General features: G+C 53.2%; 1 protein-coding gene across 2 annotated transcripts; it reads left to right on the plus strand.

Annotated features, from left to right (window-relative positions):
* Positions 1 to 10,841: 10,841 nt before the first annotated feature.
* On the plus strand, positions 10,842 to 59,538 carry ARHGAP8 (Rho GTPase activating protein 8). 2 transcript variants are annotated; one of them, XM_081822617.1, is made up of 13 exons: positions 10,842 to 10,983; positions 12,552 to 12,695; positions 21,117 to 21,204; positions 24,474 to 24,605; positions 28,379 to 28,465; positions 31,367 to 31,465; positions 32,608 to 32,718; positions 49,902 to 49,975; positions 52,536 to 52,613; positions 52,941 to 53,069; positions 55,607 to 55,788; positions 58,026 to 58,236; positions 58,919 to 59,538. In XM_081822617.1, exons 1-13 carry the CDS (start codon positions 10,881 to 10,883, stop codon positions 58,930 to 58,932), a joined length of 1,452 nt encoding a protein of 483 aa, XP_081678743.1. In that variant the 5' UTR covers positions 10,842 to 10,880; the 3' UTR covers positions 58,933 to 59,538. The 2 variants fall into 2 exon arrangements, with proteins under 2 accessions (XP_081678743.1, XP_081678744.1); XM_081822618.1 differs by having other exon boundaries at positions 55,685 to 55,788.
* The last annotated feature ends 10,172 nt before the right edge of the window (positions 59,539 to 69,710 follow it).

Below are 69,710 nucleotides of genomic sequence, written 5' to 3' on the forward strand. Positions count from 1 at the left end.
CTCTTGAGATCTTTCCCAGAAGCATCTGGAAGACTTTTCCTGGTGCCTCACGGGTCTGAATGAACCCATTCCTGTGACCAGAGAAATTGCCATGTGCTGATTGGCTCAGGCTTGCCTCCCCCAACAAACCTTTGAGAAGGGAGATAAGTTTACTCTTAGGTAAGCAGGCCACCTGGGAGGGCTGGGCAGGTGATGGCGTACACCTCAGTAAGCACCTGGGAACCCCAGGCAGGGCGCCAGGAATGCTGGGGAGGGAGCAGCCCTGTCTGCCCAGCCGGCTGTGGGAGCAGCTGAGTCTTGACATTGGTGTCTACAAGAGCCACAGGAGGGGCGGGCGGCCCCAGCAGTGGGACAGATTCCTTTGCCCTTTCGGAGTACCAGGCCTCTGGCAAGGTCGTGCAGCAGGTGGCAGCCCATTTGGATCTTGCTGCTGGTGTCTCAGCTAGGTATCGTACAGGTTCTAGCGGCTTCTGGCCCTCCTACCTGGACCAGTGGTCGACACGTGCCTTCTTGCCAGCATCCGGGACTCAGTGCTGTCTGTGAGGAAGAGTGGATAGTGGGGGGTCGGATTTAATGAATTTGGGGGAAAGCTGAAACAAAAGCCTAAAAATTACTTTTTATCGGGGGGGTAGGTGGGGAGAGAGCACTCCAGCATGCACGCACACCGGGGGAGGGGCAGGAGAGAGGGAGCTTCATCTCAGGACCCTAAGATCATCACCTGAGCCGAAATCAAGAGTTGACACTCAAACAAGTGAGCCACCCAGGCACCCCTAAAAATTACTTTTTATGGGGTACTGCTAGAGACTCTGGAATCCCAACTCAGTGGTGACCCCCCCTTCCCCCCCCCAGCTATGGGCAAGGGCTCCGGCCCCTCACATGTGGACACTGCTTCCCCTTCCCCTTGGGTGTGCCAGCCCCTCTCCCTGGGCCTTGGCGCCTGTGAAATACGGGGTTAGGGGCCCTCCCCTCCTCCCGGATCCCATTAACAGAACCCCCGTTCTGAGATAAAAGGCGAGCCCTTCCCGCCCACGACCACACCACTCAAATTCAATTTAGTGCTAATTTGCCCGAGGTAAGTAGGTGCTAATTTGTAGCTACTGCATTAAGATGATTGCTGTGAGGGTCTGTTTGTGAAATGTGCAAATATATTTTTATAGCAACAAACCATTTTGCTATGAATTATAAACAGACAAGTCCAGTGATTTGAAGTCTCTTTTGCATAACATCCACGTTGCAGCATGCCTGCTCGGGTCCACGTTTCCAGCCAGCGCAGGCACCGCCTTCCCGGCAGGGGCTCCTCAGGGCCGGGCTCACAGCGCAGGGGGAGAGGGCTTGGCACCGAGAGTCCCATGTGGTGGGTGGACTCAGGTGGAGGGGGACGGAGCTTGTGCCCGAAGCCACCACCCAGGAGAGAAAGTGGTTGTGATGTCTGTGCGGCGCTCAGTTCTAGAGATCCCGGGTGAGCAGGTCCAGGCAGCAGCTCAGCCCTCAGGAAACTGATCTGGTGAGGGAGGCCCATGGTAACGTCATCTAAGGATCACAGAAAGAGGTGTGCACTCGCACGCGGTAGAGGTTTATGGGCGAGGGTACAGGGCACTAACGGTGTGGGAGAAGTTGCAAAGGGGGGGACTTCTGCAAACACAGGAGGCGGGGATGAACAGAACGTGCGGGATGTATGTGGTCTGTGCCAGGAAGAGCTTCTTAGAACCCGGGGACACTCCTGAGTGATGGGAGTGCCTTTTCTTATTCATAAAGGGTCCCTTTTAACCTTCCCTGAGTTTATACTAATGAGGTGACTCAGGCTGGGCCCCTAGAGAGGGGACCCCTCCTCCTGATTAGAGGGTTAGAACTTTCAGCCATACCCCTCAACCTCCAGGGAGGGGCCTGGAGCTGGAGATTGAGTTCCATCACCCACCTGCTGAACCCGGTCGGAGCTCTGAGACCATGAAGCTAAGAGAGCTTCCAGGCTGGTGAGCACACGGAGGTGCTGGGAGGGTGGTGCACCCAGGGAGAGAGGGAGGCTCTGTGCACACCCCTCCCTCCATACTTGCCCCGTGCGCATCTCTTCCGTTGCCCTTTCCTGAGTCATATCCTCTCCCATAGACCAGTGATCATAAGTAAAGCACCTTCCTGAGTTCCTGAGCTCTTCTGCTGAGTTATTGAACCTTATGGTAGTTGTGGGAACCCCCGAATGTGTAGCCACGTCAGATCGGAGTACACCTTAGCGTGGATACCTGGGACTTGGGGCTGGTGTCAGAACTGGGGGCAGTCACTCGTGGGACTGAGCCCTTAACCAGTGGGGTCTGTGCTGACTCTGGGTAGTTCGAGTCAGAATAGGATTGAATTGTGGGACTCCCAGTTGGTGTCAGAGAATCAGGGAAGTGGTGTTGGAAAAACATTGTTGCTGGAAGAAAATGCCACACGGGCAGAAAGAACTTCGAGGCTCAGGGAAGAGTCTGTGTAATGGCCCTGGGGTAGGCAGGAGCAGCACGGGGTTTGGGAGAGCCTCTGACACAGTTTCTGTGGCTGCAGCCATAGGAGAAAGGTGGACGCCCAGGGTGAGGGAGTGTGGGTGGAGTCGAAGCTGGACCTGAAGCCTCAGGCTGTGGGGCCATCTCCTCTCCTTGAACCTGAGCCTGCTGTCTTATTAGTAAGGCAGGTGGGGCTAGAAGTGCCTTTCCTCATTCAGTGTCCCTTCCTTGCAAGGATCTGGGTGCCCGGTGCGAAGCTACATTAAAAGATCATTTACAGGGGCGCCTGGGTGGCTCAGTCATTGGGCATCTGCCTTTGGCTCGGGTTGTGATCCCAGGGTGCTGGGATCGAGCCCCGCATCGGGCTCCCTGCTCTGCGGGAGGCCTGCTTCTTTCTCTCCCACTCCCCCTGCTTGTGTTCCCTCTCTTGCTGTGTCGCTCTCTGTCAAATAAATAAAATCTTTAAAAAAAAAAAAAAAAGATAATTTCCAGAAAAGGGATAAAGCCGTGACTGTCCTACCCATATAAACAAGAGCACGTGTTAAGGATTTTGTTGAACTCACGAGGGAAGCAGGCAGATGTTGTCACTGGTTGAAAGGAGGATCTGAAGTGCAGAGGCATTTACAGATGGGGAATATGGAAATGAAAGTAAAAGGGAGGGAATTGGGGGCGTTTCCGGGCAGGAAGATTAGGGTAATGGGAAAGGACGAACTTCCACCAGACAGGAAGGAGCTTCATGTCTGTAGACAAGGATTATTTTGTGTTGCTCTCAGATGTCAACAGTTTGCAGAGTTATAAAACAGCTCCCAAAGGATGGAGTCAGATAGCCCAGAAGGGTGTCTCTGTTCTAGAAAACGTATAGTTTTCCATCAAGGCACAGGTTTGCCCCACACCTATGAGAAGGCACCTGCGGGGACTGGTAGTCAGTGCAGGAAATCTGCTGGTAGCGTGAGATTTAAATAATAGTTCAAGATCCTTGATGAGGAAGGGGGCTCTCATTGCAGAGACCAGCCTAGGAGTCATAGATGCATCCTGATGCAACCCAGAGCAGCACCTTGAAGAACTTCCTGGAAGGCATTCTGATATGACAGAATTAACTGGTTGGCACAGGGGGTGGAGTGGGGTGGTGGAATGTGCCAATGGTTACTCTCCTCTTTGCATTTAAAAGAATATGTTTGACATTTCCCACCGTATTTGGAGTCATTCGGGTTCTAGGCTCGAATCCGGAGACCTGGTTTTAAGATCCCCCTCTCCACTGACTTGCTGTGTGGCTTTGGGCAAGTCCCTTACCCTCTCTGGGCCTCTGCTTTCCTGCTGTACAATGACAGTTGATGGCACAGTATGTTCACTGTGGTCCTTCCTGGCGTCACTGTTTTGTGGTTCTGATAACCCATGGGAAGGAGAAATCTGAGTGTGTAAGAGGTTTGTATCAGGTTCTCCAGGGACACAGAACCAACAGATACGTATATATAAAGATTTTTGTTTCAAGGTATTGGCTCATGCAGTTGTGGAGACTAGCAGATCTAAAACCTGTAGGGCAGCAGGAATTCTGTGTTGTAGTCTTGAGGCAGAAGTCGGTCTCTGAAAAAACCTTAGTGTTTCCTCTTAGCGTCTTCAACTGATTAGATGAGGCCCACCACGTTATGGTACATTATCAGCTATGCACAAAGTCAACCGATTATGTTAGTCACATCTACAAATACCTTCACGGCAACATCCGGGCTAGTGTTTGACCAAACATCTGGGCAGCATTGCCCAGAGGAGTTAACACATAAAAAATCAACCATCCCAAGGCCAGTGGGACCAGACTTACCCTGGTGCCAGAGCCCACTGCTCCCCTGGATGCCTCCCAGCCAGTCAGCACCACCTGGGCTCCTGGACCTGCAGAAGACAAAGCGGCTGTGCCTGGTGGGAATAGGACGCTGGCCTCCCTGAGGAACTCCCAGGCTCCTTAGCGGCAGCAGCGGGAATGGGCTTCCTTCTCCTGCCCTGGCCATGCTACCATCCTGTGTGGGGTGGGGTCCCACTGACCCCATGCAGCAGGGGGAGAGGAACTGTCAGACTCTGGTGCAAACCCCGGGAGCACTCCAGGATGGTGGGGAGAGCCTTATTTTACTCTCAAGTATAGGATTGCGGGGGTGGGGGGTGGCTCCCAGGGTTCACCCTGATGGATCCACACCCCCACCCCCCAGACTAGCTGTTGCCACAACAAGGCACTGATTATGCGTGGCATGCCCACGTCTGAGCCTGCAGACTTCGAAACAAAGCTGCCTGAGCTTTCTGAGGTAGGAGATCTGGGTAAAGGTTTTGAGTCTGTAAAGAAAGAAAGAGTAAATATCACTCTGTTTGGTTCAAGCGGACTCTGGAGGAAAAACAAAGCCTTCTTGGCTTCAGTGGCTTTGAACTCCCACCTCCCAGCCGGTTCCTTGCCAGGACCTCCAGCTGCGCTCCTTGGCAGGGAGGCCTTTCCCCAAGGGCACGGGAGCAGGAAGAGGCCTGGGTCCATTCTGGTCGTTCACCCTGGTGGTCAGAGCCTCCTGCGAGGCTTTGAAGTGAGAATGTTCCAGATGTGCTCTCCACTGGGTCAGGTGGGTCAGGTAGGTCCCTCAAGACATGCCCCCAGAAGGTTGCTTTCAAGCTGTTGGTCTGGCTTGTAGCAGGTGTATCGGTCCAGGCTAGCCCACAAAAGGGGCGCGTGTGGGACTCGGGAAGCTCTGGGGGTGGGGACAAGGCGGCCCCTCCCATCATCGAACTCCGGGGAGCCCCCCTTGCCTGGCGTGAGGGATAGCAGAATGACAGGGTGGCAGGGAGTCCCCCACAAGACGGGGTGCCCCCCTCCCTGGCAGCAACAGCCCTTGGCACCCTTGTGCCCGGCCGCCAGTCTCGTCGGGTGCCCCCGGGACAAGTGACTAAGGTGAGCCATGTTGTCGGCTCACAGGGCTTCCTGACCAGTGCTCCTCGCAGACCAGCTGCCGTGGCCGTGGTCAGAGCTGTGGGTGTAGATGATTGAGTTTCTTTTCTCACTTTTGATGCAGGTAGGGGGTGGCTCATAGATGATTGAGTTTCTTTTCTCACTTTTGATACAGGTAGGGGGTGGCTCGCAGCCAGGCCTGTTGTCAGCCCTCCCACCCTCCCTGGTGCCCAGTGAGCTGCACCCAGCTTGGGGAAAGCCGGATTTGGAAGGTGGCCCAGGGCTCCTGACGTGGACACAGTGGGCCACGGGGTCCGCATCGGGCAGCGCCGGGCCTCCCTTGCCTGGGGCTCTGGGCACTGCATCCTGCCAGCTGGCTGTAGGGCTCCCCTCCCGTTACCTGCCCTGCCCTCAGAAGCCGTGGCCCCCAGGGTCAGGTGACCTCAGAAAAAGGCAGGAGGTGCAAGCCGGGGGAGGCCGTGGGCAGAGATGGTGGCAGGTCCAGGCACTGGTGTGAAATGCGGGGCTTGAGGCATTGGTCTGGAATTGTCGTGTGTGCTGGGGTAGGGGGCAGTGTCTTGGTGAGGGGCCTTGCTGGAGGCGAGGGCCCAGAATCACAGGCAGAGCGGAGCCAGGACTCGAGTGTGCGTGGCTCCCGAGGCCTCACCTGCCTCCCCCTGCCCTGGGCGCCCTCCTTGTGCCCTGCCACGGTCTCCCACCGGCAGCGTCCTGGCAGCAAGCCAGGGAGAGGGCAGGGCAGGGCTCTTACTCCATCTCAGCCCAGAGAGGGCGAAAGCCTGGGCAAGGCCACACGGCCATCAGAGGAGGGAGCCGCCCAGGCATCAGGTGGCCCGGGCCCCAGCGCGGACGGGGCAGGACGGGGCAGGATGGGGCAGGGGTGCAGCGGGAGGTGGAGGGAGGAGGCTGGCTGAAACTGGAGTCTGAGCTAGGTCACTGTTGCCATGGCTCCCAGAAGTGGAAATGCAAAAGATCTGTGCCAGAGTGAACCCTGAGAGAGGGGAGAGAGACCGTAGACACGGAGGCACCCTGGGGCTCATCGGCCTCATCGCATTCGCACCTCATCGGCCTCAGTTCTGTTCTGTGGCGAATGGGGATGGTGGCCTTTCTCAGGGCCACGGGGCCCGGCAAGGGCTGCGTTCCTGCCTCCCTCGCTCTGTCCACAGCTGTTTTTTTTTTTTTTTATCAGAATTGTTCAGAGTACAGAAACATGGAAGGAATCGTAGAGAACACACACATACTTAATTCAGAAATGGGTGCCGTCCACTGTGGATTCTCTGTGTGTCCATCTCTTAGCCGAACTCTGGGGAAGCGTCCCGCACGCGAGGACGCGGTCCCGTGTACCCGGACCTGAGGTGCCCCTGTGAACACGCCCCTGCAGACGTCTCCCCTTTGTCCCAGGACTGTCCCCACTGCTCGTCCATAAGCCAGAATTCCAGCAGGCCTCCGTGCTGCACGCGGTCGCTTTGTCTCCTTAGGTCCAGTGTCCCACGGCGCTCTCCCCGTCCCCCCAAACCTGCCCCTGCTTGCTCTGTCTCTCTCTCTTTTTTTTAAATAACAGCTTGCGAAGAGGCCAGGCCAGTTGTCTTGTAGAATGTCTTGTTCTAGATTTCTCTGAGCTTTGCCCCCCTCCGCCCCACTGTGTCCTCTCCTGTGTTCTTTGATCCCCGAGGGCTAGTTCTTCGAGAAAGCTGTGCTGGAGGCTTCACTAGATCCACAGGAGACCTTCTGGCAAAAGTCTTCATAGGTGTGTCCCCGGCGTGGCCGCACCCCGGGAGCCGCTGACGTCTGACGCTAAGCTCACTTGCGTGACTGGGGTGCCAGCCACACTTGTCTGGACACAGTCGTGTGGTCCCCCCCCTTTCCCGCACCCCTGATCTCCCGCTTCATTGCAGCAAGGGGCACGGCTCCCACCCCAGACCGTGCTGGGCCATGCTGCTGCTGGCTGCCGGGGCTTTGGGCTGAGTGTTCTGGGGTCTGGGATGTTTGGGGACAATGGCTGGGGGTGGGGTGGGAGGAGTGAGCGGTCAGAGTGGGTTATGACATGCACATGTAATCTGATTGTGACTTTATAGGATATGGGTGCGTGTGGATGAAGGACTGGAGGCAATGTGCAGAAATAAAAGTTGTTCACAGGGTTAGGGGAGGCTTTCGTCCCCCTAAATGAAGTCCTTTAGTGTTGCTGTTAAGCCATTTTGCCGTCTGGAAATGCACTGAGCAGAGAGAGGGCAAAGGGTTGACTTGCGGCGACATGAAGCGGACCCAGCTCGCAAAGAGATTGTGTTATCAGCCTGGCACAGGGAAGTTCGCATCAAGGGGAGAGCAGTGACCTTGGGGGCCCTGTGGAATTAGGACTTCCAGCTGCATCCTGTGGAGGGAGAGAGCCAGGACTGGGTGTGGGTGTAGGGTTGAAGTTGGCTGGTGCATGATGTGGCTCTCTTGCTAAAGTCAGATTTCCCCCTCAGAGTTTTTGGAAATGAAGTTCATTCACTTGTACCATAATCAAAGAGAAAAGCAATGATCGTTCTCTTAAAGTAGAGAATGTTGAAGTAGTTTTCATCGAGTGTTTCAGTAGGCACTGACTTTTCAAAGAAAAAAATGTAAGCACTCATTTTGTTAGAAGTGACAGGTCCTCCATAACCCAAACCCAAACCCAGGCTTAAGCAGAAAAGAGGATTTATTGGATCTTCGCGTTCAGGTGCAGCTGGGTCCAGGTGCACGATGTTTTAGAGGACTGTTTCTCTATCTTGTTCTGTCTTCTGCCTTTGGCTTCATTTTTCTCATGTTCCATGTGGTGACCTTTGTTCGTGCCAGGCCCATATCCTCTCAGTTTTGGGTCCAGTGGAATACATTTAAGAAGTGTCTCTTCTTGGGATGCCTGGGTGGCTCAGTCAGTTAAGTGTCCCACTCTTGATTTCAGCCAGGTCATGATCTCAGGGTCGTGAGATCGAGCCCCATGTTGGGCTCTGCCTGAGCCTGCTTAAAAAAAAAAAAAAAAGTATTTCTTCTCAGTGGCTTTTATGGAAGTCTTAGAATTCAGTCTGCTTAGAATGGCGGCATGTGATCACTCCTGACCTCATCTCTGTGCCTTGGGGAATTTGGTGCCAGGATTGGCCAGGCAAGGATCCCTCGTTCCGTCCTTGGTGCCCAAAGTGGAGCTTCCTTCCACGTCGCGCGGGCTCTGTGTGCCTGTGGTATGCTCTTGTACTTCTGTGCATACGTGTGTGTGTGTGCATGTGTGTGTGTACGTGTGTGAGGAAGAGGGAGTGTGTGTGTGTGTGTGTGTGTGTGTGTGAGAGAGAGAGAGAGAGAGAGAAGGTGGGGGGAGTTCCTGTAGAGGGGGAGGGAATGCTGGTGGCCAAGAGGACAACTGTCCACTCTGTCTAGCTAAGAAGTTCCTTCCCGTGTGACTGCAGGCCTGGACTCTGGCCATAGCACAGACCGCGCGGGCCACATGGGCCGGGGACGCTGGGCCCCTGACGTCCCTGGTGTTGGGAGGCGGCCTTCCCGGCCAATGTGGGACCTTAGCAAGCTCCTTGCCCTCTGTCGGTTGCCGTATGTTTCCGGTGAGGTCAGCTCCCTTCCTCCTGCTGACCTTTTCCTGTTCGGGTCCTTCTCTCAGCCTGAGCACTTTTGAGGGCACACATCTCTTCCCCTCTGGGTCCGGGGCCCCGTTGCCCTGCCCAAGACATGGTTGTCAAGTGAAAGTTCGAGGCCTGTGTGACCCCCTCTCCCCACCCTCCTGCTGCGGCCTGGGCATCCAGCCACGTGGGTCCCGACCCCTCTCCCGCCTCCTTCCTCCAGGGAACTGCACGCAGCCTTTCCACCTGCTGGGCAGCCCTCCCTGAGTACCTGACACATCTGACCCCCAAACACACAACAGCACCCAGAGACAGAACGTGGCCAGTCCCTGTGCCCTTCTGTCAAGGTAGGCACCTCGCTGACCTCTGTCACCATAGGTTCACTTTGCCTGCTTCAGGCTTTTTTTTTTTTTAAGATTTTATTTATTTGAGAGAAAGCAAAAGCAAGAGAGATCACAGAGGCAGAGGGAGAAGCAGACTCGCTGCTGAGCAGGGAGCCGGATGCGGGGCTCGATCCAAGACACCTGAGCAGGTGACTCCCTGAACTTTGGCTCGGTTTTCTCATCTGTAAAATGGAGATGAAAAATAGCACTTAGCCTACAGAGAGTTTTGCAGAAGAAGAAGAGGGCTTGAGCAAGGTTTTACATTTTTTTATATTCATAAAACATTCTTCTTTACATTGTCAGCCATGCATTGTTTTAGTTCAGATCACGTATGTTCTATTAAGAGCAATACAGGCTTCTGCAAAAATGAAAAAAGGCTAAATGTGGGAAAGTAAATGGATTTATTAACCCTCATCCTAGCTCTCTTAGAAAACGGCATTTTAGCAACGCTGTGCATTTCCTTTTGCTATTAAAAAGCGGGCCAAAGTGTATGTGCTGTTTTCACCTGCGTTGTTAATGTTTTAAAACACCTTTATTGAGATATGATTCGCATAATATATGACTAACCCGCACAAAGCCTACATAGTCCAGTGTTTTTAGCGTCTTCACAGAGAATGTGCACCTGTCACCCCTGTCACTTTGAGGATGTTTTCTTCACCTTAGAAAGAACCAGTCCTGCTTGGCTGCTGCTTCCTTAGTCCCCATCCCCCCTGGGACAGCCCCTGGCTGTTACCAACCCGCTTTCTGTCTGTGGCCTTGCCAGTTCCGGACATTTCGTATAAATGAAATCATGTCATCTTTTGTGACTGGCTTCTTTCGCCCAGCGTCATGTTTTCAAGTTTCACCCGGGTGGTAGCAGGTATCAGTACTTTATTCCTTTGCGTGGGCAAATATTCCATTATTTGGGGACTACCAGGGATTTCTGTAAAGATTTGCACAGGTACTGAAGCATTATCCTGGGCCCAGAATAACCACGTTTGGTAACTCCTAGCTGTGCAGCCACGAGCAGTTCTAATTGATCTTTGCTGGCCTCAGTTTCCCCCTCCATAAAATGGGTGCAGGAGTGAGTGTGCGTTGCTCTGAGCAGGCATGATGGTAGCCTTGAGGGCTTCGGCCCTGATAGTGCTGTTCATGCTCAAGGTGTGCGCCGCCCCTGCGGCCCCCTGCCCTGCTCTCCTGGGACATGGGGCTGCTTGGTGAGAGGGAGCTCCAGCCAGGGGCGCCAGGTCCTGAACAAGAGGCAGTCACATACACGGGCCCACACCTTCGGGGCTCCAGCTCCCTGGACCTCCCCCACGTGGAGGGTGGTGGGCTGGGCAGGTGAACAGAGGTGGAAACGTCGTCTTGACTTGGGGTCTTGGGGTTCAGAAGTGGGTGCTTTTTTCATGTTAAAGAGAGAAAAGCAAGCCAGGCGCTCGAAGGGCATTTCCTTCATTCTTTGAGCCCTCGCGGGTACCTGTGTGTTATATGTCCCCCGGTTCTCTGTGCTTTTCCCACAGGGTATTGGAAACACCCCATGCCGGGGTCCCCGAGAGGTGGCATCGGAAAGGTGTGCCTGGGCCGCCCTGCCCAGCAGCAGAGCATGTCCCGGCTGGACTTGGAGATGCTGGCCGAAATAGGTAAATGTATGTTCTCCTTCCAGCCTCGTCCTGTGAGGAGATCATTGGCGTACGTTTGCTTTTAATAGATAATATATGGGGCGCCTGGGTGGCTCAGTTGGTTAAGCGACTGCCTTCGGCTCAGGTCATGATCCTGGAGTCCCGGGATCGAGTCCCGCATCAGGCTCCCTGCTCGGCAGGGAGCCTGCTTCTCCCTCTGACCCTCCCCCCTCTCATGTGCTCTCTGTCTCTCTCATTCTCTCTGTCTCAAATAAATAAATAAAACCTTTAAAAAAAAAAAAATCTTTCTAAAAAAAAAAATAGATAATATATGTACATGGGAGGCTTAAGTGGAATAATATCCTCATTCGCTACTTAAGGCTACCCACTAAGCTGCCCGATTCTGTATCCCCATCTTAAAGACAAGCAAACTGAGGCTCAGGGTAACTTGAAAACACGCCTGAGGGCACCCGGTTGTGGGGACCAAGCTGGGAGGAGAGCCTCTCCCTGGGATCGCCCCCTGGCGTTTTGGTTAAGATCCTACATGTACGAGTTTACCTGCGAGGCTATTCCTATTATGTGCACTGGGGATTCATTTTCCTCCCTCAGGTTTACAGTAAACGGAGTAGATCCTAAGAACCCGCTGAAGGCCTGTAGCCCTGAAATAAACAGTTTTCTCTTCTGCATCCGGCATCAGTGTGTCCCACCCAGATGCGGGAAGCCTCGGCTGGTTTTACACCTGCCGCTGGTTTGCTCCTGAGGACCCGTCATTGTGCCTTCCGGTTTGCTCCCCTTGCTGCTTAAGGGACTGTCCACTGCTTATCTGTCAGGATGCTTCATGTGGCCTTCTTTCCTGCGTCTGTGTCTCTTCTCTTCGCACCAGAGCCCCAGTCATCGGATTTAGGGTCCACCCTAATCCAGTATGACCGTGTCTGAACTCATTTCATCTCTAAAGACATTATTTCCAAATAAGGTCCCATCATGAGGTTCCAGGCGGACATGAATCTTGGAGGAACACTCCTCCACCCAGTGCATCTGGGGACCAAAGTCTAGCCTGAAATTTGAAGGTCTCATTCTTTTTCCAGCTGAAAACCTTTCAGCGTTGATTTGTTTTGCACAAAGGAACCCCCTCTACTGAAATTAAACTGGAAGACCGTCCTTTGTCCTCCTTCATAGCACAGTAACCCCTTTCTGCCCTCAGCCCAGCTGTGGTTTCCTGCCGGCTACCAGTGTCTACATCGTCCAGGAGGGCTTGGGTTGGTTGGAATTTGTAGCTGGGAATCAAGTTCAAGTCCACACTCCACTGTCCATGAGCAGTGTGACCTTGGGCACTCATTCCCCGTGTCCGAGCCTCCGTTTCCACTCCTGTCGGTGTGGAGGGCAATATTCAGCCCCGAGGTCTCATTTTATCCCTCCATGGTTCTGCACACTGAGCAAACGCAGAGTGGGTGCACAGGAAAGGTGAGCACATAGTGGGAGCACAGCTAAGGCATGGTGACTATCCTATAAAAAGACCCAGGAGGCCCCCTCATTGCCCTTCTTCCTCGAGAAGACAGCTGACTTCCTCTAATCCTTGTTGTCTGCCATAGAGCTGCGGAAAGATGAGGAGCAGGCAGCTGCCCTGAGCATAGTGAGAAGGCCGTTGGTGGTGCCCTCGGCTGGCCAGGACCCCGTGCTGAGCATGAATCACCCCTTCTACGACGTGGCCAGGCACGGCATCCTGCAGGTGGCAGGTGGGTCACAGCTGGGTGGTCCCAGGAACACTGACCGTGCCACGTGGGCCCCGTGGCACAGGGTGGGTTCATCCGGGCCACTTCCCTCCAGCTGGCTGTGGCCCCACAATGAAAGCCACAGTAGGAACCAAAGCTCCTGCCTGTGTTTGGAAACAGCTGACGACATCGGGGTCCTCCAGAGGGACGGGACCAGGAGGATGTAGAGAGGTCCACGTGAGAGGAGGTTTATAGTCGGGATTGGCTCTCGCTTGACGGTGGAGGCTGAGAAGTGCCAGGATCTGCCATCTGCAAGCTGGGGACCCAGGAAGGGCCTCTGGTCTAAGTCCTAGCCCAAGCTCTGGAGAACCAGGAGCGCTGGTGTCCCCCAGTATCTGAGGGCTAGAGAAAGTGGATAGCCCAGCTCAAGCAGACGGCAAATTCACCCCTTTGCCCTTCTGTTCTATCCAGGCCCTTAACAGATTGGATTCGCCCTCCTGCCTTGGGGAGGGCGATCTTTACTCGGTTCAAATGCTACTCTCCTCTGGAAACACCCCTCACAGACACACGAAGAAATAATGTTTTACAGCCATCTGGGACTCCCTGAGCCCAGTTGAGGTGACACATGGCATTAGCTGTCATAGGCAGTGACCCTAACATCTCACCTCTTTGTCCCCTGCGCTGAGCTCCATAAACATTAGTCCCTATCCCCAAGGAGCTGGAATCTTGTCAAGGTGATGATGAAACAGAGGAATGGTTCTCAGTAGTTGGAGGCCCCCAAGACACAAACGGCAAGTATTTTGGTGCACGCTCCATGCAGAGGACCAAGGAGAGGTTGGGGATTGGACAGCTGGCCAGCCATTTCGAGCCCCAGATGTTCATTTTGGAGAACCTTTAAGGTTTAGGGAGCAGGGATGGTTGCTGGACCCTATGTGGGAGCACAGATCAGGTACCCACTAAAGGAAGGCAGGAAATAGTTATTTTTCATAAGAATAAAAAATACATTATTTATGTTAATATGCAATGGATTATTTTTAAAGATTTTTAAATTTGATTTAAGAGAGGGAGAGAGAGAGCACGTGCAGGAGCAGAGGGAGAGGGACAAGTAGACTCTCTGCTCAGCGTGGAGCCTGATGTGGGGCCCGATCCCACGACCCCGAGATCATGACCTGAGCCGAAGTCAGGAGTCAAATGCTCAACCAACTGAGCCACCCAGGCGCCCCTGCAATGGGTTATTTTTAAATGAATGAATAAATATTTTAAAATTTTCTCTTTTAGGTTTCTAGTATGGTCAATTTCTATAGAAATAACCCACCTTTTAAAAAATTTTAAGACTCTTTGAGGACCGGGGCACCTGGGTGGCTCAGTTGGTTGAGCCTTCGACTGACTCTTGGTTTCGCTCAGGTCATGATCTCAGGGTCATGAGATCAAACCCCATGTCAGGCTCCGCACTGAGCTCGGAGCCTGCTTGGGATTCTCTCTCCTTCTCTGCCCCTCCCCCAGCTCACACATGCTCTGTCTTTCTCTAAAATAAATTTATTTATTTATATATATGTAAATAAACATATGAAATCTTTAAAAAAAAAAAAACAAACAACTCCTTGAGGACGTCAGTAATTTTTTAGAGTATCGATGGGTTCCAAGACCTAAAAGTCTGAGAAGCGGTGGCCTTGCACATGAGCTGTCTAGGCGGATGTCCCTTGCACGCTCGAGAGGAATATGTATCCCGCGGCGCTGGGCAGAATGTTCTGCGTATTTCTGTCAGGTTCAGTTGATGAGTGGTGTTGTCTAGATTTCTGCCTCTTTCTGCTTCTGTGTCTACGTCTATCAGTTGTTGACTGAGGGGTGCTCAGAGCGCCCATGGTTGGAATTTGTCAGTTTCTGCCTCTGATTCTGTCCGCTTTTGTTCCATGTGTCTTGACACTTTGTTTTTGGGGGCACATACAGTTAGGGTTGTTTTGTCTCCTTGATGTGTTGACCTCTGCATCGTTTCGAAGTGCCCTCCTTTACGCCCGGCCATGCGCCCGTGATGACAGCCACGTCTGACGTTCATGTAGTCGGGCCAGCTGGGCCAGCTCTGTCCTTACTGGCGTTGGTAGGTAGGCCTTCTCCATGCCTTTCCCTTCAGCTGGTCCCAGTCTTTACGGATGAAGCGCATCGCGTATAGACAGCTTCCCATGAGATCTTTTTTACTTCCGTTGAGGTGCCTCTTGGCGGGACCACGTCCTCAGCACCTCGAGGGTGTGCTCAGGAGTCTACACTTGGTCACGGGGCTCTGGGGAACGTGAGGCAGAGGGCCAGCACTGTGGGGCTTGTGGTTTAGAGTGACCCTTCTTGCCGCCGTGTGGGGGGTGCCAATAGGAGCAAGAACAGTGGTCTGAGTTCATGCTGTGGAGAGAGATTTTCAACGTCAGGCTGGAGGACCAGCTGAAACCCGACTGGGAAGGGGCCCTAGCAGAGGGGGATGAGAGTTCAGTCAAGAGATGGGGGCCCTGCCTCATCTCCACCTGCTGGGCTGGGGGCCTGGGGCCGGGACAGGGTTCCTTCCTGGAGCGACGCTGTGGTGGCCCCGCGGTTTGTGGTGGGTCCTTCAGGACCTAACGTTAAGGGTCTGTGGGCGCCTTGAGCTGTGGGCAGATTCTTCCAGAGATGCTCTGAGGTCATCATGGTGGAACGCTTGAGCCCTGTCCTCAAGCTACGGGTTTCTGTGCTATGAGGGATGACAGCTTGGGTGGCAGTCCTCAGATTCTGGAGAGTTCTCCCGTTTTAGAGCAGAGTTCTCACTTAAACGCCAGCTTCTTGAGACATTTAACTATCTTTAGAGAACACCTGAGGCCCTCAGACGCCCCCTTAAAAGATGCCAGCCCAGCCAGAGGTCCTCAGGAGTCAGGCAGAGGCTGCTGAAGCAGAGCCAGACAGAGACAGCTCTACACGTGGCTGAGATAGACCTCACTGTCAAAGAACTAGAGCAACGGAGATCGAGACGCTCCGACCCGGAGGAACCAGCGGTTAAGGAGAGAGAAATCAGCATCCCCGAAACCACCACTGGCTTTTCTATCAGAGCACCTGGCGAGAGCCCCTGGCGTTCCCTCGCTGAGGGTCAGTCCCCTGCCCCCTCCTCCCAGCCTCACCTGGGCATCCGGCTCTGTCCCCTCGTCCCTAACTCTGGTTCAGGCTCCTGTGGGGCTGGCTCGCCCGGGGGACAGTTCACCACCTAGAACCCTTCCCTCTGCTCCACCGGGAAGCCACGTGGGCCACCCTGTGACTCCTGCCAAGGGGTCTACTTTGGGCGTGAGCAGACCTCACTCCCCACCAGGGGGACCCCCCTAGTTTCCTCTCTGGGTGTCACTTCCCCCAGAGCTGGACATGCAGAACTGCAGCTAGAAATTGGAGTGTTGTACAAAGTAATATTGAATGATCTGTCTATATTTAAGGGGTGTGCACGTGGCCAAATAGAAGCTTTGTAGAATTGTAATTCTTTAAGATAGTGTTTTGTAAATAAAGTTGATTTCAGCATTTTAAGAAGTGGTCACCGTCTGGAGCTCAGTCTGGGGCCAGGGCTGTGAGCCCAGAAGGACATGACAAGGGTGGAGAGCGGGGTAGGCAGGGGGTGGGTTTGGGCCCGAGGAGCAGAGAGGCCGGAGGTGTAATCCAGAGACGCAGAGGTGGTGAGAGAGAAGAGAAGGGGGGGACAGGCGGATCTGGTCCTCCTGGATGACAGGTTGCCGCCCCAGACCTGGATCTTTCCCCTCAGTTTAGATTCCTTCCCTGTAGGATGCAGACAAAATGGGCCTTCATGTCTCCTTTTATTTCTGCAAAAAAAGATGAGCAGCCTTAAAACAAAAACCCAAAGAGACAAACTCCCAAATCACTCCTGGTTAGATTGCGACTGCCTTTATTATGCATTTTAATCGTCCTTCACTCAGAGCGGATGACGGATCGTCTGGAGTGCGTTCCGGGCGATGGCTCCGGGAACCGTTCCTTTATTCATAAACTGGGCTTCCCCTGTCTCGGAGACAGTGAGCGATGTTGTGTGGTGCACAGTGAGGGGAGGAATAGGGGTCATGAATTAAACTGATGCCTCACAGAATTTGCATTTTATTGATAGTTTTCATTTCCTTCCACATTATATCATGTTGAAGCCCGTTTTCGATACGCTGGCCTGTGTTAGCGGAGAATGACAGAGGGGTATTTACTCATATTGACTGATACCATTAATGCAGGTGCTGCGTTGACTGCTTAGTAAGTGGGAGGCCTGGCTGTCCCGGGGGTTCCTCTGGGCCGCCTGGGAGGCCTGCCCGCAGGCGTCGCGGGGTGCTCAGGGGCGGAGGGCGCTGTGCCCGCCAGGCTGGGGGTGCCGCCCTCGGAGTCGGCCAGCTGTGAGCGTGAACCCCGCTCCAGTGGGCCTCAGCTCCCTCTTGTGTAAATGAAACAGCATGCCTGGAGACACTCAGCTCTGGCCTGTGGAAATGGTCACATTTATTGAGCACTTACTGTATGCCAGGGCTATGCCAAGACTTGATTGAAGTTACTGACTCAGTCCTTCGCAGCCAGTGTTTTTTTTTTTTAGATTTATTTATTTGAGAGAGAGAAAGTGTGGGGAGGGCCAGAGGGAGAGAGAATCTCAAGCAGACTCCCTGCTGAGCGTGGAACTTGATGCGGGACTCAATCCCACGACCCCGAGATCATGACCTGAGCCAATGCCAAGAGCTGGGTGCTCAACCGACTGAGCCACCCAGGTGCCCCTTCCCAGCCACTTTTATTTTTGAGCCTGTATCTGCAGAGTGGCAGAGAGGCTGGCTTGGGCCTGCCTGGCTGTGAGGGGACAGGGATTCTGTCCCCAGAGCCAGGGCCCAGCCTGTCCTTCTTCTCTCCTTTTTCACAAACCCAGTGTGCCCACCGCCACACTCGCTGTAAGCTTCGTGAGTCTGTCCAGTCTGAGTAATGCTGGGATGTTAGCTTCGGGGACATTTAGAAATCTGTTGACGTGAAAAGAAAATGCTAAGTTAGTTGCCCTTTTGATTTTGAGGGAAGTATAAAGCCTTCACTGGTAGCTCAGCATCCTGCAAGTTGATGAACTGTGCAACCAGTAGGTGCACAGTTAAGTGTTCGTGCAGTGAAGGAGTGAACAAGTCAGTGCTTTATACAAGCAGCATGAGAAGGGACTGGGCCAGATGTGGGCACTGGGCTCCCAGCCCCCTTCCGTGTGTCTGCCTCTGGCTTGCCCGAACTGTGCTCTGGCCAGGGATGCTCCTCACCCTTGTTTGCGGATGGTGGATAGACGGGGCTCATGGCCTGCTCAGTGCCCCTCACGCCCTATCGCTGGCTGAACGGAGTCCAGACTCTGCCCCTGACCTGCCTTGTCTCTGCATGCCCTCCACCCTCTGGGCCTGCTGACCTGAGCCGCAGTGTTACGTCCGCTCGCCTGGCCAGCACAGCGCCTCTCAGCAGCCACAGGTCTGGGGGGCTCGGACAGGCCGGGAACCCCTCCCACCCGCTCTCGGCAGACCGGCAAACCAGGGTCAGGAGGGAAGCGGGGCCTGTGGTCTGAGCAGGGCAGGGTGCTGGTGTCTGATGGAGACATGCCACATCCTGGCCTTGCCTGGAGGGTTGGCATTCTTGGACACCAAGCCCCTCCCCAGTCCTGGAGGTCTCTGTCCCCCACCTCCTCGTTCCCTTCCACCATACAGTCTCTGCTTGGGACGCCCTGCTCCGGGCCTCCCTCCACCAGTGGCCGAAGGGCCTTTGGAATGACCCATCAGATGGTGTCCCTTATTTCCCCTTCTCACTGGCTCCCCGGTGTCAGCTGGGTAAAGTCAAACCCTTAGTGTCCTCATCCCTGTGGCCTTGACCTCTCCTTCCACCATCATTTCCCATGACAACCTCCAGCCCGCGGGGGCACGTCTGTGTCAGACCCCATGCTGTTCCTCAGCCGACCGGGGAGTCCCGTGAACAGACGTCCGCTCTGCCCTCAGCAAGGCCTTGCCTGTAGCCCCAGTTCCTGCTTCATCTTCCCTTTCTGGAGCTTGGCCTCTGCGTCTCTGGCCTGCTGGGTGGCAGTCCCTCCACAGCCCTGCAGCGCACCCTCTGGCACAGTAGGTCATGGTGGGGGTGCAGGGTCGTGCGACACGGAGAGGTAAATGACGTGTCTGGCCTTTGTCCCTGATTCTTGGGAAGTAACCTCTAAATCCTTGAAATTTCCCAAGTGATAGCAGCTTTGTGATTCCTGCTGGTTTATGCCAGAGGGGAGGCCCCCAGGGGACCCCGGGTCGTGTATGCTGCCAAGACAGCTCAGGACGGGGCTGCTGAGCCAGAAGGACCAACCGGGATCAGAGGGTCAGTGCTTTGTGACCTCCAGGGGCTAGAGACTGCGTTCAGTCCATTGCCAGGGAATCGATCTGGATTGATCGATTGACCGAGCTGCGTACTGATTGAATCATGGCTCTGTCAGCCACACCCATGTGATGAAACCAGTAAAGGGCTCTGGAGCCACGTGCCCTGGGTGGTTGGTGACGTGTCGATCTGCTTGACTGCAGGGGGAGAGGGCAGGGGGGCTCCATGTCCAGGACCCTCCCACCCTACCCCCTGCGTCTCCCCTTTTTTGCTGGTCTTGCTTGGTGTCCTTTATGATGAAATGCAAGTGAGCTAGTGAATTACCGTTCGTGAGGGGGTCGTGGGAACCTCTGGATTTGTAGCCAGCTGGTCAGAATTGGGGTGGCCTGGGGACCCCCGACCAGCAGCTGCTGTCTGAAGTGAGGACCGCTCTGTGGAGGATGGAGCCCTTCGCCTGTGAGGTGTGGCCTAAGCCCAGCTAGGTGGAAGGCACTGGAGACGTAGCCTCTGGCTGCTGGAGCCCCCCGGCTTCTCAGGGGCTTGTGGAGCTGGGCGAAGACCCCGTCCCCACATCACTGTCCTTTGCCCGTGACGGTGGGGCCAGGCGAGGGCCATGTCTAGTCTTTCTTCCCACAGCTGAGTGCACAGTGGGCCTCCAGTGAACGCTTGTTGACCTAGTCTTCCATTTGCCAAATTATTTAGTACATCCCGAGACTTTCCACTTGGCCTGATTGACGATGATAACGCCACTCGGGGTTCTTGACCTTTCATCACGGACGCTAACTTTCTCTCCCAGCTCTAGGGGACATTAATTCCCGTTGCTTCGGTAGCCACACAGAAGATCCCAGCTTGAGAAGCAACACTGTCCTTTTCCCTCGTGCCCCACACGTGAGCACAGACACAGCTTGGCCACGGGACCCTGGCCTCAGACGCTAGAAACTGTGTGGGAGACGCTCCCCTCCTGGGCACAGCCATTGAAGGATTTGTGCCCAAAGCCCCCATTTGGTGAGGCTTCCGGTGCAGTCCTTCCAAACAGGGGCTTTCTAGACACATGGGGAGCATGAGCAGAATCCCTAAGGAGCCTCGGAAATGAGAAGGTGCTGTGTCTGGAAACCGGAACAGCTCAAGAATTCTGAGTATCAGAGTAGCTTCCGGGCTCCTGGGAAGATCCAGACGTGTCCTCAGTAACAAGCAGCCGTCCTGGGTGTGCAGTCAGGGCAGGGCACGAGCATGCACGTGGGTGTGCGTGCGAGCGAGTGTGTGTGCTGTCCTGACTAGTTTGGTTCAGAGCTGGAGGGGGTGGGAAAGCCCTGCTCTCATCCTCTCGTTTTAAGTAAACCCCTGGAAACAGCTGTAAATCCTTCTTCACAATGAAAGTGAGTTTAAAGTGATGTAATTTCTAGAAAGGTATTTGCTTTCTTCAGGCTCTAGAATCCGTCTTTTAGTCAATCAGTGACAGATTATTGGACATAATTTGAGGACAGGAATGGGCAACGAGCCTGGGTACGGGGGACACAGATGATCAGACAGGAACCAGCCCTTGGGGAGCACCTCCCTCCCCCCCGCACTGTCCCACATGTGGTGAGCACCACTGTGTCAAGAGAGTTGCAGGGTCCCTGGGGCCACGCTGAGGGCCAGCACTGAGCATCAGGACTTCTGTACCCTGTGAGGTCATGTCCAGGGGTGACTGTCCCCCAGACCACCCCAGCCTTCTGCAAGGCCCAGAGTCCTGGGGGTGCTCAGGGCGACACTCTGATTCTGTGGGGAGGAGGCAGTGGGCAGGGTGGCCAAACACTAGCTGTGAAGCCAGATGCATCTGGGTTCCAGCCCAGGTGCCCTTGGCCAGCCATGTGGCTCTGCACTGGGGACTTGATCCCGCCAGGCCCCAGCTTCTCCGTGCAGGCTGGTGCTGCATGTGAGCTTCGCTCCTGTACACAGCGTCGTGTAATAGATGCTCACTCGGCAGGTGCTGTCTTTGCTACCTGCCAGCCGCCTGTGCCTCTTAGGTGGGGCTGCTCGGGAGGCTCCCGTTTTCCGTGAACGCCTGGGGCTGTTCCACGAGAAGGTGGCCCTGGGTGCTGCTGGGGCTCACGCCCATGTCTGCTCCTGCAGGAGAGGACCGCTTTGGAAGACGAGTCATCACTTTCAGCTGCTGCCGGATGCCCCCCTCCCACGAGCTCAACCACAGGCGTCTGCTGGAGTAAGTCTCGTTGGTGCCCGCCTCCGTCTTGTCCCTTGCTGCTGGTGTCTGCACGCTCTGGGTGTTGGTATGCTGCTTCCGGTGCCTCCTTCCTGGTGGGAGCCTGCGCCTCGTGAGAGGTGCTGGGCGGGTCGGTGCGTCCTGACCGCAGTCCCAGCACTGCTCCCGTTCCCGGTTCTGACCGTTCCGGCCGACCCACTTCTCCACCCACGGCATAGTGCACAGTGGCCGTGCCCGGAGCCCCCAGCTCTCATGAAAGCATGAGCGGGTCCCAGAAGCACTTGAGAGCCTTTGGGGGGTGGTTTGTGAGAATCCTCTTGACCCAAGCCTCCAATCTGGTCCGTTAAAGGATCTTCTGACAGCAGTGGGAAATACAGGGTGGCAGCAGGAACCCTGCTGGCCACAGGGGCTCAGGAGTCTTTAGCCCACACTGCTGCTGGGTGGCAAGATCTGCCATGGAGTCCATGAGGTCACCCCGGGCAGCGAGCTGGCGCTCCTGGGTGGTGCTGGCCTCCTTCCAGCATGCTCGCACATGCGGGGCACACAGAGAGAGGGGTGCCGGGTAAGGGAGAGCTCCTATCTGGGGTCCTGCAAGGTTAACACGGGTCCCTTGCCAGATTATTCCTTCTGCGGCATCACAAACCCATGACCTGCGGGTCAAATGTCCCTGAAGGTACACTGCTGGGCCAGGAGGTGTTCAGGATTTGTTTCCTTGTAAAGACAGAAGGATCCCCGACAGAAAGCAGGAGGTTGCAGGAGGCAGGGTAATCGTTCATGGCTATGGGCTTTCTTTTGGGTCATGAGAATGCTTGGGAGCTGGATGGAGGTGGTGGTTGCACAACATGGTGGATATGCTCAATGCCACTGAATTGTTCATTTTAAAATGGTTAATGTTATGTTACGAATTTCACCTCAATCCAAAAAAAAAATAAAAACAAAACTACCTCTGACAATAACGGGTACATTGTGTTTTTTCATGTGCCTGCCTCAGAAACCTTCACTACCAGAAGGAAGTGGTCAGCACAGCCTCTGTGAACAGTTGTGTAGGTTGTTGACTGCACAAGGGTAACACAATGATGGGCTGCCATCCAGCTGCCGCTGCTCTCACCCAATGCTGGAGGGTGTCTATCTAGAGAAAGGAGCACCTTTTTCTAATTTCCTCAAAGGTGCCCTGTGGGCTTCTTGGCCTTGCTAGGAAGAGCGCCAAGATGGAGTCTTTTCCATGTTTCCATGGAAAATATTGCCACCGCACACACCATCCTCCCTCTCCCTGTCCAAGCAGTAGCTTTCTTGTGGCCAGATGTGCGCTCCTATTTTTGCAGTGGGTGAAGAAATAAGTCCGTGTCTTTGAAGCTCAACCAGTAATTTAGTTAATGACTTCCTGCGCTGAGCACGCCGAGTGCCAGATGTACCCGGACAGGGAGAGAGCTCGGCTTGCTCGCGGGAAGAACCAGGGAGCGCGCTGGGCCGGGGGAAGGGTGCCTGCTTGGACCGGAAGTGTCCAGGTGTCCAGTGTGGATAAGTGAGCTGACCGGAGATGTTCCCCTGGTCTCCCCTCCCAAGAGTTGAGAAATGCAAAGGAGACCATCCATGCAGGATTGAGGCGTTCCTGGCAGTGCGGGTGCTCTGTGGACTTACAGATCTGAGCCTGGCTTCTGTCTGCGAGGGGGACAGAAGGATGGCCTTAGTGAAGAATTCCCCGGTGGATTAGTCCAAAGGGTGTTTGAGCAAGTGCGCTGGAGAGTGTCTGGGCGCTGGGCCTGCTTCCCCAACAGATAAGCCCAAACCTTGGACACATCAGGTCAGCTTTGCCTTGGGTTTATACATCAGAGACGACAGGTGAGAGTGCGTGGCTCTCTGGGGGCAGGACAGCGTGGGCAAGAGAGTGGACTGCTCCATTCACATCGCGGCTCTACCCCTTCCTGGTTCTCCTCGGCTGGCCTCAGTTGACTGCTCTGTAAAATGGGCCTATAGTGCCTGCCTCCAGGGCTGTGGTGGGGATTAAGTGAGAAAATTCGTGCAAAGCCTGCTGTTCAGAGAGTCAGTGCTTTGGGCCGAGGGCGCTCTGATGATGCTTATAGTCAGACGAGCAGAGGAGAAGCTGACATCCTTTTGTGCAAGATAAAGATCCCCCCTCGGTGTCCTGAGCCGCTGAGCACTTGCAGACAGGCAGGGGCTGCTGGGTGTTTCTCCTGGAGCTGTGCTGCGGACGCTTGTCCCCAGGAGCACCCGGCCCACACCCATTGGACCCAGAGCTCCCGGCAGGCTGCCTTGGCAGGGCACACAGCGAAAGCAGGCCTACTCCCTGCCACGGGGTCACGGGAGCCGGGCTGAATTAAGGATGAGATGTGCTTTAGGTGATGCCTCGGGCAGCCCGGTCTGACCTGCTCGATGTCGGCGGCCCCTGCCAAAATGACGAGGGATGTTGGAGCTGTCCTCCTGCGGGTGGCTGGACGAGGCCTAGGGCTGGAGGGGATCGTGGAGCTTTGCGGGACTCATACTGCGGCGTGTGGTCATGTGACAGAAGCAGGGCAGAGTCAGGACTCTGCTTTATGTTCACGAGAAAAAACGCTCAGAGCTAAATCAGGAAGGAAGGAATTGCGTGCTCCTAGAGATGCAGCAGAATGGCTCGGGGTCTGTCCTGGGTTCGCATCCCAGCGTGGCCTCTCTTACTTCCCGCCGGCTGCTACTAACTCATCACTGCAGTTGGGTGGTGTGAAACAGTGCATTTATTCTCACAGCCAGAAGGCCGAACCCAAGGTGTTGGCAGGAGCCGGGCGCCCCGTCACTCTCCGCTCTGCCTCTCTCTTCTCAGACACAACCCCCTTCTGTGATTTCCCTTTTTTTCTGTCCTGTTGGGACACAGGTGGTATGTTTAACGCCCGCCTGGATCATCTAGGAGAAACACCCACTTGCGACAGCCTTGCCTTAGTCACACCTGCAAAGACCCTTTTCCGAATAAGGTCACATTCACGGGCTCCCGAGATTTGATGTGGATGTCTCTTCTGGACCATTTTTTGGCCTGTCACATCCGCTTGCTAGCTGGGTGACCGTGACCTTCAGGGCTCAACCTCTCTGAGCCTCCTCTAACAAACGAGGACGGGGCCCCCTTGCAGGTGGGTCCCCACGGGCCCTGGGTGGGTCCCCCTGTGACCTGGTGGGGCTGGCACCCACTGGACAACCACGGCTTCTGTTCTGGGGAAAGCATCCTTGGTTTCGGTGACAGTGACAGGGTGATTTTCGAAGCCAAGTCTGTGCTTTGTGCCCAGGTATTTGAAGCACATGCTGGACCAGTACGTGGAGAGTGATTACACCGTTGTCTACTTCCACCACGGGCTGAACAGCCGGAACAAGCCGTCCCTGGGCTGGCTGCAGAGCACCTACAAGGAGTTTGACAGGAGGTGTGTGCGCTCGAGCCCTGGGGGGGTGGAGAGGGACCCAGGATCGCACTGAGTGGTGGGGAGCTCGGGTGAGAGGAGGGGTCGCGACTGTGCCGCGGGAGGCGGGGAGCTAGGCTGAAGGAGCTTGGGGTGGGTGGGGTCACCTGCCTTCGGGCAGGGGCTCTGGCCAGCCTCGTCATCCAGGGCAGGGGCGACCAGACAGTCCATACTTCGGCTTCGCGGGCCCTCAGATTTCTGTTGAAACTCTCGTTCTGCCGCGTAGCGCAAGAGCAGCTGCAGATAATAAACACACCGGTGGGACCGGGCTCTAGTCAAACTTGATTTATGGACGCCGGGATGTGAATTTCATGTCATTTTCACATATCCTGAACTGTTACTCTCTTAATTTTTTTCTCCAACCCTTAACAACGGAGAGCCCTTCTCGGCTTTTGGGCTGTGCAAAAGTTGGTGGCCGGCCAGATGTGGCCTGTGTACCCTAGGTCACTGACCCTGGTCTAGAAATGTGGCAAAGGAGTACGACCACGCAGCTGTCTTCCAGATGCCCCTCATAGTGTCTCCACACTTTACAGTGTACAAGGGGCTTTCTGGTGTCTCTGTCGGAGAGGTGGGCAGCGTGCTGGACAGGTGAGGACACACAGGCCCCAGAGGGCAGGTGTCTCTCCCTGTGTCCCTCACCTGCTCTGTGGCAGGGCTGGGGCCCCACCTGAGACCCTGTCTCCCTGTCCCACCTGACGCACCGCACCTCTTGCAGATAGCGTGGAGCTGGTAGATGTTTTCTTGAGTGACGTCGTGCATAACAATCGACTTTGTAGTGTATTTGGCTAATAGGCTGCCCTATCTGGCCTTGTGTGGATATCCTGGAATCCTCTGGGTGTCCCTTCTCAAAGGCCCTTCATACCTCTGGTGGAAATCTTCCTATCAGACCTTTGAGTAGGTGGGATGGTGGCCGGGAGTGCCTGATTTCTCAGAGCCTGCCCTCCTGTCTTTTGGGTCCATAGACTCTTCGGAGGAGTTTCTTGGCTTTCTGTCCTGTGTCCTATAGGGAAGGGATTGTTGCCGCACTTTGCGGTCATTTACCTGACACCGTAAGTACCAGGCGAGATGGAGGCAGCCAGGCCCCAGCTCCGGCCCCTCTTCCGTGAAGCTTTCCTGGGTTGTCCCTGGAGAATCAACAGCCCCTCCCCCGCGGCGTCACTGTCCCTGAGCACATAGTGTGTCTGCAGAACAGCGTGTTTGTCCCCCTGTGCTCGGCTGCAACCCCCTGACCCACCTCTGTATCCCCTGCGTGAGGGAAGGTGGAGCAGCCAGGTGGGGCCAGGGGTGGGTGCCAGCGTTCCAGCTGGGGCGGTCAGAGAGGCCAGATGGAGGAGGCGGCCTCTGAGCAGCCCCTGGAAGGGATGGGCAGGGTGTTGCTAGGTGGCTGACCCGAGAAAGAGTAAGGTGGCCTGAGGTTCTGCTGGGGGAGGGCTGGACTGGGGGATTTGCCTGGGGAATCGTGGAGGGAGGTGGCAAAGGGCTGGGGGTGTGCTAAGGACGCCAGCCCTGGTTTAGGAGGCAATATGAATGACATGTTCAAAGTGGCCTTTTCCAGAAGCTCAGGCTAATAGGAGGAGATGCATATGTCCCCTGTGTTGAGCCGATACAGATAAATTATCAAAAGGAAGGAGGCAAACTTGTCTCCTACTTCCCACAAAGGTGGACCAGGAGGTGGGGGTAGGATTATAGACCTTGGCTCGATTGAATCATAAAGGACACATTCTAGGCATCAAAACCAGCAGTGGAGTGTCTCCTGGGGGTAGTGAGTTCCCCATCACCAGGGGTATGCAAGCGGAGCTCCAGATCCAGTTTGGTGAGATTTGTACCACAAGAGTTTCTGCCTGCTCTCGCTGCACCCTGGTGGGTTTCCTGCATTCTTTTCCTCTTGGCTGTTGACTCCTGGTTCTCCAGACTGTTCTGCCAGGTTGCTCCTTTTAAGGGAGAACCAGTCCACGCACGAGTGTTGTTACCCCCTTCCGGGAAGCCACCTCCACATCAGGATGGACTCGGTGGCAACAGTGCTCTGGAACCCAGGACCACCCACAAGTCACTGCAGCTCCCCCTCTCTGCATTGAGAGCCTTTCTTTTTGTAATTAGTTAGTATTTCCTTGGGAGATACTTTGTAGATACTTGCTCCTCATCAGAGTGTCATGTCCTAGCCTTTGCCTCCATTGCTCGTTCTCGGCCCAGTGAGAACTCTGATGGGGGCCAAATGGTGCTTGGAACTATTGGCAATTTACCGTAAGGAAGAGCTTACACTTCCGGCTTATTTATATCAATATGGACTTGCGATTTCCTGTTTCATTCAATGGGTTCTAATCCACGACTATGTTTTTAATGTTCAGATTCAAATGCGGCCAGGTGGGTGCCCTTCCAGCCTGGCTCCTGTGACCCTCAGATGTGTCCTGTCACGCTGAGCACTGCCCCTACAGAATCTCACACAAGCAGGGGCTTCAGGCACACCTTACATTGTTCTCCGCCCGCCCTGGGGTCTGCTGTTTGTCTAGGAGCCCTGGTTCCTTTCAGTGCGGGTGCTGTCCAGGGGCCAGGGTCTGGAAGTAGTGTGCTTGTTGCTTTTGGGGTGACTGGCTCCCAGGCCCTATGCATGGACAGTTGGGGTGTTTCCACACTTGTCCGTTTCTGCCGGGGAATCTCACCCCCGATGCCTACAGCCATTCCCTGCAGCTCAGGGCTCGCTCTGGTGTTCTCTCCCTCTGCATCTGTCCCCCTCCCCTCTGGCAGCGAGAACCCTGCTGATGTGCTTACCTCTCCGTCGCCCAGCATCTGACTGATCTCATTGGTCGTGTTACCCTCTCGGACCACCCCGCCACTGCGCACCCCCTTCCCGTCCCGGTGCATCCCCGTGAGGAAGCCCTGCTCACACACCCAGCGGCTCCAGCTCACCTCCCCTGGCTCTGCCCCTCCCCTGCCCGCCCCCCCTACTCCCAGGTCGGGCCAGGAGGCACCCTGGTCCACGTGTGATGACCAGCTCTCAGGGGGTTGGGGAGGCTGGCTTGTGACATGGGTGGGTCTCCTGCCCCTGTGGCCAGCTTCAAGCTACCAGCATGACGCCACTGGACGCAGATCGGGGGGACACTCGGTATGGACTTCCCTTATTCAGATGCAGCAGACAAGTAGTGTCAAGGGCATAGGAAGGAGTAAAATAATGAGCAAGTGATGAGTTTTGAATATTTATTACCTTGGTGCTTAATACGATTTACTTAATTATGTGTTTATATTATTTAATATGTTTTTCACAACTGGTTCCCCAAACGCCTGAAATTCTGACAGTCAGTCGGCTCTTGTGAGTGGATAAGAGCTGGCCAGCGTCCCCCTGGCTGACCGCACGCTGGCTTGTGCGGACGTCCCTCCTCCCCTCAGACGACGCCCGGCCGGGCCACGGACACCCTGCCCGCCCTCGCTGTCTCCACCCCGGGGGTGGTGCCAACCTCCTTGGCTCAGCCTCATGGCCTTGGACTGAATTATTCTGGAATGAGGGGAGCAAGCAAGCCAAGTAGCACCCCATTTTTTAAGTGGGTGCCCCATACCCCGTGGTGTGGGTGCAAACTGTGAAGTCGGCGGTGGCAGACAAGAGGTCCTGATTTTCCCCCTCAGCTTTTGGTTCAGTGTTCTTAAATTGGCCCTGTTGTCTTAAGCTCATGGTTAAGGCTTTGTGGTTGCTCACCTTAGGGTGTAGGGCTTGTTGCTCTGAAGTCATCTCACGCTTGCCTCCTTAGGTACAAAAAGAATTTGAAGGCTCTGTACATTGTGCACCCCACCAACTTCATCAAGGTCCTGTGGACCATCTTCAAACCCCTCATCAGGTATGTGGCATTCTCAGCAAGAACCTCACTGGGGCGGGAGGCTCCATCCCGCGGGCTTAGGGCGGGGGGATGGCTCTCCCTATGTGGCTTTGTGGAGGTCTCATCTCTGGGGCACCCATGTGTCTGGGGTACGCCGCCCACCCCGTGGCTATGGCGGGCATGGGGCTGACGGTCCTGAAAGTCCTGAATAGGAACACCAGCTCACGATACTGGTGAGCTTTGCACCTGGTATTTTTAAATCCCACCCTGGCCACTTTATGCACCTGTGTCGGGGGTCTCAAAGACCACCTCAGGTTTGGTGGTTCACTGCAAGGACTCACAAAACTCAGACCAGCACTCATTCTAGAGAGTGTGGCCCGCGTGGCCCTGCCAGGGTGGTCGGATGCGGCTCCCAGATCTGCAGGCTCTGCTTGGAGAATTTCTGGAATAGCAGACCTGAGTCTGCTCCCGTTTAACGCAGGGAGAGACTTCTGTGGCTAGAGTTCCTTTCGTCGTAGGAGAATTGCCCGCCAGTTTTCCCACGGCTTGCCCGTCCTGCCGCCGCAGACACATTCCTGTTAGGAAGCTGGGATTTTGTCCGTCTGTTCTGTTGCTTAGCCAGGACCAGCCTGCTGGTGCTGTACTTGACATTGTGCGGAAGCCAGTGCCGGTGACGCAACTGCCCGAGAAGACAGTTCGGATGTTCTTCTGCTCATTGGCGCTGTCGTTCACCTTAGCAAAGCTCTCAGAGTTCTAGAAACCTCTCTGAGTCCTCGGGGAAATAATCATCCCCCCCGTCGTGCGGCAGCCCAGATGCTGTGGTGGGTTGGGAGCTCGGGCTTGTCTTTGCCCCGCCTCTGATCACCCAGTCCTCCCGGCAGCAGATACAGCCTCCCTCTGCCTTGGTTTCCCCAGTGTCGCCGCACTCATTTTGTCGTTGCCACAGTTCGTTGCCTTGTACACCCAGAGTGTTCTAACAAGGCCTGCCTGGCCCTAGCAGATACTCAGTGTTTGCTGCTAACATCGTTTTAAAAAATTGTTTACTACCCTTTTGTGATTAATTTATCACAATTTCTTATACACCTTAGGTGCACAGCACCCCAAAACGATCCCGTGAGGTCAGCTGTATTCTCCCTCTTCCAAAGGAGAGGAGGTTGGTGCTCGGAGAGGTTAAGTCACGGCTCAGCTGGGATTCTAGCTCAAGCCCGTGTGGTTCTGCCACTTATCCTGCCTCAGGCATGGCCATAAACAGGTGCCAGGAGAGAACCTCGGGAATCAGGGTTGGAGACCCTGGAGTCTGGACTGGGCTCTGCTGCCTGTTGGCTGTGTGGCCTCAGGCAGCTGTGTGACCTCTCTGAGCCCCAGAGTCCTCATTTGGAAGTGAAGAGAACAAGTGCAGAGGCTCCCCAATGCCCGAGAATGAACAGGAATGTCCGCGGGCCTGGCCCCTTACCTCTGACTCTGACCCTCTGGGGGTGGGGCCTGGGGATTGCTCACACACCTGCATTGCCGTCCCCGGGATGCACTGCCCTGAGGCCTTTCCGGGGCATGAGGGGCAGGAAGCAGGGCCCGGCTTGCATCGGCCCTCCAGAGCCCGGTGACCAGCAAGTAAGTGTCTGGTCAGCCAGAGGGGGTCAGGCAGAAGAAACACAGCAAACATTGGAGCGTGCTCCTACATGGGCAGGGGGCTGGCACCAGAGGCCTCCCTGCAGCTCAGAAGCTGACACCTGTGTCCCCCCGCAGGCCGGCCATGCATGCGGAATGGCCAGGCCCCCTCTGCCCCTGAGGGCAGGTGGCTAGGGGTCCGGGCACCTGGCCTGATTGCCGCTCACCCACTAGGGGGAGCCAGTGCACGCGGCTGGGCCTCCCGCGGGCTTCAGCTCCAGGCGGGCTCGTGATAAAACAGCTCGGCTTCCGTGAGACACCAGGGAAGAGGTTCGAGAGGTCTGCCCGACAGCCAGCCTGGAGCCTGCGGTTGACGACACAGTGTCGTGCCCTTGAAAATTTGTTCAGAGGGTACATCTCGTGTTGAGTGTTCTAACCACACACACAAAGCAAGGGGATGCGAGGGACGCTCTTGAGACGATGGATCGGCTTGTTCCCATGACGGTGGTGATGGCATCATGGCGTATGCATGTGTCCCAACTCCCCACATCGTGCCCGTGAAATCCGTCCCACTCTGTGGGTGCCAGCGACCCTCCAGTAGAGCCACGACGAGGAGCTAGGCAGGCGGTGATCGCTTACCAGGAGCAGGTGCGGGGCCGGGCGTGTGACTCCTCACCCGCTGGATCCTGTTCTTGTCCCCGCTCTGCAGCTCAGGGAGTGGGCTCGTTGGTAGCAGCGGTCCCAGGTGGTGGGTACCGGGTGTGGGACAGCGGACGTTTTCCCAGACAGTCTCGCTCAGAGGGAGAACCCGTTTCCGAGGGGGAGACTGAGGCCCTGAGAGGCGGGGGGCGCGGATTGGGCCAGCGCTGGTGTCCACGGTGCTCGCTCCAGGCTGGCCTCCTGAGTGACACCGTCCTGGAGAGAAAGCAGGCAGCGCCTTGTGTGACCCTCACAGAGAGGGGGTGCCCCAGCGGGAAGGCACCCCAGTGCCAGAAACCGCAAGTCCTCCGGGCCCCTCCCCACTGTCTCCCGTACGTGCAGATTCGTGGCAGATTCAGACTGGAGGCAGATCTTTATTTTTATGCAGATGAGACTCTCCCGAGTGTTTGGTGCATCCGAGTTCTTATGAAAGCACAAGATCTGCAGACGTGCGCTGCTTCTATTATGTTCGGGTTTCGACTGGTGTCAGCACTTAATGGTTTCTTACATGAGAAGCGCCTGTGTCGCCTTCCCCGCAGCCCCGGCCCCCGCCCCGCCCCGCCCCCGGCACGGCCTCTCCATCTCCTCATTTTTATTCTCCTGCTTCTGCTTTTTCAGTCATAAGTTTGGGAAAAAAGTCATCTATTTCAACTACTTGAGTGAGCTCCGCGAACACCTCAAGTACGACCAGCTGATCGTCCCCCCGGAGGTTCTGCGGTGAGTCGGACCCCGTCCCGAGAGGGGTGGAAACACCCCAGGGGATGCCATGGGCCTCAGCCCATCCCGTTATTAGCGTGGAAGGCTGCGCCTCCAAACGTGCGCCCCGCAGATCTGGCCCCAAGACGTGCGGCGTCAGCAAGGATGCTAAGTGCTGACTCAGGGAGCTGAGCCTGCCGCAGGCTGTGCACACAGACGCGGGGCTCTTCCCTCCCCCCATGGCAAACTGATTTAAAAATATTAAGCCATCGTGGTAACTGCTGTTCGCCGCCTTGGAGTTTACCGTGTTTGGGAGCAGAGGGTCAGGGGAGTTTCTCGGGCGTGTGGATAACGCCGTATACGGAATGAATGTTCTCAGGCGCGTTGCAGGTGCTCTGGAAGCCAGCCCACCTGGTGGCTTTTGCTGAAAGCCTATTCGAAAGCCTATTCGCTACTTGAGTTTATATGGCAGCGGGGATCCGCGCTCCACAGTCTCTCCCGTGGGGTGCAGAGGAAGGCGTGCAGCCGGCTGGCCCCACAGCCACGCAAGGGCAGGTCTTGGACCCCCGGCCCTTTGCATCTCCCTCTCTGGGGGCTCCTTGGAGGGAGCAGGGCCCTTCCCGCGCTGCAGGGAGGTGGGCAGGCTTGCAGGGGCAGGGGAGATGTTGAGCTCTCCTGGGCGCCGAGTCGCGCGCCAGAAGCTGGGCACACAGAACCATGTGGGGAGTGACCCTGCCCCCGGGGTGCTTCCAGGTGGTGGGGGGGCCTCAAGTCGGTGACAATAGCTGGGGAGGGGACTGGTGACAAGGGAATATCAGGAAGAAGTGAGTTTCCAGGGGACAGGTGGCTGGGTCAAGAGGTGGGGAAGGGTGCTTCCAGCAGAGGGAAGCCTTTGTGCAGACACGTGGGTGAAATGTTGGCCAAGCGTTGGCAGGAGAGATTGGACATTTGCTGGGGTTGGATTATCCTCTCTGCCTTTTGTGTGAACACCATGGTAGTGGGGGAGAGTGTGTGTGTGTGCATGTGTGTGGGATGGTGGTGTGGCATGTGGGCCCAGAAGGACGAGACGAGGGTGTCCTATAGATGTTCGTGGGGCGTCTGGTCCCCGCGGCCCGAGGCTCCTCCCCTGCAAGGTGAGAGCCGTGCTTCTGCTGTGTCTGCAGGTATGATGAGAAGCTCCAGAAGCTGCACAAGGGCAGGTCGCCCTCTCCCGCCAAGACACCGCCACCACGGCCCCCTCTGCCTACCCAGCAGTTTGGTGTCAGTCTGCAGTAGTAAGTGAGCCGGGATGTGGACTGCTGGTTTCCTCTGGGGGACCATGGGACGCTCATGTCCCAGGGAGGCTGTGCCCAGACCTTTGTCTCCAGCAGTCCCCCTTACCCCTGCGGAGAACCTGAAACAGGTGCTTTTCCTGGAGGCGGGAGCACTGATTCCGTATGTGTCTATGTGCCCATGTGCAGGGGACCCAGCGGCAGGCAGGGGACCGGGTCCCTGGGGTTCTCACCCGTGTGCAGGGGACCCAGCGGCGGGCAGGGGACCGGGTCCCTGGGGTTCTCACCCGTGTGCAGGGGACCCAGCGGCGGGCAGGGGACCGGGTCCCTGGGGTTCTCACCCGTGTGCAGGGGACCCAGCGGCAGACAGGACTCAAGCCACGGCAGAATGGGTGCCACCAGCCTCGAAGCAAAGCACGGCCATGTGCTTTGCTTTGGCCAGTGAGGCAGGGGCGGCCAAGAGGCAGGTCCCATCGGGAGGGGGTTTTGGGAGCCAGCTCACGGTCTGCCTTGTGGTGACAGCGGCTGGGTGGAGATGCCCGCCTGCCTCACCAGCTGACCACAGTGTGCCTCCTGTGGACGCCCACACCGGACGCGGAGCAGGACTGAGAAATGAACTTCCGTCAGGTCCAGCTGTTGGATTGGGGACCGTTCATATCACAGCATGTCCTATCCTTCCTGACTGATCTCACCCCTTATTAGCCACATGACCTTGAACTCACTCCCCATCTCAGCTTGTTAACTTATTTCTAGAGTGAATGAGTTGGATGGTGTGAACTTTAACATTTCCTTGTAAAGGATTCTGGGCCAATTTCATTTCTTTTGAGACTCATTCAGTGGCACCTCCTCCAGGAAGGCTTCCCTGATGCTCTAGGCTGAATACAGGGCCCTCCTGCCTCACCAGCCCATCCGAGCAGGCTGCCGTGGGGAGCCTCCCCAGGTGTTTCTACTGCTTGTCCATGAGCACCTTGTCCATCCTGGTGTTCTCTGCTGCTGGCTGTAGGCCAGACAAAGGAGATGTTTTATCTGACAGCCACGTGGGGCAGCTGGGTCTGGTCCACACAATGTGCGGAAAACCAGGGTCTGGAGGGTGGTGGTGGGTCCCAGATAGCGGTTTGCTCAGTCCCACGTAAGAGACTCATTTCTTGTTGGAAGCTTGCATGCAGTTTGTTTTCCTACACCCAGATCTGATGACCTTTAAGACCCTTCCTTGGTGGGACTTGATACAATTTGAAAGCTTGAGCATTGAGACTCTGGACGGTGTCCTGGTGAGGGCATTGGGGGATGCCCACCTGCCACCTCGGACTTGTCACTTGCCTCTCCTGAGCCATCTGGGTATGGGGACTCTTCATTGTCCTCTTGTAGGGGCTGTGGGGCTACAGGGGAGACAGATGCTGGGGACCCCCTCTTTCTTCCTGGCCTAGAGTGAAGGAGGGCAGTGTGTGACAGGAAGAATAATGGCCCCCAGGGATGTCAGTGTCCCTGTGATCATGTCACCTTACATAGTGAAGGAGACTTGGCAGATGTGATTCAGTGAGGGATCTTGGGATGGGGAGGGAAAGAGCGTGGATTATCCGGGTGGGCTTAGTGTCATAACAAGGGTCAAAGTCAGAGAGGAGGCTTGAGGACAGAAGCAGGACGCAGAGGTTGGAGTGACATCAGGGAATGCCCGTGGCCCCGAGGAGCTGGAAAAGGTAAGGAATGGATTCTCCCCTAGAGCCTCTGTAAAAAACACAGCCCCGTTGACCCTTTTTAGCCTCTGACACCTCCAGAAGTGTAGGATCGTAAGCTCCTGCTGTTTTGAACTATGGAGTCTGTAGTAATTAGTTACAGCGGGCATAGGAAGCTGAGACCGGCAGGGAGAAGTATGTGGGGGAGGGAGGTGTGCCGAAACCTGGTTCCCAGAGCACCTGATGGGGGCTGGCTGGGAGGGGCCGGGGGCTGGGGGTGGAGCTGAGGGCGAGCTGGCACACGGTCAGGAGGTGGTTAAGGAGGTGGGAGTCCGTACCTTGGGTGTGTCCCAGCAGCTAAAGGTGGGCCCTGTTTTCCAGAACGTTCTGCGATGATAAACGTGGTCTGCTGGTCTGCACTGCCCATCGTGCTGTCGAGCTCTCGAAATGTGGCTGGTGCAGCGCAGGCACGAATTTCTAACTTTATTTCATGTTAACGGATGTGAATTTAAATGGCCCCGGCCAGCCTGCAGGACAGTGCGGCTGTAGACCCCTGCCTCCCCACCCGGACACATACACAAGTGGTGTCCCCTTGAAGAGCCGCTTTGGAAGCACTTCGTGAACGCAGCGTCTGTTCAAATACGGTGTTCCCGAATAGATCTGGAACAAAAATGTACCAAATTTCCCTTCTTTACACACTGTGAAAATGTGCTGGTGTGACCCACTCCTGCCTGTGGGTGTGACCCCAGCAGCCTTGAGGCCCGCCGGGGAAGGCAGCTGGAGATGCACCTGCAGTGACTACGGGGGTGGGGGGGTCTTGGGGGTGCTGGTGAGAAGCTCAGCTCTCAGACGAGGGGCCCAGGTGGGTTTCTGAGTCTTCTATTGTCTGCTCTGTGCTTTCGGCCTGGCCTGTGGGTCAGCGCTGGTGCTGCCCTTGGGGTGTGCTGGCTGATGACAGGTCCTCGGTGGCCGTGCCTGAGGCCCCGTGTGCTTCTGTTATCAATCCCTTAGCCGGACGACCCCAGCAGTGCCTTTCAGCTTGCCTGTCTTGTGTTCAGAACCACTTCTGCCTCCGTACTGTCCAATAATACTTTAAAAATGAAAAAACAGAACACACCTAGCTCATGGATTTCTAGAGCCAACTACCCGAGTACAGAGTGGGGGAAACACCCTTGGCCTTCTGTCTTGAACAGATGCCTTCCAGATTGTGTTCACAGAGCATTTGACCCCCAGAGCTCTCCGTTAGCAGATCGAAGAAGGATATTAGAAATGTCCTTTTTTTTTTTTTTAAGGATTTTATTTATTTATTTGACAGAGAGAGAGAAAGAGCATACAAGCAGGGGGAGCAGGAGAGGGAGAAGCAGGTTCCCCACTGAGCAGGGAGCCCGACGTGGGGCTCGATCCCAGGACCCTGAGACCATGACCTGAGCCGAAGGCAGACACTTCAACCCACTGAGCCACCCAGGCGCCCATAAAAATGTCCTTTATAAAAGGCCTTGGTTCATTTCTGTTCCGGGGCCATTTGTAACTGTAAAAATCAGTTCATTGTATTTTTTTTTTCTTTTTTTATGCCCAGTGTGGGGCTTGAACTCACGACCCCAAGATCAAGAGTCATCTGCTCTACTGACCAAGCCGGCCAGGCGCCCCCAGTTCATTATATCTTTAGGGAATGATGAGTATCATTGTACAGCCTTTGAAGAACATTCTGTGTGTGCCACTTTGAGAGATAATCCATGGGATTGCCTCTTTAAATTAATATTTTATGCTGTTTTATTGCAAATGACTACAATAAAATGGCAATAAACATATTAAATAGAGCACCAAATATGTAATTTGTTTGGACTGTGAATGAATGGAAGTCATTAAAATTCATAACCAAATCCTATTCGCAGATGTTAATTTGGTGAGTTAAGTTCAGAAGTACACAACAGAAAGCTATCACCTTAGAACAAACTAATTAAGTTAATATATTAAGGGGGAGTCAGAGAGTCAAGATATCTTTGCTCTTTGCCATCCCTGAAGAGGGAGAAATGCCCCTGTGCATTTCATACAGCTCCATCTGGGCAGCTGTAGGGTAGTGGAAAGAGGGCAGGTAAATAAGGGCCTCCTTCGGGAGGGGTAAGGGAGGGGATGCAGGTCCCAGCTTTGGGAAGTCAAGCCAATGATGTAACTCACCCCAGTTTCTTTCCCTGTAAGTGGACTTAAAACCATGCCCTCCTGGGGCACCTGGGTGGCTCAGTCGTTGGGCGTCTGCCTTCGGCTCAGGTCATGATCCCAGGGTCCTGGCGTCAAGCCCCGCATCGGGCTCCCTGCTCAGTGGGAAGCCTGCTTCTCCCTCTCCCACTCCCCCTGCTTGTGTTCCCTCTCTCGCTGTGTCTCTGTCAAATAAATAAAATCGTTAAAACAAAAAACCATGCCCTCCTCACCTCCAGGCCCAGGGGAGCTTCACAAGAAGGTGTGGAGACCATGTGAACGAGTCCCCGCTGCCCAGCTTGCCTGCTCTCATTTCTCCTTCATTGTCCCCTCCTCCAGGAAACCTTCCCTGATGACTCCACACAGACTTAGGACCATCTGTTGACCATTCTCTCCGCTACCGAATTGCCTTGGCTCCCTTGTCAAAAAACGATTGCACATAAACGTGAGGGTTTATCTCTGGACTCTTGATTCTCTTCCATCGGCCTATGTCAATGCCACACTTTATTTTTTTATTATTATTATTTTTTAAAGATTTTATTTATTTTTTAGAGAGCGAGTGAGTGAGAAACAGCATGAGAGGGGAGAGGGTCAGAGGGAGAAGCAGGCTTCCCGCTGAGCAGGGAGCCCGAGGCGGGGCTCGATCCCAGGACCCTGGGATCATGACCTGAGCCGAAGGCAGACGCTTAACCGACTGAGCCACCCAGGCGCCCGCCACACTATCTTTATTACTGTGGCTTGGTACTAAGTTCTGAAATCGGGAAGTGTGAGTCTTCCGACTTTGTTCTTCTTTTTCAGGATGGTTTTGGCTCTTTGGGGTCTCTTGCATTTCCATATTAATTTTAGAATCAGCTTGTCGATTTCTGTAAAAAGGCAGCTGGGATCTCAACAGGGATCGTGCTGTCTCTGCAGATCCGTTTGGGGAGCACGGCCGTCTTCCCAATACCACAATATCCAGTTGATGAACCCAGGATATCTTTCCATGCAGGTAGATCTTTTCTGTTTCTTTCAGTGAGGTTTTATAGTTTTCAGTCTCCGTGTTTTGCACTTTTTTGTTAAATTCAGTTAAGTATTTTGTTCTTTGCGATGCTATTGTAAATGAAATTATTTCGTGTTTTCATTTTTGGGATTGTTCACTGCTAGTGTATAGAAATAGTTGATTTTTGTATGCTGACCATGTATCCTGCCGCCTAACATCAGTTATTAGTTCCAATAGATGTTTTATGAATTTTTTGGGTATTTTCTATATCCAAGATCGTATCATTTGTAAATATAGTTTTACTTCTTCCTGTCTATCCCGGATGCCTTTTATTTCCTTTTCTTGCCTGATCACACCTGATCAGACCCTCCAGTGTTGGGGGGTAGTGGGGAGAGTGCACATCCTTGTCTTTTCCTGTTCTTATTGGGAAGTGGCTGAGTTTTTCACCATTAAATGTGATATTAGCTGTGGGTTTTTCAGAGATGCCCTTTATCCAGTGGAGGAAAAGCCCTAACATTCCTAGTTTGTCGAGTGGTTGGGTCTTGTTTTTCTTTTTTCTATGAAGGGACGTGAGCTTGTGTCCTATGCTTTTTTTGCCTTTATTGAGATGATCACATAGGTTTTGTCCTTTATTAATATGGTGATGACACTGCTTGATTTTTATGTTAAACCAGCCTTGTATTCTGGGATAAATCACACGTGTTCGTGGTAGATCATCTTTTAACACAAAGCTCGATTTGCTTTGCTAGTATTTTTTGGATGATTTGGTGTCTATGTTCCGAAGAAAAACTGGTCTGTAGTCATTTTATATTGTGATGTCTTTGACTTAGCTTCATGGCCCTTCTGTTTTTTGCAAGAGTTTGTGCGTGATCAGAGCAAATCTTTCCTGCACAGGGGTTGTGGGAGTTTCAGACTCGTGGGAGACGTGGGGGTGTCCCCCCGCCCCCACCTCTCCTCCTCCTCTCATATCTGCAGGAAGTGGGATCTGGGGGTGACAGATTCAGAGGTCCCCTTGGGCTCTTCGTTAGTGAGAGGATTGCGTGGCTTTTCCAGCTGTGTGTCTCCCAGAGCAGGTTTCAGCTGAGGGGCGCCTGGGTGGCTCAGTCGTTAAGCGTCTGCCTTCGGCTCAGGTCATGATCCCGGGGTCCTGGGATTGAGCCCTACATCGGGCTCCCTGCTCGGCGGGAAGCCTGCTTCTCCCTCTCCCACTCCCCCTGCTTATGTTCCCTCTCTCACTCTGTCTCTCTCTGTCAAATAAATAAATAAAATCTTAAAAAAAAAAAAAAGAAGGTTTCAGCTGAGCCAGGACCCGCTTTAACAAGGAAAGGGGTGTTGGGCTTCCCCTTCTCTTTCCCTGCATGCCCGGGTACACTCGTCTTTGGTCTCCTGCACTGCGGGGCTGTCTGGAGAGCAGCAGAAGATGCTGCTCTTTGGGAATGGCCTGTGGGGTGGGGAACGGGCGTCCTTGGGCTTTGGTTCTCAGTCACGTGGGTCAGCCTGACTTGCTAGAAACCCCCACCCCATTAGAGTCTGGGGGACTGGTCTCGCTCATGGTACAACACTTTCCAGTTCTTCATTCGCCTCCCTAAGAGGCCAGTGCTGCAGAGGTGAGTTAACCCCACCAAACCCCCCACCCAGAGGGCAAGGCTGTGGTCTGCTGCAGGGACAAGAGCTCGGGAGTCAAATTTTGATTTGAACCCTAGGCCGTCTGACTTCAGATAAAATAATTTGTCTCTCTGAGTCTGCTTTGTCTTCTGTCCCAATGGGGGCACAGTGATGAGGCCAGCAGGCCTGGCAGCGTGCGGGCACGCTGGTGCACGTCGGTCCTCCGCACACTGTGGTTCCTGGGGTGTCCGCGTGCGCTCCCCAGTTCTCCCGGCACCTGGGACCTCCCCCTCCCTGTCCCTACTGTTTCTAAAAAGCTACACTGTCTCCTCATTTGTGCATTCCTTGCATACAAAACCAGGAAAGAAACCTGCTCTGAATTACTCTAGGCATGTCTCCCAAGGGGAGGGGCTACACGCAAGAATTATGTGCGAGAATCCCCAGTGCTCTCTGGGGCGGCCGGCCGGCCGGGAGCGCAGGCTGCTGACCCGGGAATAGCACTCTGCCTCTGAGACCCCCCTGCGACCAGTGTGCGCCTCGGAACTTTAGTTCACGGTGTGGGTTTAATAGTCTGTGCCTCCTTGTGGAGACTGGCCCAGGCCCACACACATGCGGATGCACGGAGGGGGCCGTGGTAGGACAGGATTTGCTGCTTCCCTGGGCACCCCCACCCAGCCAGGAAGCACCTTTTATCCAGAGCTCCCAGGGCAGAGGTCATTCTCTGCCCTGACTCAGTGGGCTGAGCAAGCCTCTCTCCAAGCCAGCGAGTGGGGATGGGGAGGGAGGAGATATCCACAGCGTGGGTTTCTGCACCGTCGAGAGCAATGATGGAATGCCAGGAGCTGGTTCTGCTGCTCACCACGAAAGGGCCAGCAGGAGGCAGTGAGCCTTGCATGCACGGCTGAGGAGGCATGCTTGGCTGGGGACGCAACTTTGAGCAAACCCCTCCACTTCCTCAGTTTCTCATGATGTCACAGGCCCCTTCCCGCCCTGGCAGCCTGCTTTTGAAAAAGGAAACATGGGCTAAGCTATAGGCAAGGGGGTCTTTGGGTAGCTCATCACTGTCTGGCCTATTTTGCAGGTCTCAGGGGGACCCCCTCCCCGAAATGTTAACTAGTGCGGGCTTTGGAATGAACAGACCCAGGCTTTCGAGCTGGGAGACCTTGGGCCAGTCACTGCAGCGTCCTGAGCCCACGTCTTCACCTGAAACGGGCCACCCGTATCTGGCCTGGGAAGTCACCCGGCCCCTGGCGGTCCAGTGATTTTAATTGTTAGTACATTTGACTCAGAGCTCAACAAAGCCTTCCACGTCCCTTGGCATTGACTGTGTGCAGCTCCCTGGAGGGACGGTGCCAGCATCTCTGCTTTCCATTTGGGGAAACAGAGGCTGGGGAGGCTAAGAGATTGGCCTAGGGCCACCCACCTCTTCAGGGCAGGGCCAAAGCTCATACCACTCTGTCTGGCTCCCAAAGGAAGCAGGAGGAGGAAAAGAGCCACCCGTCCCGTCCACCACGTTCCTCCTGCCCCGGGGGTGCAGAGGGGACCGCCTGGACTCTACCCCAGAGGGACACAGGGAGCCAAGTCGGGGATGGGTGAGGAGGGTCCGCCCACGTTCCTGTGGCGACAGGACTCACAAAGGCAGCGACCTCCGTCAGGGCCCGTTGGCACTGTTGGTGCAGTTTTACCGTTGTTTGCGGGGCCACGTGTTTAGGCCTCCTCTGCAAATCTTGGAGCACAAGGAAGAGCAGCATAGGTGGTACATCCATCTGATGAGTCGCTGCAGAACGCTGGTGGCCGGTTTGAGCTGGGCCGGACCTCGCCGCCGGCTCCGCCACCGCAGGGCTGCAGGAGCTCGAGCCGCGCAAGGGGCCTCTGCCAGCATCCACGTCCGGCCTCTGACTTGGGCTCTTGAAATCACGATGGAAACTAAATGGGGAAGATACGGGAGCAGGGGCTGTGGGCTCAGACTCGGGGCTCTGAGTTCTGGCTGTGCACTCCTGACGACGGTTCCCCGTTGTGCATCCCAGGCCCCCCAGCACTTAGCAGCTTCAGACCGCAACCGTTTTGTTCTGTGGCGTGATTTCTGCGGGCCGGCGTTCAGGTGGGGCTCAGCCGGGCAGGTCTGCTCCATGCGGGGCTGGCAGAGCTCACTCGGTGGTGTCCAGCGTGGCCCGGCGGCTCCAGGGGGTCCGGGGTCCGAAGTGCTGCCTCATGTCCTGGCACCTGGCAGGGGTGGCCGGAAGGCTGGGCTCAGCTGGGACACGGCCGCCCCTCAGGACATCCTCGAGGTGGCCGCCCTTTTCATGGGGCAGCTCACGGCTTCTGGCAGGGGATTCCTGAGACAAGTGGAAACCGCCAGAGTCTTCAGGCCGGGGCCTGGAAACGAGACAGTTGCTTCTGCCATATTCTCTTGGTCAAAAGAGCTTCCTTTCCTGGTTTCTTGGCTCATGGCTCTGTCCCCCACCTCAAAGTGCTTTGCTCTGACCTTTGCTTCTGTCGTCTGTCTCCTCTCTGAGTCTGGCCCTCTTGCCTCCTGTGAGCTTCTTTCGAGCCTGCCGGACAGTCTGGGATGATCTCCCCACTTGTCACCTGCAGAGTCCCTTGTGCCGTGGAAGGGAGCACATTCACAGCTCCCAGGTGTTAGGACACAGACGTCCACAGTGGCCACTGATGATTCTCCACACATGTGGCCACGGGCAGGTTCCATGAACCCTCTGAGCCTCAGTTTCCTTGTCTGTAAATGGGGTTTATTATGGAAACTTCCAGAACTGTCCCGAAGATTCAGTGAGTTAATACATTTTGGGCACTTGGGCCATGTCTGCACAGTACAGGACCTTTGGCGGTCAGCCATTGTCAGCATTCTTGGTACCGTGGGTGAGGTGCTCTGACAAGGATTGTCAACAACGGTGACTCAGAGTAGAAGGCTGTAGGCGTCGTGGGGTCCACACACAGCACTGAGGGAATGATGGATGGGGAGCCGCGCCCTGCAGAGAGGAGCCCTCAGAGGAGGAGGACTTTGGCCTGAGCCTGGAGCGGGGAAGGAGGGTGTGCTGAGCGGAGGGCAGGCTGTGGGCCAGCAGGAGGCCTGAGATGTGGGAGAGATGAGCATCTGTGGTGAGTCTCCGTGTGCCTGCAGCATCCAAGGTGAGATGCACAGCAGTGCCACGTGCCCCGCGAGAGTGCGTGCCAGGCTGCAAGGCTGTGCGGGCCTGATCAGCGGGGGACTGCCTCTCGGGGGGTCCCAGCTGCGGTTTCTGGCCCCGAGAGAGGACAAGAGGAAGCCCGCCTGCTCGTGGGTGAGTGTGCCAGGGTCTTAGCAGGAAAGGAGTCTGAAGGCGACAAGAATTTATGTGCATTTACCGCAGCATCCCGCTAAGCATCCACGGCCAAGGGTGTGAGGTGAGTTTTAGTTTAATTCTTCCTTTTACGGTTGTTGAGTCTTTGGATCATGTGACATCATTTGTTCTGTAAGTCACATCTCCTGAAAGGTTTTGGGGTACCAGGGCCTGTCCTAAGGGCTTTGCTGGTGCTAACTCAGCCACCCTGGCAGGCGGCCACGACGGTCACCCCATTTAACAGAAGAGGAAATCGAGGCTCGGGACACAGGCAGGTTGAGTGGTGTGTCTGGGTCTCCTGGCTGTGGCGGGAGAGCCAGGATTCGGTCTCAGGAGGTCAGACGCCGGAGCCCACGCCTTCGGCTTCTGTTCGGCTGCCCGTGCATCTCGGTGGTGACCCTCCTCCTCGGAGCTAAGTGCGCCCGCCATTAGCGGATGATCGCCAACCACACTCTTCCTTCCCGTTCATCTGTGACTTTTGTTATGTTACAGTTCTGGTGTTGTGCTGAGAGCCTGGATTCTGGAGCCTGCCGGTCTGGGTTCGAATCCTGGCCCTGCACTCATTTGGTCCAATAGCTTAAACGCTCAGGGCCTCAGTTTCCCCACCTGAGTTCCAGCCGTTTCTCAAAACAGCCTCTGCTTTCTCACCTTCGTGCATGTTCCCTGTGTTCCCCGTGTGTCCCGTCTCCATGTGTCCAAATCCATCGTCTTCCTCAAGGTGTCCCTGAAATACTTCCTCTACAGTACTGCACTCTGAGCTCCCTGGGAGCGTGCGGTCTTTCTTCCCTTGTGTATTCGTCAGCTCTCGCTAGGGTGTGCCGCGTAACAGTCCCAGCCTCAGGCGGGTTCTGATGACAAGTGTTTATTCTTGCTCAGGTTGTGTAGGCGTGCATGTAGGTGGCAGCTCGGCTCAGCTCCGTGTGTCTTCTGTTCCTGACGCCAGGCTGAGAGGGCGGGCTCTCGGGGACAGGCTGCTGTCCTGCTGGAGGAGGGGAGCGAGCATGCCCAAGCCAAGCTACAACAGTCCCGTTCAGAGCTTCTCCTTGGAGGTGGTAAACATCACGCCTGCTGCCAGCCCGGAGCAGGTCAGGTGGCCAAGCCACCGTCAGTGAGGCAGGGTGGTGGCCGTCCTGCAGGAAGGCCTGGCAAGGCGGCGGGGGGGGAAGACTTAGCTGCAAACACTCGCTTGCCCCACCGTGGTGCCCAGCCAGCGTTCTCTGTCGAGAATACCCTGGAAATCTGCTCTTCCCATTATCGCCCTGAGTATCTACTGTTACCACGTCACACGTCCTGTTGTGGACACTGCGTGTGAAGAGACTGAGGCTGACTCAGGCCTTGCACACGCATCTGGAATCATTTCCTTGGGATGAATTCCTAGGAGGGGGTGGATTTCCAGCATCAGAGAATGTGGCCGTTTTTAAGGTTTGGGGCACACACTGTTGGCTCCCCCTTCCAGAAAGGTCATGTGCATCCTTAGAGTCTGACGCTGTGGGTCGCCACCACGTGCCAGAGCTGGCCCCTCTTGCCCTGGAACATAGGGGCTCCGAGGGGAGTGGACACCTCCCTGTCAGACCCTCCCTCATCTCCTGGAGGACACCCTCCCCTGTGCTCACTGCCTTCCCTGAGGGGATCCCCAGGCCCGCCCACCAGGTGGGGGTGGCCGATGGTGAAGAAAGAGTCCCCAACCCGAACACCCACTGCAGCTCTGGGACCAGGGTTGAGTCAGTGTGTGACGTGGTAAGCACAGATGTGTCTTTAGCTGGAGGAAGGAGAGCTGGTGTTGGCAGGAGGGGCCTGGACCGGCATCCTCAGGGCCACTGGGTGGGGGGGGGGGCGGGGACAGGGAACCTCAGGGCTCGCTAAGCTTCAGGGAAGTCAGTGGCACCTGGGAGAACTCTTGTGGCAAAAGAGGAAGGAAACATCCTAAGGTTGCTTCAGTCCAAATTTTCACGTGGAGTTTAGCTCTGGTGAGGCCAGGAAGATCAACTAGTATACCTTCAATCCTCGACACAGGTTTTGGTTATTTGGTTATTTGCTTCCTTCCAGCCTTGGGTTCCGTTATAATGAAACCATATGCCAGTGGCTACATTTTAACCTGCATTTTGGTAACAGGAATCAGAGAAAGCTGACTGTGCATCCGGCCCCTTCTGTGGCCAGCTGTGGGGTATGGACAGAAACACCTCATTTGTTATCTGTGAAGCAGGGGTAATAACAGCCTAGGTTGTCTCATTCCACCCTGTTGGAATCAAATGAAACAGTGTATATGCAAGCAAATAGCAAGGAGTAATGTAATTGTGAGGTGACTGACTTTTCCAAAAGAGCTGGCGATTGCTGAACTTTGGGCTGTTCTTGGGGAGCCAGGGGAAGAGGCATATTTGTGTGTTAGAATTGGAGGGGTAGATATACTTGCCCCATTCCTGTCCCCATTTCCCCAAGGGTCTTACTTGTTGATGGAGCAGAATGAGAGCCAGGGAAGGTTGGAGGGTACCACGGACTGTAGCCAGGCATGAGGCCACCTCTCCGCCTCCAGAAACCCTTCAACAATAAATGGGTGATGTCTGCTTCTTGCCATGATTGAGTCACAGAACAAATTTACTGTCCTCCCTGAAACTAGAGAAGCACACGATGAAGACAGGCATTTTCAGACATTGGGCAACACGCAGCACAGGACTGTGATCCCTGAGAGAAGAGCCACAGGCCCCGGGATTGCCCCAGCCTACTGCCTGGAGAGCATTTCCAGGCTGCAGAGCAGGGAGAGGCCAGACAGAGTCAGTGTTCTTGCAGAAGTGAGGTCACAGAGTTCAGAGTTGGGGGGGCTTTAGGTGGGTGACATTGGGGGACAGTTCCAGGGAGGAGGGAGCTGCAAAGAGAACTCTGGACATCTACAGAAGGTACCCTCTAGTCTTTGGCTGAGTGTTTAAACTGTTTATATATGAAAGGAAATTAAAAGCACCACTGGAAAGTACTAGGCCCCCAAACTATCAGAGCTCACACAGGGCCGAGAATGGCAAGTGTTCTCCCAGCTAAAGACTTCAGTACCCAAAGCACTGGGTGAAGTTTCCATCTTAGTAGTGGAGTTACAGTAGCCCTAGGCTGACCCCTGCTCTGGAGCCTCCCTTGCAAACTTAAAAGCAATCCTTGAAAGGATCTACCTGTTCCCAGATAACTTAAAGCAAGACACACAAAGTTCATCTCCATTCAGAGGAATACAAAAAAAATCCAGCAACCAACAACATAAAATTCCCAAAGAAAAAGTACAATGTGGGAACAGGGAAGCATGTTTTGTAACTAGGAGAAAAACCGATCAGTAGAAACAGACCCAGAATATTAGTATAGGTTCTCTAGAGAAATAGAACCAATAAGATATTTATTATAAGGGATTGGCTCGTGTGGTTACGGAGGCCGAGAAGTCCCAATATCTGCACTTGGTAATCTGGAGACCCAGGAGAGCCAATGGGGGTAATGCCAGTCTGAGACTCCCAGAGCAGGAGAAAATTGATGTCCCAGTTCAGAGATAGGCAGAGAGACTGAATTCTCCCTTACTTGGCCTTTTGTTCTCTCCAGACCTTCAACTGATTGGATGAGGGCCACCTGCTTAGGGAGGGCAATCTGCTTTACTCAGCCCACCAGTACAAATGTTAATCCCATCCAAAAGTACCCTCATAGACACTTCCAGAATAATGTTTAACCAAATAGCTGGGCACCCCTTGGCCCAGTCAGGTTGATATGCAAAATTAACCATCACATACAGAAGTGACAGAGCTGAAGGGATTAGGAGATAAGAGCATTAAAACCGCTATTACAGATATGGTCTGTATGTTCAAGAAGGTAGAAGAAAACATGAACATGCTGAGATATCTTAAAAAGAATCCAAGTGAAACTTCTAGAGATGAAAAACACAATTTTTAATATGAAAAACACACTGGATGGGGTTAATAGAAGATTAGGCATCAGAGTAGAAAAAGATTAGTGAACTTGAAGACACAGCCATACAAATGATCCAAAATGAAACACAAAGAAAAAGAAAAGACCAACCTGTGGCAAACACAAGGAACGAACACAAGGGGCACAAGCCGATGCTGTTCCTGTAGCCTCCCCTGACTCCTCCTTGGGCTCTGCAGGCAACATGTCTTCCTTTGGCACCTGGTGTTGGAAAAATTCATTTTCCTGACCTATGTTTAGTTTTGTCCTCCCATTAAATATTTCATATATAGTCATACATTTAATTTGTAAAATAGATTGTGATATTATTATTACATAATGAATTAAAACGTGTGAATTAAAATATTCCAAAAGTCTTTTAAAAAATAATATTATAGTGTAGGATATGTATAAGAAAGAAGATGACAAATATTTGAAGGACATTTTTCTAAATTTGATGAAAACTATAAACCCACAGGTCCTAAGAGCTCAATGAACCACAAGCATAAGGAACATGAAGAAAATGACACCAAGGCACATCATAATCAAATCGCTTAAAACCAGTGACAGAGCAAATCTTAAAAGTAGAGGAAAAAAAGACTGTACCCACAGAAGAGTGACAGCAGATTTCTCTTGGAAAGATGCAAGTCAGATGGCAGTGGAGCAATATCTTTTTCAAATATTAAAAGTTCTCATCTTTAAAAAAATTTTTTTTCTGAACTAAAATTACATACCCAGCAAAAACCTTTCAAAAATGAATGCAAAGTAAAAGCTTTCTCAGATAAACTAAAGTTGAGAGGATTTATCTCCAGCACACCTACCTGATAGAAATGTTAAGGGACGTGTGTCAGACAAAAGAAAAATAATGTCAAATGGAAATTAAGATCCTCACAGAGGAATGAAGAGTTTTGGAAATGGTAAATATGTGAGTAAATAGAAAATAAATACCATGTTGGAATACTGTATAATGTATGACATTAACACAAAAGATGTGGTTGAGAAGTGGAAGTATACAGTGGTGAGGTTCCTACACTGTAAGTAAAGTAGTGTTAATATTACTTGAAGATAGACTGTACTATATTAAATATGTATATTGGAAAACTAGGCCCACTACAAATAAAGACATACAACTAATCTATTAATAAGGAGATAAATGGAATCCTAAAAAATAATCAGCAAAACAAAGTCAAGAAAAGAGGGGAAATGAATAAAGAACAAATAGCAAGATGGTAGATTTAAACCTAGCCAAATTGATAATTACATTAAATGTAAGTGGCAGAGATTCTCAGTTTGGATTTTTTATTTTTCATATTTTTATTTTTTTTTAAAGATTTTATTTATTTGACAGAGATACAGCGTGAGAGGGAACACAAGCAGGGGGAGTGGGAGAGGGAGAAGCAAGCTTCCTGCTGAGCAGGGAGCCTGATGTAGAGCTCTATACCAGGACCCTGGGATCATGACCTGAGCCAAAGGCGGACGCTTAATGACTGAGCCACCCAAGCGCCCCTGGATTTTTTTAAAAAGGAAGATCTTACTGATGTTTAAAATATAAAATGAGGGTTGCGTGGGTGGTTCAGTCAGTTAAGCATCTGACTTTGGCTCAGGTCATGAAATCAGGGTCCTGGGATTGAGCCCCCCCATCAGGCTCCTTGTTCAGCAGGGAGTCTGCTTGTCCCTCTGCCCCTCCCCCCACTCGTGTTCTCTCTCTTTCTCCCTCAAATAAGTAAAATCTTTTTAAAAAATGAAATATAGGGGCTCCTGGGTGTCTCAGTTGTTAAGCATCTGCCTTCAGCTCAGGTCATGATCCCAGGACTCTCCCTCTCCCACTCCCCCTGCTTGTGTTCCTCTCTCACTGTGTCTGTCTCTGTCAAATAAATAAATAAAATCTTTAAAATAAAATAAAATAAAATGATAAAAGGTTAGAAGACTACAAGTTACAAGTAAAAGGATGGAGGGGCGCCTGGATGGCACAGTTGGTTGGGCATCTGACTCCTGGTTTCGGCTCAGATCTGATCTCAGGGTTGTGAGACTGAGCCCCATGTCGGACTTCCCACTCACTGTGGAGTCTGCTTGGGCTTCTCTCTCCCTCTTCCTCTGTCCCTCCCCACTTCATGCATGCTCTCTCTCTCTCACTGAAAAAAATAAACCTTTTAAAAACAAAGGTAAAAGGATGGAAAAATATATGCCATACAGCCACCAACCAAAAGAAGGCTGGAGTGGCTGTATTAATATCAGGCAGAGTAGGCTTCAGAACAAGAAATAAGCCCAGGGACAAAGACGGACATTTCATAATAATAAAGAAGACATAATTTTAAAAATTTATGGGCTAGTAAATGAGCTTTAAAATACATGAAGGAGAAGCTAGTAGAACCAAGAAAGAAATAAACACACAGTTCCATGAGGAGACTCCAGTACTCTTTTCTAAATGATTGATAGGACAAGTAGAAAACCAACAGTCTAGAAAACTGGAGCAACACCATCAGCCAAATTAACCTAATTGACATTTAGAGAACATGCTGCCTAAGAACAGGAACACACCTACTCTTCTCAGCTAAAATGTAGCAGAGCAGGGCTCCAGCCAGGTACGTCTAACTTCAGAGCCCTTTTCCCTCCATCCCAAGTATGCTGCCTGTCAGGACAAGAACGTTCAGCAGAGGAGGAAAGAGAAAAACAAACATTTTACGCAGGAGCCCAGTGGGGCCAGCTCACTGTAGGTGGCTCTGGCTTCAGATGCGAACTCTACCACCTGGGGTGGAGTGTGTGTGTGTGTGTGTGTGTGTGTGTGTGTGTGTGTGTGTCTGGGAGGGCCATTCTTTTATATTTGTACTTACGTTTTAAAGTTGCCTTGTGAGGGCGCCTGGGTGGCTCAGTTGGTTAAGCGACTGCCTTCGGCTCAGGTCATGATCCTGGAGTCCCTGGATCGAGTCCCGCATCAGGCTCCCGGCTTGGTGGGGAGTCTGCTTCTCCCTCTGACCCTCCCCCCTCTCATGTGCTCGCTCTCTCTCACTCTCTCTCAAATAAATAAATAAAATCTTTAAAAAAAAATAAAAATAAAAAATAAATAAATAAAGTTGCCTTGTGTATCGAATCCCTATCCGATGAGCGCAGTAAGAGGCTGGGTGTTACCAGGCATGTTGTTTGATGGGTTAGCATCCAGTCTGGCTCTGCTGGGTCTGCCCTCACGACCAGCTCTGCTCATGCCTCTGGGCCTCCCCTGACTCCCCGCTGCCTGGGCCCTCCCTCTTTTGTCCTCCACAGGCTCCTCCTCATCCCTCACAACCTAGCTCAGAAGTTGCCCCATGGGAAGCCACCCCCAGCCCCCAGGTCTGCCCTGTATCACGTGCATCCTCTTGGTGGAGCCCTCAGCCTCTGCACTGTCCTTTTTACTACTTCTGCATCTCTGCTTTCATGGCGGCGTGGAGGGGACCAGAGTCTCCTGTCGTGCCCAGGTAAACACTGTTACTTCCTTTTCTTTCCCCTCAGCCTCAAGGACAAAAACCAAGGTGAGCTCATCCCGCCTGTGCTGAAGTTCACAGTGACCTACCTGAGAGAGAAAGGTAAGTGAGAGCTGACTTCAGCCAGGGGTGCGAGGGCCTCCGGGTGCACCTCCCTGGGGGGGGGCCTGACTCACGCCCTGAGCACCCTGCAGACCAGGGAATTGGAGGGGCTGGAACCTGTGCAGGGAGGCTGACCAGGATGGACTGGGCTCAAGCAGATGGATTGTCTGGGTTTGAATCCTGGCCCCACTGTGTACTGGTTGTGTGACCTTGGGCAGTTACTTACCTTCTGTGGGCCTCTGATTCCTCATCTGCCCAGTGGGGTTAGTAACGGTACCTGGGCCTAAATGACATGATACACGTAAAGCCCCCCATAAAGGGACCCCTTTGACATGATAGATAGCTTGGTTTGCAGGTGCCTTCCCCAGTGGGGTGGATGCATTCAGCGATCAGAGGGGGTGAGTCTTGTGGGTCCTCCAAGACTCCTGAGGCCAGAGCTCAGATCCACAGGGAGAGTGAGGAGGTATGGAGGCTGCTTTCACCCTGACAGGAGGATGGTTCTCTGGGTGGGACAGGCCGTCGGGGGATGGGGGGAACCACCTGCAGGTGCAGATGCTGCAGAGTGGGAGTGGGGGTGCATCAGACGAGATGTGGGAGCCACCACAGCTGGGGTCCCTGGTGCTCTGTTACTTGGCGTGCTCCTGGAACTGCATGCTCTAATCATAGAAAGCTCTATGAGGCAGCGCCTCTCTAGCTGGGGGATCCGACTGTCGTTTGGAATGGTCTCTACTTTGGCGAGAAGTCGTTTGCAGCACTTCCCATTCTGCTCCGTGTTTCAGGAACCAACAGAAGATAGTGCTTAACGACCGTGAGTCAGAAACCATGAAAGGGAGTCTCCCTGGGTTTAACATATCAATTCCTTTATTACAAAATCAAACCAAAAACCCAGGCCTGAGTAGGAACTCTGTACATATTTGTTGGATGAGTACATGATTAAGCATGTACTCATCGGGCGCCTCCCTGCATCCAGCCCGGATGGACTTGCTGGGGTTGCCATGGTGACCGCAGCACCCAGCCCCTGTTCTGGGGGCTCACGGTCGGAACTGAGAGACTCCGTGATGTTTTCCTCCGTTAACGCTGTGACAACCACAGACTTACACGGGGGTGAGCTGTCCTGGAGATCAGGGGACCTGAGCTCTGACACGTGGGCCGAGGGTCACTGGATCACTTTCCTCGGCTGCATAACAAATGACCACTTAATGGCTTCAAATGGCATGAATTTATTCTTTCAGTTTCCGTAGGTCAGAAGTCTGGGTGCTCTGGGGCCGGTCTGCTCAGGGTCTCACAGAGCGAAACTCCAGGTGTTAGCCAGGCTGCATTTCTTTCTGGATTTCCACACTCATTAGGGAGGTTGTTGGCCACACTCCGTTCATGCAGAGATGCCCATTTCCTTGGTGGCTGTCAGCCTCTTTCTCTTCCTAGAGGTGGCACACTTTCCCCTTCCCATGTGGCCCCCCCTCCACCAATAGACAGCCTCCCAGATGTCGAATCCCAGCCTCCATGCTCCAGATCTCTGTTGCCAGGAAGAACCTGGTCCCTTTTCAAAACGCTTGCCTGATTAGGTCAGGCCCACCCAAGATAATCTCCATCTTAAGGTCTGCTGCTTTGGACCTGACTTCTGTCTGCGGAGTTCCTTCCCTGCAGCATGTAGACTAGTGTTTGAATGAATACCTGGGAGAAAGTGTCTGTACCACAGGGTCCAGGAATTTGGGAGCCACCTCAGAACTTTTCCTACTGCAGTCTCTCAGAATAAAAAGAGAGGGACCAGCCACTCACACAGAGGGAACAGTGCATGCAAAGGCCGGGAGTAGTAAGGAGCGTGGGGCAGACTGGAGGCTGGAGGAGGGGGCAGTGGGGCTGGAGAGGCCGGACTGTGCAGGTCCGCGGTAAGGCCCCACGGGAAGCTAACCTATGAAGACGGGGAATGGCTCCGTTTACAGACTGATCAGAATCGGATGTATAACGCTGAAGAGCTCACTCGGTTTCAGAATGGAGAAGAGACTGGGAGGGGAGCCCAGTGCTATCCCATAACACTTGGCAAGTACTTCCTAGGTGTCTCCTATATTGGGCAACTGGATTTTTAACTTTATTTAATTTTTACTATTAAATGGAAATTTAAATCACCCTGTGCAGCAGTGGCTGCCATACTGGATGAGTGAGCACCCATGGAGCCTTCTGGACGCTGTGCCTCGTCCCGTGGACCCTTTCTGCAGCCCTCAGAGGCACGGGCTCGTGGCCTTACTCTGTGGACAGGGCGGCCGAGCTCAGAGAGGCTGTGTGCTTTCACTGAGTCACACAGCTGGATGAGCAGAGTTGGGCTGGACTCCAGGTCCCTTCCTGGGGGCCGCAGAAGTAGAGAGTCAGGTGGGGCTGGGGAGTATAGAAGTTTGAGGAATAAAGGTGGGGATGTTGGACCGTGGGGGTGGCTGGGAATGAACCAGGCTGGAGAGCATTCCCTGCCAGCCACAGGAGGGTGATGTGTGGGCAGGAGGAGTCATGGAATGTTCCAGAAACCTGATGTGCTGGGACCTGTGAGATGCCTGAGGTCCTCTCTCCGTAGGACTCCGCACTGAGGGCCTGTTCCGGAGATCGGCCAGTGTCCACACCATCCGCGAGATTCAGCGGCTGTACAATCAAGGTGAGTCTGTACCCCAGAGACCCCTCATGCTGAGCCTCCCACCTGGCCGGCCTGCACCGCCCTCCAGGGCCGCAGAGTCCCAAATGCCGGGGTAGCGTAGCTCCCCTGCCCCACCCCACCCCACCCCCAGAATGGCCCAGGGCTCTGGAGAGCGGAGGAGGGTGCAGCGGCAGCGTCCCCGGGTCCCACAGGTGACAGGGGCACGCCCCGGACGTGTGGCTCCGGGGAAGCTCTTCCCCTTGGGAGTTTTAAGCCATCTGCATCAGAGCCCGTTGTGAAGCGGACTCCCAGCCCCATCAGAACTCACATACGATGTTCTGTGTCCAGGGAGGCCCGTGAACTTTGATGACTATGGCGACTTCCACATCCCTGCTGTGATCCTGAAGACCTTCCTGCGAGAGCTGCCCCAACCACTGCTGACCTTCAGGGCCTACGAGCAGATTCTCGGGATCACCAGTAGGTGCCTGCCCTGGGGGTGCCAACCGAGGACCAGTCCGGGGGCAGGGGCTGGCCCGCATCCTCCTGTTGCCGTCTGGCACGGTGGGCCACGGTGTCCATGGCCAGGCCAGGCCACCACGGCCGGGCTAGCTGCAGGGACAGGCGCGTCGTTGACCCAAGGGTGGCAGAATCCCTGCGGTGGCGGCGTGTCTTGCGGTGGGCGTCGGCGATTACCGGAAGGAGAGCAGGAGAAGGCGAGCCGGCCAGGAGGATGAGCAGAGGGGAAGGCTTGGCGGTGTGACTGACGTCCTCAGACTTCCCTAGGAGAGGGAAGTTAAAACAGGGTCACTGGGCCCCACCCCGGAGTGGGCTGAGAATCTGCATTTCTAGCCAGTTCCCAGGTGATGCTACCAGCCAGGGTTTTGTGCCATGGAACCCCGAGCTGAGAGGACTGAAGCACAGCCTATGGGTAGAGATCTGGCCCCAAAGGAACAAGTCTTAGGAGCAGAGCTTGACCTGTGGCCTTTTTGCACCAGGGGGTGGGGCTGGGCTGGGGCAGATGCTGAGAATTTTTAAGAATTATGATGGAAATAACATAAGCACAGAGTGTAAAAAAAAAAAAAAGCCACCCTGAAATCAACGGAGCAGAGGCTCTGTCATGAAACGGGAGTCCCGGCCGACCCTTGGGGTCCCACGCCGGCGCGGAGCCGGCAGAAGCTCCGTGCGCGCTCCCCGCTTGGCCAGGAACGCTGCTTACGCACGCTGGCTTCGAGCTGGCTTCCTAAATGTTTTCTACCGTTACCCATCTTCTCATCCCTCCCTCCTTGTGTGCATATCTACTCGTTCTTTTCATGGTCATGCAGCCTTCCGTCCACTTTATTACTCTCTGGGTAAACGTTTGGGGCTGTTTCCAGTTTTGTTTTGAGCCCTGCAAATGTTAAGATCAGATAGTTCCGGAGTTCCAGTTGTCGAGAACCGAGATGCTGCCAGAGGCTTTAATAAAGATCCCGCTCTCTGGACTGTGGCCTCACTCGGCCCGGCTGCGTGCTGACGGGCATATAGGGTCACCAGATTTAGCAATAAAAAAATACAGGGTGCTCACCTCAATTTGAATTTCCAGTAAACAATGAATACTTTTTTAGTGTAAGTAATAGTTGCTGTTTATCTGAAATTGAAAGTTCCCTGGGTGTCCTCTATTTCATCTGGTAACCCTACTCGGGTGGGATGGGTTTCTCCTGGAAGTGATACAAAAGCAAGGCTTTCTGGGGTACGCTCGGGAGAGATGGGCTTTCTGGGTGGCCTGCAGTGTCCAGGGCACAAGGATATCATAGGGGGGACATCTGTCTGATCTGCAGCAAGGAGGTTAGGAGGACTGGCTCAGAGCCGCACAGATCTGGATCCAAGTCTGGGCGTCACCACCACCATTAGCTGTGTGACTTTGGGCACGTCACTTAACCTCTCTGAGCTCACTTTCCTCATCTGTATAGAATGGGGGCTGCTTTGAGGATTAAATGTGCATAAAACACATGGCATCGCTCATGGCACCTGCTAAGTGCTTTCTGACAGTCTGCAGGCGCCTCCCGCCTGCCTGCTCACCGCTTAGTGCTCTTTCTCGAAGGGACCGCGGTGAGAGCTGGAGGTAGACCTTGTACGAGGACCCGCTCTGGGACCATAATTCGTAGAAAGATGACATTGAGGCCAGGAAGCTGAGGTCCAGGCACCAAGATGGCGGCCTCCAAGCTCATTGGTTTCTTGGGAATATTAATTTCACGGGAACTCTCTGTCCATTGACATTACCCACGACAGCTCGAGTTCATGAAAGAGCTTTTATTAAAAGGCCAACAAGAACATTCATGGTAGGGAAATCCGTGCCTTTCAGCAGTGGCTGTGTTTGGAATGCACACGGTGTTCATGGTAACCCTGCCCGAGGCTTAGCTGGAGGAGGTGAGCGCGTTGGAGGCGGGGGGAGTGAGTGTGCACACGTGTGTCTGCAGCAGGAGCGTGCTGAGCACCCGGGGAATCGTGGGTGCGCTTTGACTTGCAGCTTATGGAGCTCAGTGGAGGGCTTAGTTACGAGGAAAGTGGGGGGTCTGAGTCTGGGGCAGCCTCACCCAGGTTCGTGGTGCAATGGGGGGCCCTGAGCTGCAGGGAATCACAGACAGGTTAAGTCAGCCTGGAGCAGGCTGGGCAAACTTTCTGTAAAGGGCCAGGTCGTCTTTCAGGCTTTGTGGGTCAGTCCGTGTTGCCATCCTCAGCTCTGCGGTTCTGCACAAGTAGCCACAGATGACGTATAAATGAAGGGGTGTGGCTCTGTGCCAGTCAAGCTTTATTGACAGAAGTGGGCCGTGTGGCCCACAGGCTGCAGTTTGCTGACCGCTGGTGTAGACCATTCCCACGTATGAAGTGAGTGAGTGGGTTTCATGCGCTCTCTGGGAGGGTGTAGTTGCAGTACCAGGTGTAAAGAAGGGACTGGAGCCCTGGGAAGGGAGGGCTTTGCGGGGAACGGCCACGTGGCCTGGAAGGGAGTGAGGCCCCCAGGCCCGACGTCGGGACAGTCTGTCCTCAGAGCTGTCCCCCCTGCGCCCACGCCGTCCCCTCGGGGAAGACCGAGGAAGAACCCTGTGCCGTTGTAGGTGTGGAGAGCAGCCTGCGGGTGACCCGCTGCCGCCAGATCCTGCAGAGCCTTCCAGAACACAACTACGCTGTCCTTAGCTACCTCATGGGCTTCCTTCATGAGGTGAGTGGGCAAAGCAGGGCCCCGGTGGGGAGGCCCAAACTCTGTGCCTGGCCCAGGGGGCCCCCTCCTGCACATGGTGCCCACACAGACCAGGGCCTGGGGTCTCCCTCGCCCAAGGACTCCACTTCTGTGCCTGCCCCTGCTGACCCCATACCTGGCAGCCCTCAGTCACTGATGGGACCTTCTTGGCTGAGGTCCTCTGCTCCCGCGTCATCTCCTGCAGGGGCTGTCTGTGGAGGAAGGGGCTGGGTCCCCAAGCCTTGGCACCGAGCCTGACGCGCAGTGTGAGCAGACTGAGCAGGCCGTTCCTGAGAGAGGAACGTGTCACCGGGTGCGCGAGTGTCCTGGGGCTGCCGTAACACGGTACCACTGCGTGGGCAGCTATAGACACAGAAATGTGCGGTCACGGTCCTGGAGGCCAGAAGGCCAGAATCCGGGTGTGGGCAGGGCCGTGCTCCCACAGGGGCTCTAGGGGAGGGTCCTTCCTGCCCCTCCCAGCTCCTGGTGGCTCACACGTCCCTTGGCTTGTGGCCACCTCACTCCTGCCTGTCTCCACACGGCCTTGTGCCCTCTCTGTACAAACCTCCTTCCGCTTCCTCTTACAAGAATGCTTGTCATTGCATTTAGGGCCCACCTGGATAATCCAGAATGATCTCACTTTGAGATCCTTGATTACATCTGCAAGGACCCTTTGTCCAAATCCGTCACATCCACAGGTTCCTGGTGGATATCTGTGTTGTGGGGCTGCCATTCCACCCCCTACACAGAGTGAGAAAATGAACGGTGCGAGAAACACCTGTCCCGGCTCTGGGTCCGGGCTGAGGTCCCCACTCCCGGGGCAGGGAGCAGTGGCCTTCGAGGTCAACAGGGAAAACCTCAACAGGTCCAAACGGGCCCCTCCCTTTGCTTCCAGACGCACGACCCTCTGCCGTCTGACCCTTCCTGGAACACTCCTCCGTCCAGGCCCTTTGTAGGCAGTGTGGGGTGCAGGCATGGACGAGGCAGGACTTGGCCATGGGGCTCCCAGCCGTGGGGCGCATTTCCACCCACAGTGTGACGACACCACGGCAGGGTCCTGCCCAGGGTCTTCGGGGCTTATGCAGGAACCCTGCTCCATGGCAGGTGGCCTGGGGATGTGATCACCAATGGAGGGGAGGGGACCTCCGGGCAGAGCTAATGTTACATGTTGGAGTCTGTCAAACACCACCTCTTGGTTTTAAAAATAAACTATTTCGGGGGCGCCTGGCTGGTGCAGTCAGTAGAGCAGGCGACTCGATCTTGGGGTCATGAGTTCGAGCCCCATGTTGGGCGTAGAGATTGCTTTAAAAAAATGAACTGTTTCGTCTCCCTCTCTGTCACTTGATCTTATTTCTCAGAAGCCAGAAACTAAGTTATCCTAATCTTTTTTTTTCCTACTTCTTTTTCATTAGCTAGAGATGGATTTATTTCTCTGTCCTCCACCATGACACTGACATTAATCATCCCATGGGGCTTGGCGCTGGGCGGCATTGGCCCCTGGTGCGCACCTGCAGGGGCGTGGGGGCTGCCTGTCTCACAGACGCAGGGCTTCCTCACCAGATCCATAGGGGGTCACCAGGCAGTGCAACCCCCCCAGTAGTTCTGTGCTCTCCCATGACCCCCGAGGCTCTGCATTGCCTACTTCTGATTCATAGAGGGCCCCAAGACCCTGGAGGCAAGGAAGAGGTCAGGCCATGCCCTCTTATGGCCCCCCTGCCACCTACTGGCCACATGACTTCGGGCAAGTCCCCTGCATCTTCTGGGCCTTAGTTTCTTCACCTGTAAGATGGGTGATGTATCCTGCTTTTTGGGGTTGTAAGTGCTGTAAGGCAAGCTCTTCCCTTCCCCACCGTCCCCAGTCCTCCAATGACCCCCGTGTGCTAGTCAGTCTTGACCATGCCCTATTCACCGGCCAAAGTGTGGATATCAGAGACGTGGTCTGGCTGGGTGACACTAAACACCCTGCTTGCACCCACAGTGCTGGAGGCCCCCCCCGTAAGGGGACCTCCCCAGTCCTCTGGAATGGAAGAGAAGACTGGGGCCCTGAGGAGATCCCAGAAGGAGCTTACAGACGGTCAGAGCCAGAGGGTCCCTTGGAGCATCAAGACTGAGTCCTTCCTTCTACAGATGGGGAAACTGAGGCCCAGAGCAGGGAGCTGGCCGTACAAGGCCGTAGCACAGAACCCACAGTCACTGGCGGTCTCATGTGTGTCCTCCAGGTGTCCCGGGAGAGCATTTTTAACAAAATGAACAGCTCCAACCTGGCGTGCGTCTTTGGGCTGAATTTAATCTGGCCATCCCAGGGGGCGTCCTCCCTGAGCGCCCTCGTGCCTCTGAACTTGTTCACCGAACTGCTGATCGAGTACTACGAGAAGGTCTTCAGCACCCCGGAGGCCCGCGGGGAGCTCAGCACTGGCGTCCCTGAGGCAGGTGAGCGGGGCGGCCCCTTCCCTGAAGGCTGCACAGGAGACAGACCCTCCATGGGCCCCGCCTCGCCCCCCGCGCCTCCGCGGCCCCTGCCGGCGGCTGGGACGCTCCGCTAGGGTGGGAAACGCCACACTGAAGTCTGTGCTGTCCTGTGCTTTGTAAACTTGCCGTTCAACTTCTGGTGAACAGCCAGAGTTCTGACTCTTGGCCCTTCTGCCTCGTTCTTGGGCTGTGGGCTGAGATAAGATGACGGATCCCTCAGAATCATAACCCAGTGTGGCTGAACTGGGGCCACGCTGGGAGTCTGTCGGTGAGCAGCCCTCGTCCGGCTGGGATCCAGGTCCACTGCTGTGGCATGCCACTTGGAGCCACGGCTGTTCATTACTGTCCGCGGGTGAGCAGCGGGCTGGGCGTCTCTTCTGCTCTGGCCGGGGCTCGCGTGGGTGTCGGGCTGGCTGGGGCTCAGCTGGGGGGACGCAGCTGGGTCCCTGCTGTGTGGGGGGTGGTTCTCGTTTGCTCCCCAGCCCTCACTCTGCTTTATCATCCTGCTCCTTCTCGTGCCCTCAGCTAACCCGGGCCAGAACGGTCCTCTTGTGCAGCTTGGAAAGTGAGCATGGTTTCATTTATTTCCTGTCCTGCCACAAAGCCTTGTTCTTTTCTTCCTTTTTCTTTTTTTCAAACCCAGCCCTCCAGCTCTGACCCCGCCACAGCCCGGCACGGAGAGCTGAGACCCGGCCACAGCCTCTGGACAAGCTGCCTGCTGTCTGCACCCCTGCCCCCGGGAGGGGGTCTGTGCTCCCACAGTTCAGCACAAGCCCAGAAAAGCCTCAGAGTTCTGTTGCCAGGAAAAAAAAAAAAAAAAAACAACCTGAAATAAAAATGATGGGTCCCTTAAGAGCGCAGCGCTGTGAGCAGCAGAATTAACAACGACTTTAAATCAAATCTCGTGCATTATGCAGAAGGGTTTGCGGTGTGACGCACGGCTGTGAAATGTATGCCTCAAATTTCCTGACTCCGAGAGGTGGCCCCAAGACGTTTTCCTGTGGCTGCTTTGATAACCGTCTCCCTTTCACGAGCGGTAATTGTGGAATCCCAGCTTCAGCACAGCGTGGCCTTGTCACCCTCCCTTGTATCAAAGCACCATTTCCCTATCATTTCCACAGCAAAGGAGAGCGATTACAGTGCTACTGTGTGGCAAGCACGTGCGGTGCATTTCAGCGTCAAACAATGAAATGTGATGTGGAAATGAGGACTCCAGGGTGTCTCTGTTGACAGGATGTGTGGAATAAATTGTTCAAACATTCACTTTTGCAGAAACGACAGAGATTTATTTAAGTGACTCCAGAGATTAGGCAGGCTGCCCAGAACTTGTAGCTGATATCCACAATGAATTTATTGAATCCCGTCCAGAACATGAAAGTCAGTGGCAAAGCAAGCGGCTGGTCTGCCCCGGAGAGAGCCAGGCTGCCATCACTGGGGGGAGCCAGGACCGGGCACCTCACTTCTGCCACCAGCTGCGATTCACAGCCCTGGGGTCCTGGGCCAGTCATTTTGCCCAGCGCAGGGAGTTCTAGGTCAGAAGGCTCAGCTTGGGGTTCTTTCCCCCCACGGTGGGTGCGTGAGCAGGGTGCATTCCTCGAGCCTTTTCTTGCTGGTACAGTGCGGAAGGCGGTATCCACTCTGCAGTCCCCTATGTGCTTTCGAGCACCTGCTTTGGGCCAGGCAGTGCCTGTCCCACAGATACAGAAATGAGGAGGATGCACTTCCTGCCCTCAGAGGCTTGCAGAATAGTTGGGGAGTGAATAAGCAAAGAAATGCACAAAGAAGCGTATTTGGAGCTAAAGCAGTGCGCGCAGGACACAGGCAAGTGCGGGGAGGGGACAGAGGAGAGAGTCATGGGCACCTCCCAGCTTTCTCATCTTGAGATACGCGGGCAGCTGAGGGTGGTGGTCTTCCCTGATGTGGAGAGGGTGGGAAAGGAAGGGCAAGGTCTGCTGTTGGTTTGATCACAAAAAGTCTGCTGTTGTGTTGTAAGAACAACAACTGCTCAGAAGGGAAAAAAAATTCAGTGACAAAGTGTAGAAAGAGAAGGTGAAAATCACTTGAAATTTTACTGCCCGTAGATAACCACTGTTCATATTTTGAGGAACGGGCACTTTTATATACTGCCAGTAGAGAGATAGATTGGTCCGGTCACTTTGGAGAGCAGTTTAGCAAGCTGGTGAAGGTAAAGCTGATCCAGCAGTTGTGTGTCTAGGCAAGGAACCGAAGAGGTAGGTACGAGAGCATCACTGCGGTGTTCTTGTCAGAGCAAATAATTAGGTGCAGCCTGAGTGTCCATCACTAGAAGAAATGGCAGATAAAGGAGTTACATCCATGTGACTGAACAGTAAAAATGAACGAAGCGGATCTGTATGCCTCAACAATGGCAGATCTCCAAATAGTACATTGAGAAGGAAAAGAAAAATCAGAGGATGATAAATACCGTGTGTTTTCACTTGTGTAAAGTTCTAAAAGTCCCTCATCCTATATCTACCTCATGAATTGTACGGTGTTACACTTTTTAAAAAAGATTTTATTTTTTAAGTAATCTCTACACCTGTCGTGGGGCTCGAACTCACAACCCCAAGATCAAGAGTCGTGTGCTCCACCCACTAAACCAGCCAGGTGCCCCAATATTACTTTTTGAACAATATACATAGAAGACGTCTCCACAGAAAAAGTGAATAGGTAGGAGACATACCAGATTCCTCAGACAGAAGAACAAAAGGGTCCTTAACTATTTCTGTCATGTTTTGTGTATGTAAGTGTTCTGTTTCCAGTATGGCTGAATAACACCTACAGGATTTGACCTTTCCACAGGCAACATTATGAGCTCTGGACAAAATACAAAAGAACAAAAATAAACAAAAAAGTGAGCAATGACTTGAAGGCACTGGAGAATGAACAAGGACAGATTCTGGAGGGATGTCCACACTTAGAAAAAGTGAATAGCACAGGATGAGCTTCCATTATGTAGCTTTTAAGCTGAGCCAGACTGAAGTTCACACTTGTGTGAGAATGGCTTTATCTCCAGGAGAAATTCACAGTCTTTTTGGCTTGAAGAACAGAGGACAGAGTTTGGGACAACAACAGTCACCAGACAGTGGGCAGGGAATTTCATACGGAAGAAAGCCAGCTCAGGAGAGCCTAAATTCTGTGCATAAACTCTGCTCCAGGTTCTGCCTGATCCCTGAGCCACACCTCTGTAGGACAGACACCAGCTATGGATAAAACACCCAACCTGAGGTTTGAGCTACCAATAGACAGGGTCTGTGGCTTGACTCCAGCAGAACCCTCTACAAAAGGGTACAAAAGGTACAAAAAGCCTCTACAACGTAATATTAACAATGTTCAGCATGCAATGAAAAATGATTATATGAAGAACCAAGAACATGCAGCCTACTCTAAAACAATCAACAGACACCAACCTTAGAATGATGCAGGTGTTAGAAATAACTGTCGAGGATGTTACAATAGCTATTATACACATCCTCAAGTATATAAAGGAAAACAGGCTTACGATAAATGCAAAGATAGGAAATCTCAGTAAAAAATAAACATAGAAATCATAGGAAACGGGGAATTCTAGAAAACCAAATACAATACCTGAAATTACGGGGGAGGGGGGGAGGAAACTCCCAAAAGCAAAATAAAAACACTGGTTGTGTTTAATAGGAGAATGGAGATAACAGAAGAGAGTCGGTGACCTTGAATGTAGCCTAATAGAAATTACCCTATCTATAAAATAAAGAGTAAAATGGGAGCACCTGGCTGGCTCAATACGTAGAACACGTGACTCTTGATCTCGGGGTTGTGGGTTTGAGGCCCACGTTGGGTGTAGAGATTACTTAAATTAAAAAAATAAACAGTAAAAGGATTGGAAAACAATATGAACAGAGCCTCAGGGACCTGTGGGGCAATATCAGAATATTTCACAAACGTGTAATTGGAGTTCTGGAGAAGAGAGAGTGGGGCACAAAAAAACTAAAAAATTAATGGCTAAAAATATTTCCAGTTTGGTGAGAGACATAAATGGTCAGAGTCAATCATCTGAGTGAACCCCAAGCTGGATAAATTACAAAGGAGACTACACACAGGCACACCAGAGTGGGCCTTCTGAAAACCAAAGATAAAGAGGAAATCTCGAAAGCGTCCAGAGAAAAACGAAACAGAAGACCAACAGTTGAGACTAGCTGACTTACAAGCGGAAACCATGAAGGCCAGAAGACAGTGCAACGTATCTTGTTCCAGTACAATAAAGGAACAACACTAAATTGCTCACGGGAGGGGGAAAGCATCAAAGTCAGAATTCTCTTGTCAGCCAGAAACATTTAAGACTGAAGGTTAAATCAAAACTGTGTTTAGGTCAAAGAAAACTAAAGAATTCTTTTCGTTGGCAGACCTGCACTACAGAAGAAATACCAAAGGAAATTCTTCAAGGTGATAGGAAATGAGAACAGATTGGAACCTGGATATTTTGGAAATGATCGAGATCATTGGAAATGGTAAATATCTGGATTATATAAAGGAATACTTTTCCCCTCTTAATCTTAAAGAAATAAGCAGGGCTTTTTAAGGCAAAAGTTATAAAATCGTCTTACAGGTTTTATGATATATGTAGATATAAAACATACCACAGCTGTAGCATTAGGTCCAACAGAGCGGGGATGCGTGGGTTCAGGGTTTCTACCTTTTACATGGAGTAGGACAGAAGTCATCCCAAGTAAACTAAAAAGGTATGGTTGTATGTTATGATCCCGAGAACAGCTACTAAAAAATGATGCAAAAAGATTTAAAAATAGGTAAGTTGGGCGCCTGGGTGGCTCAGTCGTTAAGCGTCTGCCTTCGGCTCGGGTCATGGTCCCAGGGTCCTGGGATCGAGCCCCTCATCGGGCTCCCTGCTCGGCGGGAAGCCTGCTTCTCCCTCTCCCACTCCCCCTGCTTGTGTCCCTGCTCTCGCTATCTCTCTCTCTGTCAAATAAATAAGTAAAATCTTTAAAAAAAATAAAATAAAAATAGGTAAGTTGCAAGTGAATTCCAAAAACATTCAAAAATCCAAAATAAGGCAAGAAAGGATAAACATGAGAACAAAAAGACAAACAGGAAAAAAACAATAAAGTGGGAAACCTAAATCCAACCCTATCAGTAATTATCTTCTAATGTCAATGTACTAAACTCCACAGTTAAGAGGCAGGGCAAATATTGTCAAAATGAATATGAAAGCAAGACATAACTGTGTGCACTTTATCGAGATAGGTTGAAAGCAAACAGAAGCAAAGACCTACCATGCACACAGTGATCATCGGAAGTCCAAGGTATCTATATTAATAATATATAAAATAGAATTTATTTTTATTTTTTAAGGAACTTGCGTTGGTTTACTTTTTTGTTCATTTTTCCATTAAGTTTTTATTTTAATTACAGTATAGTTAACATATAGTGTTGTATTAGTTTCAGGTGTACAATATAGTGATTACCCAGTGCCCTCATGGTAAGTGTATGCTTTAATCCCCATCCCCTATTTCACCCAACCCCCCACCCACCTAAAACAGACTTTAAAACAGAGTATTACTAGATCTAGATGGCCTTTTTTATAATGACAAAATGATCAGTTTATTTAGAAGACATGGCTGTCATAAGTGGGAATGCATCTAATAATAGAACTTTAGATACATGGAGGAAGAAATCCCACAATAGATTTAAGGGATAAACAGGCATTTCCATATTCATAGCTGGAGATTTTGGCATCCTGTCTCAGCAGCTGAAAGACCAGCTCAATAAATAGTTGGTAAAGTGATAGATAATCCGAGCAGCACTACCTGTCACCTTGACCTGTATGATACTTACACAGTACTGCAACCCAACAACAGAATACACACTCCTCTCACGTGCACACGTTATGATCACCAATATAGACCAGAGTCTGGGGCATAAAATAAGTTCCAGTAAATTGAAAAGAATTGAAATCATGTGAATACGACAATGGGATCAAGGTAGTAATAAAAATCCTAAGTAAGTATCATATGATCTCACTGATAGGAGGAATTTGAGAAACAATACAGAGGATCATAGGGGAAGGGAGGGAAAAATGAAACAAGGCGAAGCCAGAGAGGGAGACAAACCATAAGAGACTTTTAATCTCAAGAAAGAAACTGAGGGTTGCCGGAGTGGGGGGGGGGTGGGAGGGATGGGGTGGCTGGGTGATGGACATTGGGGAGGTATGTGCTATGGTGAGTGCTGTGAAATGTGTAAGACTGATGAATCACAGACCTGTACCTCTGAAACAAATACTACATTATATGTTAAAAAAAAGTTTTCAAAAAAATCCTATCTAGGGAAAACCTAGATATATGAAAAAAATGTTTAAAAGAAAGGGAGCCACACTTCTAAATAGTTCATGTGTCAAAACATCATGATGGAAGTGAGAAGATAATTTGAACTGAAGACTAATGCAAAATATCAACATTTGGGAAACGAAATAGTAGTTGGAGGAAAATCTAAATGCTTATATTAAAAATAAAAATAAAAAGTCTAAAATCAACAACTAATGTTCTAACTTAAACTATATATAAATATATACACTGTGTGTATATATTATATATATTGTGTATGTATATGTGTGTGTGTATGTGTATGTGTGTGTATGTGTATTTGACCCCAACCATGGTCACAGTTGATTGTCCAGGGGGTGCTTGTCACTGTAATGAGCCAATCTGATATACATGTATATCAAAGTAACCCATTCAGTAAAAGGAATAAAATAATAACAGAAATTTAAAAAAAACAAAATTTAAAAAGAAAATTAAAGCCAAAAAAGTTAACTTTTTTGAAAAGAGAAATTCAAGAACTTTGAAAAGAGAAATTCAAGAACCCCTTGCTAGGCACATTAAAATAAAAGAAACTCCAAATTAAGAATGAAAAGGCAATTATCACTTTGGAGTCTACAGATAGTAAAATAAGTAAAAATGTTATGAACAGTTTTATGCCAAAAATTCAATGTAGATGAGATGACAGATTCCTTGAATAATTCAACTTAACTGAACCTGACCAAAAAAAAAAAAATTGGAATATAAGATTCTAGTAGCCTTGTATACTATTTAACATGGAAACCAAAAATACCTCCCCACAAATAAAACTCCTGGCCCTGATGTCTTAACTGGTGAATTCTAACAAATATAAAGATGCTCTTTCAAAAAATAGAGAATACTTTCCAACTTGTTTAATACCATAATCTGACAAAGACATTGCAAAGAAAAATATCTATAGATCCATATCCCTCATAAACAAATACAAAAATACTTAGCAAATATTAGTGAATCCAGTAAAGCAATATGAAAGGATACTACACAATGACCCAGTAGAGTCTATTTAAGGAATTCAAAGTTGGCTTAACATTTGAAGATTACTATAACTCACTGTATTTACCGAATAAAGGAGAAAGCTCACATGGTTTTAAAGAAATGTAGTTATAAGCATTTGACAGAATTTAATCTTCCAGGATTTTTAAAAAGATTTATTTATTTTAGTGGGGGTAGGGAGCAGAGGGAGAGAGAAACTGCAGAATCCACACTGAGTGTAGAGCCCTACAAAAGGCTCGATCCTATGACTCTGAGATCAGTATCTGCACCGAAACCAAGAGCTGGACGCTTAACTGACTGCGCCACCCACACACTCCTATCTTTCAGGATTTTATTTTTATTATACGCAAACTAAGAACTACTTTTATCTACTAAATAATATACTTCATGGTCAAACTATTGACACTTCCTCTCTGGAATCAGAAGCACAGGGATTCTTAGTCTCACTACTTTAGTTCAAATTCTATTGGAGGTCCTGGCTATTGAAATAAGGCAAGAAAAAATAACAGGCACGAAGATTGGAAACCGGAATAAGACCGTCTCTGCAGGGGACATAATTGTTTATGCAGAAAGCCAAATAGAATCTACAAAACAGCTGCTGTAACTAATGGATTTAGCAAGGTTTCAGAATATAAGAGGTATCAGGGTTCGATCAGGGAAACAAACCACACAATAATTTGAAAAGTTAGTATAAACATCACTAAGTATAAGAGGGCAGGGCTGCATGAGAGTAGCCAAGGAAGGTACAGCTTGGGAGGACTCCCCCTCCCTGTGGCTGAGATTCGAACTCCTTTGGAGAAAGTGTGGTCATAGCCCTGTGGTTGGTAACATGAGCTGGCTTGCCTGGACAGAGCCGGCCCACAGTCACTCGGCACGCAGGGAACACCCCTGCGGGTTGCAGGTGAGCCGAGGCTGGTGGAGAATCATACAGAGGGAATTGAAGCTTCAATTAAAAGTTTAAAGAAAAAGAAAGAAGGCCCCGAGGTATTCCAGGCTCACATGGACTTCGAGAGCCAGATGCTTCTTTCCTGACGTGCCAGTGAGGTTCCTGGGGAGCTCTCTGACTGCACGGTCTGCCTTGTGTGGCCCCTCCTTTCACGAATCCATGGAGCTGGGGTGCACCCAGCAATCTTGAGTTTCAGCCAGTTCCCCGGGTGATTCCAATGCTCACTCGAGTTGGAGAAATGCTCCTCTAGGATGACATTAAAGACATACCTTCTGTCCAAATTTTGGGTAATTTTTTGGTCCCCCCAAAAGGCTGGTCTAATTGTGGTTTTGTGTTATTTGGCCAGATTCAACTGCATCCATGCAGGAAGAGGTGTTAATTATCATATGTAAGCCTCCTTGTGAAATCGGTGCAATTTAGAGCCATCCGCTCCTGGTCAACTGCTAAATCCAGACAGCTTGTGTCTGGAGATTAGGTAAGGAATCTAGTGCTGCATTTGCAAACACAGCACCTTTGGCCAATCCTGGGCACGAGCGTACTTTGGCACCACACTCCCGTATCTCTGTCATAAGCACCCACGTGCACACACGCCTTTGCACGCAAACACACACACGCACACACAGCAGTGTGCTGGTGGGTGTTTAACTACTGGCTCTCTAGGAACGTCAGGCCCTGATGTGTAGTGTTTGCCCATTTCCGCGGTGTCAGTACTCCCGCCGCGGACGGTTTCAAGCTACCGACACGAAGTCACCGGACACGGATTCGGGAGGAGATGCGTACCAGTGGTGGCCCTTCCTGGCCAGGTTTCCCTTCCAGTTCTGGGCAGCGCCCCCGCCAGGGCCCCACCTGGGGAGACGGTGAGGACCACTCCTGCTGACCTAACCCTGGGTGAGGGAGGAAGCTGGGGGTAGAAGCGTAGCCGCCCGCGTCCTCCTGCTGCCGCCTTCCCTTCCACGGCCCCATTTTCTTACACCGCAGGGAACCGCCTGCTGCCACTGGAACAAACTGATCTCTGTCCCTTGACCTCAAAATGGACCTGTTTGGAGCTGCACTGTCCTATAAGTGGGTGGGAGTCCCTCTGCTCTGTCTGCAGCCCAGGGATCCTCGGGAGTGGGTGTCGGGGCCTCACCATATGGAAGGTGGCCAGTGCAGGTAACCACGGCCAGCCCCCTCCGTGGCCTGGTGTGGGATCCTCCCGGCGGTCCTGTACCGGCGGAGAGACCCCTTTCCAGCCAGCTGCCTGAGGTTTGGCTCTGCGGGTCGTCTCACTCTCTCTGGTCTCAGACTTCTCCCCGGGATGAGCCCCAGCCCCGTGCAGACATGCTGTCACCAGAACCCACCCAGCAACACCCCCCAGAAACGGTAGCATTGTCTGGGGAGCCTCGGGGGATTCTGAGAGCTGGGGTCGGGGGCAAAGCCGAGCTTAGTTTAAGAAGCGCCCTTCCCGGGCGCCTGGGTGGCTCAGTTGGTTAAGCGACTGCCTTCGGCTCAGGTCATGATCCCGGGGTCCTGGGATCGAGTCCCGCGTTGGGCTCCCTGCTCGGCGGGGAGCCTGCTTCTCCCTTTGCTTCTCTCTCTCTCTGTCTCTCATGAATAATAAATAAATAAATCTTAAAAAAAAGAAGCGCCCTTCCCACACTGGGGGACACACAGGGTGGGCAGGGGCTGGGTTCCGTGCCAGCCTATGTGCTCAGCAGTGCTTAGTTGGCTTTATCTGTCCCCTTGCAGCTGTGCATAGCGTCACCTGGGTCGCCATCCGCAGCCCCAGACTGGCGAGGTGGCTGGGTCAGGAGCGTGCGTGCGTGCGGCTGGGCAGGGCGGCCTGCAGCGGTCCACCTGTGCCCCGAGAGGTGCCCGGGGTGCAGCGGGCGGAGTAGCAGAAGTGCTGGAAGCGCGGGCACAGGGCCACAGCCCAGGCGGAAGCGGCCTGCTGGCTGCGTGACCTTCTCGAACAGGCAGAGAATTCATTCTGTTGTTTAAACCGCGTGGTCTGTGGTGCTTTGTTATGGCAGCTTCTGGAAACAAAGTGCCCCCGGGGGAGCCCTCTGGGAAGTGGTGAATCCTCATCACCATAGCTGATGACCAGCCCCGGGGAGTCTCCCACCCCTGAGCTTGCTTGGGGGGCACCGCAGAGCTATGATGGGCCCTGTTCCCTGGGGCCAGGTCAGATGGAGCCGGGGAATCGGAAGGTGCTGGGGACCCCTGTTGAACCCCAAGTTTTCCAGCATGTGGGCACAGGGCCACCTGGGCACCAGGAGGGACTATAGGTGTCCACACGCTTTGGGGCCCCCCCTTTTTTCTTAAGATTTTATTTTACTTTTTTATTTGACAGAGAGAGGGAACACAAGCAGGGGGAGCAGCAGAGGAAGAGGGCGAAGCAGGCTTCCCGCTGAGGAGGGAGCCCGATGCGGGGCTCGATCCCAGGACCCTGGGATCATGACCTGAGCCGAAGGCAGACGCTTAACAACTGAGCCACCCAGGCGCCCTGGGGCCCCATTTCTAATGGCAGAGCTAATCCATGAAGGGGCTTCCCCAGGAGGGAGGGAGTTCTCATCGCAGGGGGCGGGGGCGCATCCAGATTTGCAAGGAACTCCTGCTCTGTGTTGGGGCGCTGGAGCTCCCCAGGCCCCTGCCTCTCTTGATGGGAGACGGGCAGGCTGTCCTGGAACCCCCTGGGGATTAGAGGACAAGGATATGGTAGAGTCTGGGTTCAACCCCTCTGTAGCAGCAGGGTCCCTGGAGATCCCACCCCTCCCCAGGCTCAGCTTCCTCACCCCCCTGCCCCCACCCTCACTGGGCAAGTGGACCGGGCAGCTCCACTGGGAACAGGGAAGCCGTGGGATAGGACCCTGAGCTGGGATGGAGGCAGCCGCAAGGCCCGGCAGCTCCGTCTCTCAAAGCCTCCTTCCTGTATTCCATGAGTCTTTACTGAGCACCTACTTCCTGTGTGCCAGGTATTCTTCTAGATGCTGGGAATTGGTGAGTAAAACTGACCAAGTTCCCTGCCTTCGTGAAGCAGGCAAAACCAAAAAGGTAAGTCACAGAAAGTTGTTAGTCTGAGGAATCAGGGGCGCCTGCGTGGCTCAGTCGTTAAGCGTCTGCCTTCGGCTCAGGTCATGATCCCAGGGTCC

The sequence above is a fragment of the Leptonychotes weddellii genome, chromosome 5 (assembly GCF_054177405.1).
Source record: "Leptonychotes weddellii isolate Sample4059 chromosome 5, ASM5417740v2, whole genome shotgun sequence".
Classification (NCBI taxonomy): Eukaryota; Metazoa; Chordata; class Mammalia; order Carnivora; family Phocidae; genus Leptonychotes; species Leptonychotes weddellii.

Excerpts from the sequence above, each read along its gene's own strand:
- ARHGAP8 (XM_081822617.1), top strand. The coding sequence starts at position 10,881 with ATGCCGGGGTCCCCGAGAGGTGGCATCGGAAAGGTGTGCCTGGGCCGC. Across the intron at positions 10,984-12,551 it reads GGAGATGCTGGCCGAAATAG|AGCTGCGGAAAGATGAGGAG; the intron begins GTAAATGTATGT and ends TGTCTGCCATAG. Across the intron at positions 12,696-21,116 it reads CGGCATCCTGCAGGTGGCAG|GAGAGGACCGCTTTGGAAGA; the intron begins GTGGGTCACAGC and ends CTGCTCCTGCAG.